The sequence below is a fragment of the Cryptomeria japonica genome, chromosome 2 (genome assembly GCF_030272615.1).
Source record: "Cryptomeria japonica chromosome 2, Sugi_1.0, whole genome shotgun sequence".
Classification (NCBI taxonomy): Eukaryota; Viridiplantae; Streptophyta; class Pinopsida; order Cupressales; family Cupressaceae; genus Cryptomeria; species Cryptomeria japonica.
Window position 1 is genome coordinate 555,878,674 of NC_081406.1, and position 72,089 is coordinate 555,950,762.

Genomic DNA, 72,089 nt, shown 5'->3' on the forward strand with positions numbered 1-72,089 from the left:
AAGTATTACTATGTTAACCTCAAATAATTCTAGTAGTTATAGAACCCCTCAAGATATTCAATACGTTTCAATTAGTGTAAAGTATTAAGGATAAAGGGATTCACCTCCCAAGTAAATGTGTTTAGATACGTAGTTACCTTTTTATGTATTTCAAGTAAAGAGATCTAATTCAAAAGTCAAATATTTGATCGTTTCTTTATGCAAAGTTAGATTTCAAGATATAGAGAATACTAGGCTACTGAGAATAGTCAAATCTATTAATAGCTAAAATTTGTATAATTGTATCTCCTAGCTTTTAAGGCTCAAGACTAGTAAAAGGAGAAGTTACATTAACATTTCAAGTAATTAGTATAGATGAATCTAATTAGCATTTAGAGTTGGTGATGAATTGCATAGTTAAAATTTCCATAATGATGTAATCTATTTTTGCAAGAACTAGTATTAGTTAGGATGCTAAGAAAGTTCATTTGAAAACCAAATTATTTCAAACCATGAAAAACAAAATAGTTTAGCAAATGGAAACCAAACAAAAATTGAGATCCTACTTCATGAGAATATTAAACTTGACTTATTTGGCCAAACTCAAATTTAGTGTTCATCTTTTGTTTGTAATGAAGCTTAGTTGGGAAGTTGAATAAAATTAGATTTGGTTGTTCTAGATTTTTGGATTCCATCTTAATCAAGCAACTAAGTTTTCAAGAAACCTATTCCATGATCACTTAGAAAATTAAATTAAGGAAAAATTAGAGAGCAAACTTTAGCTCTCTTCTAAGTATTTGAAATTGATAAAATTATTATTTGTAGAAAATATCCAAGCATTAAGTTAACGTTATTTCTAGTGGAAGGAGTAGTTAGTTACCTTTTTATAATCTTGAAAAGTAGATTGATTAAAATCATTTATTAGGAGCCTCATTGCTATTTACATTGGCCAATTAGCAAGTATTTGTACTCTTTTCTAATCTTATTTTCAAGCAATTAGTAATTGAAAAAATGTGGTTATTTTGAAGCTTATTGTTGAATAGTTTTTTTTTCCCTTCAAACAAGTGAGTATTAAATTTATTTCCAAAATATTATTATTTGATAATTTAAATTTTATTTCAAGCAATTTAGTACCTTTCAAGTATTAGGATTCACATTTAAAGTAGTGTTATCATTTTTTTATGTTACTTCATATGGAAGAATTAGTTGAGCTTATTATTAAATATTTTTCACTTCAAACAAGTAGGTGTTAAAATTCTTTTCCGGAGTCTTGCTATTCAATCATTTAAGTTTCTTGCAAGCAAATCAATACTAAGATTCATACTTAATGTGTAATGGTTTGTTCCAAAACAATTATATCTAGCAAGTAAATCAAATCATTTTCATAAGTTATCCTTAAAAGTATCACAGTTTCCTTCAAAGAAAATACCATTCTAAAGTAGTTGATTTGTTATGTTCCTTTCATTTTTAATTTCGAGCAATAATTCCTTCTATATAATAGTTTGTTTTTAAAGTTGTATTAGTATATTGCTTTGCTTAAGTTTTCATGAATTCAAGTTAGATTCTTAGATACAACTAAACAAGAGTTGAAACCAAAAACCTTAGCGGCGTTCGATATCTATGGTGCCTCTGGGTCACACTTATGGGTAATGTCGTCGTGTTGAACTACTGCACTTGACGTCTAATAAAGCTGCAATAACGGCATTTGTGGCATCGTCCCTATAAACCGTCGGGGAGAAATAAGGGTCATTTGGAAGTTGAAGTCCAAGGGGCAGGTAATCCCCCTTGGATCGATAATCTAAAAAAAAAAAATTAAATGAATTTACATCTACTCAATTAAACCTTAGAAAACCCCATTAGTGTTGGTTGTGTGTGACATTTTGGAATTTTTTTAATCTTGATGGATTTTGGCAGATGATAATGGGTTAAGGGTGAGGTATTCAATAGGAAATAGGACCTAGTTGTTTTAGGCCACAAGCATGAGGCCACCTTGAGCCTTTTTACAATCTAGCTACCATCGTGGGTAGCAACCGCAGAGAAACTGTCTAGGACATTGACCCTAGAAAGGGTTGTGTACCCACCAAACAGTTTACATTAAACCATAGTTAGAAACCAAAACTACATACTTTACGCCTTGATCTCATGCCGAAACAGGTGTGTAGGCAGACTAGGGACTTGTACTCAGGCGTTCGGGGATGGGGATTAGCATTTGGTTATGGGTCAGTAGTTGGTTCTCGAATCTCCTCAATCTTTTAATCAAATGGTGCAAATACTAATTGAAAAGTTAAAATTAATTCAATGCATACTCAGAAGGAATCCCGTATGGATTAGCTTGACTTCCCGAGGCTTTAGGTTGAATTCCGAGGCAAAACTCAAGCTTGTTTATGTAATTATTTTTATACTCAAAAGGACGGCGACCTCGATGCACTCCCAATAGGGGAGTGTAGTCTTTAGAGAGTGGCTCAGGACCGGGATGAGTCGGAGCATATCCTATTCTTATGAATAGATGCCTACCTCGTTTGGGTAGATGCCTATCCCAAATCGGATAGATGGAACCTCATGTCCCGTAAGGATAGATACCTAACCTGTATGGTTAGATGCCTAGTCTTGTATGGATAGATGCCTAACCCGTATGGTTAGATGCCCATCCTGATTGGATGGATGCCTATCCTGTTTGGATAGATGAACCTGAGTATGTGATTGAATCAAACACAAGTAAGAATAAGTAAGGATAAGAAATTATAATTTATATATCAAAAAAAAAATCAGTTGAGATTTTTGGATTAAGTGGGTTATTACAGCTTTCAATCCTATCGGTCCTTTCTTCCATCTATATTCATGCTCCTCTTGATCGTTCCATCTGTATTTGTTTGGTTACGTCATTCACTCCTTCGATCCAAACCTTATTTCCTTCGATCATGTTGTTAGGCGCGTTCATTCAATCCTTAATTCGATGGTTTGATCCTTGTCTTTGGTTGGCTGGTTCCGAACCAAGGGACTTGTCGAAAGTTCAGTTGTGGGGTTGGTCATTTCTTTCCTTGGATCCTTTATGTCCATCACTCGTTCCTTGGTTCGATCTATATTCCTTGTCCCTTGTTCGTTCGATTTGTATTTGTGTCCTTTCGTCTGTGGCTCCTTGCTTTCCTTCCTTTCCATTTCGATCCTTGCTTTCCATCTTTATATGGTTTGATCCGTTCTTTCTATCCTTCTCTGGTTCGTTTGTTCCTTGGTTCGATCTAGTGCTACTGATCAGCACTTATGTGTTGCTGATGTTGTTGTTGTTGTTGGTTCTGGTGGGTATTACATACCAATATGGGAAACTGTGGTATGTGTAAACTTGCCCAAAATAGCAAAATTATTGGGGAGGGGGGGGGGGAGGGGAGGCTAGGTACAATCCATTGTGTGGTGGCCCTAAGTGTGGATTATCGGTCCTAAAATATGGGCTTATTGGGCTGCCAGATGGCTGGTGAACCTGCCCAAAATGGTAAAATTAGGGGGTGGGGGATACAATCGATGTTGGTTGGAATTTCATTATAAATGGTTATGTAATGCTTTATTTGTTATTCAAAACCTTCAACATGGTTCATTTTGCATTTTACTATCTTTTTGGTATGCTAGATATGCATACTAACAAGTTTATAATTATTACATGTGAGTTTGTTCTATTATTGCATAGGTTGCACAATGTATATATGACTTGGATTTTAAAATCTTATATTATTTTATTGGAATACACACTATTTGAGATGATGCGCAATGCTTATTTATTGTGCCTTCGCTCTGCTAACTCTTGTATCATACAATATCATATGAACAACCCCTAAGATGAACTATCTTTTCTGCAACTCGTACAATGTCATTTGAGTGGTCATTAGTCTTTAGAACATGAAATGCTATCAATTGCATCTCCTCCACCCTTGATATTTATATAAATTTGTCATTTCTAGTTTGTATATGGTTGCACTTTGATTTGCTGAGAAACCTTTGTCACCTACCTTATGTAAGCTTCATCTTGTATGATGCTAGATATTTGTAAATATTGGAATGGGGTTGAAGAAGTCCCACTGAATATTAGCAATGTCTCTTCAATGGTTGAAAGTTTACAAGATGCTTTAAGTCGCACCTCATACAACTATTGTTCACTAAAATCCTGTAATACTATCGGATGACGTGGAATGCTCAAAGACTTGCATGGGAGTTCTATAGGGTGTATGCTTGTGATACTATGCATGCATACTGGATTTGAAAACATCTATGCCATATTTGATTGGTTGCCCATGATTTATTGATCCCGAATTCTATCACTTGCACTATGATTACATTATTTTTGAAATGGACTGTAGTAAAATGCGCATCACCATAAAACCACCTTTAAGCTTCAGATTTTAGACCTTCAAACCACCCTCTTTTAGTGTCCTTAAGCCATCATGCAGCTATTTTATCCTCGAGACATGTTTTGTTTTGTTCAAAAGCACACTTAAAAGGTCACTCCTTGACCTATTTTGGAGTGTCCAAACACCCCATAATTCAGCAATTTAAACCATCTCACAACAAAGATTTTAATATAACCAGAGAAACGAAAGCCATTTTTGGTCTTATAGATAGACTTCCTGTGAATGAATCTAGTCTCAAACCTTAATAAATTGAGTGAATACTTAGGTTCTATTATGATCCTCTTAGAGCAAATAAAGAAAGACTGACAATCAAGTATACATTATGTAGAATGAGATAAGCTCAACCGGTAAAAGCAAACAAACTGCAAAAGTGGAGCCCAAGGTCTAAATCTCCAGAAGGATTGGAGTTGAGTGAAATACTATATCAAAAACACAGATTAACTCAGCCAAATTTGCATGACCTCTTACATTAACTCAATAGATTATCTTTAACAAGAATATACCAACAAAAAAATCGAACAATAGGACACATTACAACTCCAGTTAACTGTCTGCCTGGATAACTTGCAAACTCAATATCTCATTTCACAACCACCCACAACTAATTGTAGCTAAACAAAATAAAGGATCTAGCCAAGTAAGTTCACATGATGATGTGCATTTCCTGATCGATACAAAGTCCATTTTGCATGGTGTATTTAAATTTTATAAATAAAATCATTCTACATTTAACTGCAAGAAATATGACAATTATATAATGAGGATCACTTTCACAAGACATCATCACGATATTCCCTTAGTTGATATAAAAAATTTATCATAAAATAATATTTGAAACATTTGAACTGCTCACACAAGCACCCTCTGGGGTTTAGTGTAGCATTGAAATTGGGACCTCTAGTACATAAGGGGCAAGGTTCCATTAGTTAACTAACGTAATATGTAGCGACTTGAATAGCTGATAATCAACAATGCAAGGATGTTGACCAAAGAGATATTTCACGTCCTCATGCACTGCTAGCAACTTGCAAGTCAACTGTCAGTAACGAAGACAAGAAGAAATATTCCAAGCACTGATAATCAGAGTATGTTGATAAATAGTGCTGAGAAGCTAACTTGAAATTACTTTCATAATTCCATGTCACTCTTCCTCAAGATCTGTTTACAAGCAGAGTTGCACCATTACCTATACAAAATAGAAGCATGCCTAAGACAGTGCCTATCTCCTTCACAGTTTCACCTTAAAACTTAGGATTTACACCAGAGAATGAATTTTTAGGTTTCAACATCATGATCACCAAGTTGATGTTCAGAAGATGTCCACCCATATGTACGTGTGAGTCGGATCTTAAAACAAAAGAAATAATTCAGCTACTATGGTCAATAATCTTGCCTAGCAAGATTAATCCAATGTATTGTAAATGCCGAAAATTGCTCATGACAAGAAGCTCATAATAAGAAGATTGATACCTGGGCAAAGGCATAAATTGCTCGAACAATTCTAGCATAGTCTGTATCAGATGCTCTAATTACAATATCTGCCAGAAAAGTACCCCATAACCTGCCCATAAACATTGGTGTCATACTAACTGAAAAAATTGCAGGTCTGAAAGTCTACTGCTCAAGTTTAGGAATCTCAAATTTCAAATTGTAATGTATAGTCTTTACTGATAGTTCTGTGTTTTTGTTTCATTGATGTTCAAAAATAAGTTGCCGGTTCGGTTTCGGGCACCAGTTCGGGTTCGAAGAACCGGTATGCCAGTATGGCAAAATTTTGAAAAGGGGCTTGGATTCATTTGGGTTTGTTAGTACAAAAACATGTAAATTATATATATATATATATATAAGCATGAATTAAGATTAGCATGTCACATGGCATCATATAAACAACAAAACCAACATAAACTTGTAATCATAGCATCATGATCATACCATAACAGCATCATTTACATCAAGTTTAATATCAAAATGACAAAATATTCAAGTATCATTGTTTCAACTTTCAACAATTTAAAGTTTAATCATCAAATGGATTCTCTAATTCATCATCCTCATTCTCCTCCTCATCATTGACATTGACATTAGATGAACCAATGCCAATGCCACTTACACTTGCACTTGCACTATAAGTTTGCTCGCTATCCGAGTCATCAAATGCAACAAGCTGAGAAGTGAAAGCATCCAAATCAGTATGGTCTGGCTCTATATCCTACATCTTCGTTTCCCCTTGCTTGTAGTCATATTGCTTGTGTGAAATGAACCAAGTTAATGTTTTAAAACTCACTTTTAAGGTTATATTTTAATTTTTTTATGTGGTGGATTTCCAAAAAAAACACCATTTTTGGGCCATCAGACCCTCAGGTTTGACCTGGGTCCTCTTGGGTTCGACCTGGTCCGAACCAGGCCTGCAAATCATGGACCCTGTCCGGACCACAGGTGGACCGGACCAGGACCCCGGACCAAGACCGGACCAGACCAGTACCAGGGGTTTAGGGGACCGATCCCGGTAACCTAGGTTCAAAATATAGAAGGGGGCTCACATCTCGCTTGTTGAGAACTTTATTTTAATCTGGAGCAGGTTCACCATGCACGGTAAGAATCATAAAATAGAGAAAGCCAATTGCTTTTCTTGTGAGGAATGGTAAAGCTTAAAACCAGATAGGCATTCATAGTGCTCCACAGGTTTATCAGTATTTTTATATGCATATTTTAAGCCTTAGAAGTTTGAAAAATGCATACAAAAAGTATGGTGGAGTAGAATCCAAAAACAACCTTTGCAATCCTGGATTGTGAATGAGATTTGCATAGAGAAATGAAATACAAGAAAAATTATGGAGCATAGTCAATACTCAAACAAAACATTAGCATTATAATATTAAATAGGAATTACAATAGCATCTCGTATTCAATTTGTTCCACTTTTCTTTCTAACATATGTTTCCTCAAACAAGGCATGAAATGGAATAGAAACATAGATAACTTGCAGTTTCAGAAAGGGAGGAGGTTTTTCTGTTGGAGAAAATAAGAGAGCTTGATGAGTCACAGTTCTGTGGAAATATGTTCAAAGAAAGGAAATACTTCTAAAAGGGAAAAAAGATGGCTCATTGTCACAACAAGTTTACAGGAAAAGTGCTCATACTGATTATATCTCACTGAGAAGCTCAGTGACCTAAAAATGCTCAGAGACTGTGCATTAAGATTGCAGCTAAAGACCCCACATGATGTAGGCTACAAAATTATCTTATCAATGTATTTAGAAAAAAAATAACAATGAAAGAAGCTAATATCAAGTATATTCAATGTTTTTGAGAAGAAATCAAAGAAGAATCATTAGCTGGTCAATTTCAAGCCCTTCCCACCACATATCTTCCATTTTAAGGGGGTGCAGCAAACATAAAAGCAGTTTGAAATTTTTTTTTAAAACATAACATTAAACGTTAAAGCCATATTTTTACCACAAACTAAAACAGAAGGAATGCTCAAAGCAACAAAAGACACTCAAAAATGCAATAAAGCAAAATTGAAAACAGAGAGAATAGACGCTGCTTCTACTCCCAATCCTAGGGTTTTGTTTGAAATTACATCAGATGGAATTTTTTCTGCTTCTGTGCTGCAAGTAACATCAGCGTTACCTGGGATGGTTCTGGTGGTTAAGGAAAATGGCAGGTTTGGTTCTGGCCAGCCAGTTTCATTGCAGACCAATTCTCTCATTGCTGCTCATGTTTCCACTGTCTTTCAGCTCTGTATAGTGATGGGTCGGGTGCAGCTGCCCCTATTACTTGGTGTAAGATGGATGTGGTTGTTTTGCCTGGGGTTGCTGGCTGCTCCCATGCATTGGTTTTTTCATATCCCTGGATGGCATCATGCTTTCCTAGCAATTTAGCTTCCAACAAGTCCTTGGTGGTTGGTAAGGGCCCCACTTTGGCAGCAGTGGCTGGTTTGGCTGTGTCTGAGAAAGTGTCCTGGTTTTGGGATCATCTCCCAAGCATCGTTCTTTTACAATTGTTGTTGGCTAAGCTGTGGAGAGCAAGGGTGCTGGTCTTGTTTTGTTGGATCCTAAGGCATCTGTGGATGTTGTAGGTAGATCTGCAAAACAGATCTGTACTCTTTCCTATTCCAAGGGAAATCCCTGTATTAGTTTAGCCATTAGACAATGATGTTTTGAATGAAGAAGCCCATTATGCATAGGAAGGGTTGATTTGCTAGATCTTCTTTCCTGGTTCATCTCCCAAGCACCATTCTTTTACAATTGTTGTTGACTCAGCTGTGGAGAGAAAGGGTGCTGATCATGTTTTGTTGACTCCTGAAGCCCCTTGTTGTAGGCGAACCTACAAAACAGATCTTTACCCTTTCCTATTCCAAGAAAATCCCTGTGTTGGCTTCAGCCTTTAGATAATGATGTTTTGAATAAAGAAGCTCGTTATGCACAGAAGGGGTTGAATTGTATGTTTAGTAATTTATGGTCTAGTTTGCTAGATCTTCATTTGTGGGTATCACAAAATTGGAGCCCTTTATTTTTAAGTCTTTTGGCATTTACCCGTGACCGGTTTTTCTTTTTGTGAATCTAGGATTGATAGAGCAAGTATTCTTGAGAAAGGGCCAAAGAGCCAAGATGGTTTAAGAATCATAACAATGATCTCATCTGAACAAAACTAATGTGTTGATAATGTTATCAGACATCCAGCAGAAACCCAGCAATTGTTAAAATAAATTTCAAAGAATCATCCCAAGGAATGATGTATCCCCACAGAAGTTCCAAGGGTCCCCAAAAGTATTCCAAGATTAATAAGGAATCACAAGAGTCATCAGGATTGCAAATGCTAACTTAACACATTATAATGAGTCAAAATCAGACTCCATGTTGGACAGTCTGTATCAAAATCACAAAACTTTACCATAAAATGGCTGATGAATATATCCCAACTCATTGAGAAATAATGATGTCATTGATGTAAATCAACTACTTTTAAAACAGCCATCTTGAAGGGTTGTGAACTTGTGGTCCATTCTACACATCCTCAATTTATTCACATGCTCTAGAACAATCTAGTCCTGAGGCCCTCTCATGAAGGGTTACTCTCTACTACCTCTAATCCCTTATCTAGGTTTGTGTAATATGTGAGCACATCCCTAGCATAACTCCCTTAAAAATCAATATTGCAGATTCCACAATGGGGGTCTCGTACACCAAATTGGCATCTGACATGACCAGTGACCTAAAAAGCTGTCAAACCTTTACGTTTTTCTTGTTGTATAGTTAAATATTAATACAATTAATATTTGAAAGCAAATAAAGAGTAAGAATTTACTCAATATACATCTTCCAATCTACTCAAATCTTGACATATTCCTCTTACTGTGTGTTTCTCTTATTTCCTTAAGATGTAGATTTCGAGTCCTTAATTTTCCTCAAAGGTGTAACGAAAAGAATTAGGAATATAGGTTTTGTAAATAAATAAAATTAGTTTTCTTTTCATTTTATTGTGTTCAATGTCATTAGTGACAACCAGCAAGATAATCCCTGAAACATCTTGGGGGCCACCCAAATGTCCCCAAGCCATCTTGAGGATGGTTCTGTATCCTTTCTCAACCTAAAATGAGTTTATATCTCATGTATAGAACAAAGGTACAGGAAAGGCTCAGCGATGGTAAGCTTTCAATCTTGCTGTCTCAGGAACAACATGAGGATGTATTATACCAAGTGCTGAGTCCCAAAACTAGAGGGAACACCAGTATGCCACTCACTGACTTGGGCCGCATTCCTGTCTTTGCCTAGTGAAGACAGATTCAGAAGAATATGTTTTTAAATTATTTCTCAGACTTTTTCTTATTTAGTTAAAATAGTTGTTTTCTCACCCAGAACTTGCTATCCATTATGAACTTGGATATGTAATCATGTAGTTTAGCATTGTGATTTTCAATTTATTTCAGTCATATCCTTATGATTATTATTGATTGAGTTGTTTCCCAAAGGTTGTAACCTCGCAGATTATAAATTTATATACTTATGGAAGATGTGAAATGTGAAGTCATCAATCACAACCCTGAAATGTAACATGGGATTGACAATGAAGCAAGTGGTGTTCACCAATCAGATACTATCCCAACGGGATATCTGATGTTGGTCTGATCACTCCTTACCTGTGTGGGGCCTCAGATTTATTCAGCCACAACAAAGATCTCTTGCCCCCATTCGTGATGTGCAGGAAAGATGATCCTTGACATGACATTCAATTTGATTTGTCTACAAGGCATATTGTCTATTACATAGGATCTTTCTATAATGTTTCCATGTTTTGAAATGGCCTGTTGACGTGTTTTTTATGACTACGTCGAACACAGAATAAAGTTGCCTAACGGTCACTTCACTCTCTCTTGATCAAAGTGTGATTGCATGCTAAGATTGCAAGAAGTTCAAACAATCGACTCCAAGGTTCCTTCAATGCGTGGATGTGACTCAGTTGGCTGATGTGATTGCCGGTAATCCAAGGGGCCTCACGTTTGCATCATTCTTTCACTTCTTTGTTGTGGCTGGAACTCCATTATCGGATATGACAATTCTGCAATGCTACTGCTTCGAACGGACTAAAATGAACTGAAAGTAAAAGGAAAAGAGTTCAGAAGGATCTAAATCTACTCCTAAGAGCAGTGATAACAATGAATAGTGCTCTGGTGGACAAATTCCAAATAAACCAAGCTCTACTTAGCCAAGATCAACTACAACTCTGCAAGAACTGGTGCAATCTTCTGGGGATGCTAGAGGATTTTCAAATCGAGAAAGTACATTTGAATACCCAAAAACGGTGCAATCCAAACGACCATCCACAATCGAACTTAGCACAAATTTAGGGGGTTTAGGCTAACTTTACACTGCAACTTACAATCAGCAAGATGCAAAAAGTATGAACCATGGAAATTCATCAAACTCCATTACATTCTCCATTGAAATCAAAGCACTATACTACTTCTACTCTAAGTGAGGAAGGTGAAACCATGCAAGCTATGAAAAAATAAATTAAGTGGACACCATCAGAGAACAATGTTTCACTGTTATTATCTCAAAACTTATCGGAACAATTTCAGACAAAGCTCCCTCCCCTTTTACAAATGAGGGGGGTCACCCCTTTATATAGGCCTCAGGCCATGCAAACCCTAATTAGGGTTCACCCCAGAAGATTCCGACTCAAGGTGCAACAAGGTGGGAATCAGTAATTAATAACCCATCATGCCCATATACAATTAATTACAATCCTGCCAGAAATGGCGCCCATAAAGCATTTATTAACCATTACATTCAAAAAGTGCCCACTATGCAATGAATGTGCCCTCATGCAAAAATCGTCTGTGATGCCATAAATGCACCATCATCTTCTGAATGTGACGGCTGCATGCAGAGAGATGCTTCATTAATTCAACGTCTGTTGACTCAACTGCCACTTGGTGGAAAAAACCCTGGAGAGAGAAAAACTTCAAGAGGGAGAATCTCTGACTCTGGAAGTATTTTCTTGAAGTTTTTGAACTTGCCTTGCTCTGGAAAAGATTTTCAATGATTTTTCAACATCAATTTTGCAGAAATTATGGTTTCAAGTCCAGGAGGAAGAGAATTCTCCTACGAATCCAAATCTGTAAAACTTTTGAAATTTGGATGTGATTTGATGCCCGCGAATGGATTTTTCAAATTTTTCCTTGGGGGGGAATTTCTTGTTTAGTTCATCCCTGATTCCTTCCTTGCCTTAGAAATTTTATCTTCAATTCATCCTTGGATGTTATTTCTTGTTGTGGAGGAATTCTCCTTTGGAAAGAAATTTGTTCCTTACCCTGAGGAAGGAAATTCTTCATACCTTAGCCAATTTTCATGATTTCCAAGAACTATGTCCTGAAGGAAGAATTTCAAACACTTAGTCAATTTTTCACCTTTCCTAGAATTTCTTCTTCTTGGGTGCAATTTTTGACTTGGTGGTGGATTCAATGAAATTTGTGAATCCTCCATGCCTCCTTCATTTTGGCGCCTGTCCTTCATCTTGGACAAAATTTTGACATGGTGAAGGATTCAGTGAATTTGTGAATCCTCCATGCCTCCTTGTATCTGGCGCTAAAATGCCTTGGTCAAGGACTCTTGCAATTTGCCTGTTTCTCCATGCATTCTTCATTCTAGCACCCTCCACAAGACTGGGGCGGAAATTCCTCCTGAGGAAGGAATTCATTGTTTTGTGAATTGTCCATGTCTTCTTTTCAACATCCCTATTTTTTAGAGATCCTCCTAAAATTTAGGAGCCAGGTTCATTGGATGGAGAATTCTGCCACGATTCCGAATCTATAAAATTTTCCACACTCCGTCGAGATTCGGTGTCTAAAAATAGCAAATTCAAAAATTTGCCCGAGGGGAATTTTGCTTTTTATTCCTCGACTCCTTGGATTCTATGCCTTAGGCAAAATTTCAACTTTTAGCTTGGGCAGAATTTTCTCTCTGTGGAGGATTCATGAAATTTATCCATCTATCCTTGCCTGACCCATTTTGGCGCCCAACTGCATCCTTGGGCAGAATTTTCACTATGCCATGGATTCATGAAATTTGTCCATCTATCCTTGCCTAACCCATTTTGGCACCCAACTGCATCCTTGAGCGGAATTTTCACTATGCCATGGATTCAAGGAATTTGTCCATCTATCCTTGCCTGACCCATTTTGGCGCTCAACTGCATCCTTGGGCGGAATTTTCACTATGCCATGGATTCATGGAATTTTCCATTTGTCCTTGCCTTCCTCATTTTGGCACCCAACTGCATACTTGGGCGCAATTTTCACTATGCCATGGATTCATGGAATTTGTCCATCTATCCTTGCCTGACCCATTTTGGCGCCCAACTGCATCCTTGGGCGGAATTTTCACTAAGCCATGGATTCATGGAATTTGTCTATCTATCCTTGCCTGACCCATTTTGGCGCCCAACTGCATCATTGGGCGGAATTTTCACTATGCCATGGATTCATGGAATTTTCCATTTGTCCTTGCCTTCCTCATTTTGGCGCCCAACTACATACTTGGGCGCAATTTTCACTATGCCATGGATTCATGGAATTTTCCGCTTATCCTTGCCTCCTCCATTTTGGCGCCCAAGTCCACATCTAGGCGGATTTTCTCATGGGCCAAGGATTCATGAAATTTGTCCGCTTATCCTTGCCTCCTTCATTTTGGCGCCCGAGTCTACATCTGGGCGGATTTTCACCTAGGCTGAGGATTCAAGAAATTTGTAGTTCGATTTTCCAGACCCAGGACAATTTGACCCCTTTGCAATTTTGGAATGACTTCCTGAACCTTGGTGAATTTCTGAGCTATCCATTTTAGGCATAGGCTTCTAGCACTTGATCAATTTCTGGCTTTCTCTGTCTGCTGTTTGACTTTCCGGAATTAGAAATGTCTGCGAACATCTGATCCTTGTCGCCTTATCTGACTGACCCTGCCAGTACTGACTTTCCAAAAATAGAAACCTTCAAAATGTCGGCGTTAGACCCCTAGACAGGGTGCAGGAATGACTTACTATAAATAGAAACTTACTAAAAATAGAAAGTTTGATTTTTGGCAAAATGACGACATTCTAGGACCCGGAAAAATCCCTAAAAAATAGGGACTTTCTAAAAATAGAAAGTTGCTCCGTTTGGGCTCAAATTTTACTGGGAGGTTCCTTGAAGGGTCCTGATTCCAGTTGTATGTTCAATTTTCCCAAAACCCTAACAAAAACCCCTGAAATCTAGGACAAATGGCAAAAACCCTAAAATTCACAAAACGAGTCCTAGACTTAGCCGAATTTGCTCAAACGAAAGGCAGACTTGACCAATATGGCCCTCAAACACTTGCAAAGCAAAGAGACTGACAAGACTATTGCGAAAAGACCCAAAAAACAAAGCCAAAAGACCAAAAGGGCCTAAAAAGTAGGGGGGTCTCCATTTGCAATGGGGCGATGTGTGAAAACGTCACAACATGGCCCAGCATTGTTTTTGTAGGATGCCAACAGCTCCAATCAGATTCTAAAGCTCGCCTAATTGGCAGGTAACTTTGACAATCCAAGATATGTTGATAGAGATGCTGTAATTGCACAGTTGTCTTCTCTCTCACTTGGGTCTGTAAAATATATGATATATTCTCAAGAAAATACCAGCATTCTGTGATCAACACATGGGTTGTTGATGGCAAAGGTTCTTAATCATTTCCTCAAATACATTCAGCTGAGTGGTACTTCACACTTAGGGGTGTCTTCAAGATTTCATGTAGACAAGAATGACTTCAACCAAGATTGCTAATCTTTTAGAATGAATATGCACATTTATAACCTGAGGTATCCATCCCACTCCAATCATGGATACCTCAAGGTATTTAGAATGCTAGTGTAGATTGCCTGCAAGGCCAGATATTTTCCCATTGGGTTATAGGGCCCTTTCATTAGAGATTGAATCATCCTTTGGTTTGAATATGTCTATTGAAGGGGTATCGTATATTTGAGAAGTAGGAATTAATCAATTATCCCCCTGCATACATAACATTTCTAACTACAACAGTTTTTTCTCATATAAGAGATGCATACTGATTCAAAAATATAAGCTTTATATTTCAGCTATAATTTGAGATTAGAATTTCTAGAATTAAGAGCATTGGAAAGAACATTGGAACTTGTTTTAACATTTTTGTGCAATTTTTTTCAACTGGAATGTTAGGAAAAATATTAAATAAACCATATGAAAGATTAATATGATAGGAAGAATACATACAATGGACCAAGAAACATTGTCATACTTCGGAAAGCAACATAACGTGATGCAGCACCAGCAAACCCCTGGATATCAAGAGAGAATCCTACTCAAAATTTGCATTAGAGAACCATTTGCAAGGTCCACAAAAAATTAAAAGCTAGTTGAGATGTCCTAATGCCCTGCAATCATTGTATGTCTATTCGACGAGGCATGCATAGATTTTACAAGTATTTTTATTCTAGATTGTTCAGATGCCAAGCAAGTACACATATCCATGTAAAGGATGTTGTAACAAAGTATTAGATGAAACAAAGTACCTGTCTTGCAGCAAGGCAAGCTACATGTGTCTCTAATTTTGTAGCTACAGCCTGTCCACCCTAAACATCAGAGGAATGAATCTCAATATTGATAAAACTGATATTTTCTTAAAACCAAATGCATGCCTGGATTCAAAATGATATTGAACTCTTTTACAATGAATGATTATAAAGGCTCACTGAAAAGCAACAATCCAAAGTACACATGCACTACACTATATAGTTATCTGCAGTCCTTCCAGTCAAATAATAACAATATGCAGTAATCAACTCTCTTTAGCACACAAAGAAAATTTCAACCCCTTAAAATTAAGAGAATTTATTCCAAAAGATTTTGCTTACCGTTTTCATCATCTGCTTTGCAAGCTGACATTTTGCAGCTTCCAATACCATTTTTCCAGACAGTCTCTTCGCTAGCTATCATAAAACAAACTTATTATGGTAGAAATTAGATACTATAAATTAACAGAGAACTGTAGATTGATTATCTTCTCACCAAATGCTGAAGTTTTGAGATAGTCATTGCACTGCCCCCCTGGCAAGGAAGATTAAAGGTTTAAAGTTAGCTTGAGTTAATCAAGCAAATGTTAGGAACTAAAGGCATCAATATAGAAAAAGCAACTAGCATGCACTTCAAAAAAAAAACATTTGAACAAACTTAACCTTCAAAATTACTGATAAGAGTTCCTCAGCACCAAGCTTAGCTATGGCAAGAATATGCCCTTGACTTTGATCAGGTCTAAGAGAACTGCAGTAATCTACGGGGGAATTGGCTGAATATCTTGGCCTGTATCATGCATCTTAACCCTGTCAATTGAAGTTAACGAAAAATTTTAAAATGAAAATAGCAAACTAGAGTTCCCTATTATGTGAGAAGCCTGATGTTTAGAAAAAAGAATGACAAAAAATAATTATATCAATGCCCATGAATGAACAAAAAAGGTCAATGGAACTTCAAAGTACAGCAAGTTACTATAGCAAGTAGAGGTATTCAAAGAACTCCAGAAAACTGAAAAAGTAGCTAACACTAAAAACAATGATAAGGGATAACTAGAGGTGAACTCAAGATGGATAAACCCATGAAATTTGGAAAAGCTACGCAGGAAAGGTTAAAGCCATCCTAGTATAAATGATCATGTCAAATCAAGGTTCTGGAAATGACCTTGTGAGAAGGATGTTTGATGACGAGAGAAAAGAAGTAGCTTAATGCTTCTACGATTGACACAAGTAGCCAAAGGTTGCTGGAAAATGGTGTTTAAAAACATTATAGCCTTTAAATTTATGAATTGAATAATTAACTCATTAGTTATGTTGATAGAAATGTTAAAAGTACGTGCTGTTTAGTTTCTAACAGCAAACTTATTCTCCATTTTATGAATGCATTCATCACTAAAACAGTAAAAAGACAAGCCTTTTAATATATAAATGAAGCAGTATTATATGGCCAGTTGCTGCAAGTTGACAGGCTCTACATATTATTCTACTTTGTGTGGTTTGGTCAATAAAAACTCCATTGAACTTGCAAATTGTCTTAATCCTTCCCTGATGGAAACACTATTATATGGGATTTCCTATAACTTCATTTGTGTGTCTGTGTGTGAGGTGGGTTTACCATTTAATTACAAAAGATCAGAACCTAGCTTACCGGGTTCGCCTCCCCCCCTCCCTGGTTCGGGTCTGGTACGGTCCGGGTCCCTGGTTCGGGTCCGGTCCGGCCTTGGTTTGACCAGGGTTCGAATTTCCCAGAGGGGGTTCGACCTAGTTCAAACTCGAGTGGACCAAGATCGAACTAGGTCGAACCTGGATGGACCAAGATCGAACCAGGTCGAACCCGGGCGGACCTAGGTCAAACCCGGACGGCTGGGCGGCCCAAAACGGGTTTTTTAATGCAAAGTTTTAATTTTTTTTTTAAATCTGCCATGTAAAAAGTCAATTTTATACCCTAAAAGTGACTTCTAAAACATAATCTTGGCTCATTTCTCCTCATTTGTGTTGCAAACAAAAAAAACTGACAGCCAGAGAAACGAGACTCGCCCGAAATCGCCCAAACTCGGCGAGTCCGAGTCCGAGTCAGGCCAAACGAGTCCCAGGGGCTCGGACTCGGACTCGGCCGAGTCTGGAGAGTAAACTCGCCAGACTCGCCGAGTTGGCGATTTTGGCTCAAAATCGCCAAACTCGGCGAGTCCTGAGCCCCAGACTCGGCTACTGGCTGAGTTAATAAAATGACCAAAAAAAAAACATTTTAAAAAGTAATAAGTTTTTTTGGAAGGGCGAAATTTGACATTTTGGTCTCTCCGTCAGGATTATTTTATGGAATATAACATTTAAGTATAAGTGATTCTTATACTTTAAGTTATATTCCATATATACTGTCAGGATGTTTGAGAGTGGTTTTGGGCCTCCAGGAGTTATATTGCAAAATCTAGTTTTTGGAGGATTCTTCAGTTTTCCAGACTTAGTCAAATTTCAGGATCAGGACATTCCAGACTTAGCCAAATTTCAGGGCATTTGAAGATCAGGATGACATTCCAGACTTTATCACTCACCAACTTGACCTAGCTTGGACCTTCAAGAATGATACTCACTCACCAAGCAAGACCCAATTAGCAACAAGAGCAAAACCAGGCCCTAAGGAAGACTCTCAAAGAAACCCTAATTCAGACTTGTAATAAGTTTTTTTGGCCTTGCGGGGTGCTGCCCCTCGACCTCGCCCTGTATCGCGACAGGGAGCACGCAAGGGGCACTACCCCTTGACCCCACCTTGGGGGTGCTGCCCCCAAACCCCTGTCGAAAAATATGGGGGAAACTGCGTCGATAGAAGTAGAGAAAATTTAACCTCTGAGTCTGACATTGATTGGATCGACCAGATAGATATAGAGGTTGAGATTGTAGCCATGGCAGAGGAGGAGCGGAGAGCACGAGCACAGACAGGAGATTCAGAGGCAGATAGTGACACGGATGTTCCTGATGTTGGTGAGCATGGCATGGTGTCACGGGGAGCGGCTATGGCAGTCGAATCATCTAGGACCTACCTTAGACGCCTTCGCAGGGGGCTGGGGCCGGAGGGTGCAAGCCCCTCTGAGCCATAGACTTGTAGTTGTATTTACCTTTGGTATTTGTATGAAACATTTGATGATGATCATATGATGACATGGATTTTTTATTCCATGAGTTTTGTAATATTGTATACATTTGACAATATTTATATATCTATGTTTGTTATTTTCTTCAGCTACAATTTGCGTTTATGCTTATGTGATTGATGTATACTTGTGTATGTAATCAAATGAGCCGAGTTTGATGATGTTATTGTGTCTTTAAGGTGTATTCAATAAAGGGTGTCTGAAACAAGTTTTAAATATTTAAAAATCTCTAAATTTCTTGAGTTTTTCACTATCCCGAGTCCAGCCGAGTCTGGAGCCGAATCTGACGTCGAGTCCCGAGTCCGAGTCCGAGTTGGCCTTGCCGAGTCCGAGCCGAGTCCGAGTCCCGTTTCTTTGCTGACAGCAGATTGAAGAAAGGGTGAACAAAGTTTGGCTTCCAAGATCAAATAGGAGGAGTTGAAGACTGATTTTTGAAGCTTCAACAAGTGTTGCAGCATCATTTCCATACATTTGCAAGCTCCCATTGGCTACAAGAGGTAGGTTTTTTAACATTTTTTTCCAACTATTTTTGTTTCACAAATTGTCAAACATGAAACATTAATTGTTTTTCATTATTTTGTTTTTGTTTTTTAATATGTTTATGTTATTTCTTGCCATAGGAACTAGAATGGCATCTACCTCTTCCTCCGTTGGCAATGAACAAACAATTACAAAACAAAGAAATGATCTGAATTCTCCCTTATGGAAGTATGTTGACATTTTAAACCAACTTCCAGGAGGTGGGGGATTTCGTTGGAGATGCCAAGGATGTGGTATTGAACGTAATAGTTCATATTATCGGGTGGTAGGCCATTTGTGTGGAATAAAAGGAAGAGGCATCAAAAAATGCCCTGGAAAAGATGGTGAACCTATACCAGATGAGACAGTGATGAAATATTTTCAGGAGCATGAAGAGGCAAAAGAGAGAGAAGCTCGTAGATTGAATCAAACCGCACCAAAGAAAACAAGGGGAATGCAAGCCCCATCTAATCCCGATGTTGTAGTACAAGACCACCCCTTCTTTTCCACAACTGAACCTGAAAATGAACCACCTTTGACACACAAAAGAACAAAGGGGCCTTTAAAAACCGCATTTCAAAATGAGAGTAGAGACATTGCTGACCAAGATATAGAAAGGTAAATTTGTGCAAATGGGTTGGCTTTCAATGTTGTTCGCTCCCCATATTGGAAGCAAATGATAAAAAGTGTTAATGAAGCTCCAAGAGGGTACAAGGGCCCAAGTTATGAGAAGGTACGTGGAACATTATCGGACAAAGAGGTGAAGAGGGTTGAAGATGCATTGAAACCCATTAGGGATTCATGGGCTGAGATAGGTGTAACAATTGTTTCGGATGGGTGGGAAGATGCTAAAAATCGTCCATTGATCAATGTCATAGCGGTGTCCCCTAAAGGGGCAATGTTTTTGAAAGCTGTAGATTGTGAGGGCCAAGTAAAAGATGGCCAATTTATTGCAGAAATTCTCATCTCCGCCATTGAGTCAGCGGGACCCCGCAATGTTGTCCAAGTCATAACGGACAATGCAAGAAATTGTAGAGCTGATGGTTTGTTGGTTGAGAAACGCTATGATCACATCTTTTGGACACCTTGTGCGGTCCATTCACTCAATCTTATGCTACAAAGGATTGGGACTAAAATAAAATGGACCAAAGATGTGTATGCAGACGCTGAGGACATTTAGATGTTCATCACAAACAACCACATGTCTCAAGGGATTTTTAGATCCTTTTCGAATTTGGAGCTATTGAAGGTAAATGAAAAAGTAATTTAATTTTACATTTTCTAATTTTTTTAATTTCAATGTTCATAATATCATTGTGTAAGCTATATCGTGTATTCTTCTTTAAAGTTTGGCTTTATTTTTTAATCATTTTGGCATTAATTTGTGTTATAGGTTTGTGAGACCCGTTTTGCATCAAACACAATCGTCTTAAGACGACTTGTGAAAGTTAGAGTGCCACTGTGCAATATGGTGATCAACAACAATTCGACTGTATGGAAGTAAAGTAGCAGTGAGAGGGCAGAAAAAATTAGGGAGAGAATATTGAATGAGAAATGGTGGGATCTTGTTACATATCTCCTAAGTATCACTGAGCCCATTATGAGTATGATTCGCTATACCGACATGGATAGGCCTTGCATTGGTGAGATTTATGATAGCATTGACTCAATGCTTGAAAAAATAAAGTTCACTATAAATGCAAAAGAGAATGACCCCCTTCAAAGAAGTCAAAACAATTATTGTAGAAAGGTGGAATAAGATGACCACTCCTTTGCATCTTCTTGCCTATGCCTTGACACCAAAGTACTATAGCAATTAGTTTCTTGATAAACCAGGAAGGATTCCACCATGGAGAGATTTAGAAGTATCTGATGGGTACAAGGCAGCATTTCTTAGACTATATCCTGATGATGATTTGCAAGATAATGTTACAAATGAGTTCATAGAATTCGCAAATGGGAATGGTCTAAGTGTTGAGGCACTTCGTCATAGATCCAAGAAGGATGCTCATAGCTAGTGGTACTTCCATGGTGCATGCTTCCAACACCTACAACCCCTCGCTGTAAAAGTTTTATCACAAGTTTGTTTAATTAATTAAAATTTATCACAAGTTTATTTATAGTTTACTTTGTCTTCATAGGTTGCTAGTAATTTTTAATTTTAATTTTATTAATGTATAACTTTAATTGTTTACTTTGTCTTCATAGGTTGCTAGTTCATCTACTTCAGAAAGAAATTGGAGCACATACTCTTTCATCCACTCAGTAAAACGCAATAGGTTGCTATCAAAAAGAGCAGAGAATTTAGCATATGTGCATTCCAACCTACATTTTCTTTCACACAAACAACATGACTACACACAAGGGGAAACGAAGATGTGGGATATAGATCCAGAGCATACTGATTTGGATGCTCCCGCTTCTCAGCTTCTTGCATTGACACTTGATGACTTGGAGGGCGAGCAAACTTATAGTGCAAGTGCAAGTGGCGTTGGCTCATCCAATGTCAATGTCAATGATGAGGAGGGTGAGGAGGAGGAGAAGGAGGATGAATTAGCTGATCCATTTGATGATTAAACTTTATATTGTTGAAAGTTGAAACAATGATACTTGAATAAATTGTCATTTTGATATTAAACTTGATGTATATGATGCTATTATGGTATGATCGTGATGCTATGATTACAAGTTTATGTTTGTTTTGTTGTTTGTATGATGCTATGTGACATGCTAATCTTAATTCATGCTTATAGGCTGCACAAATATTAAAATATATATATATATAAAATTTACATGTTTTTGTACTAACAAACCCAAACCCCTTTTCAAAATTTTGCCGTACCAGCATACCAGTTCTTCGAACCCGAACCGGCAAGCTAGATCAGAACCTATGAGGGTGAATGGCAACAATTATCTATAGAGCTTGATATTGATGGCAAAAAAATCAATGGAGACCTTTCTTTTGGATTAAATAAAAGAGAATACTACTGATTCAATTCCAAAAACCATAGAACTGTATATATGCTAGACAACAGAGGCATGGCCTATCTTCATAGCAACTTTGTTACAGCTCAACATTGGCACATGACAACAAACGAAAGGACTACTTGCATGTACAAATTCAAAAAAATAGTTGCAATTCATTATTAAGTAAAGATATTGAGCTAATGAGGAAAAAGGAAAACAAGAACTTCAACAAGTCCACATAATCAATCACACCTTAGGATTAACCAAATCCAGAGAGTCAACCAGACCAACACTGTAAAATGTAAACACAGATAACTAGTTTAGCCCATGAACTAGGTAGCCAGTTTTGCACATGAACTAGGCCACTACAATTAACAAAGATCAATCATGGCGAAAGTACCTGCACGATTGTTTTTCTGAGCATTCCAAATTTTAAACTTCTCCCCTGTTCTGAAATATCATATTGGTTAATTCAAAAACCCACATGCAACCAATTCTGAACTTGTCCTTGAGGATGTAAGGCCTCTTGATGCAGTCTGTGTGGATGCAAACCTTTCGCATTGGTTAAAGCCTACCAAAGCTATTGAGAATAGAGAAAGAGGCAGCAAAGAAGACTTGCCTAAAGTTGGACACATGCCTACAAGGCAACATTTCCTGAAATCAGAGGTAAATATTTAATAAACGTTAGGATGATTTACATCTCAAAAGCAGCAAGATGCTACAGGGCTTGAATGTGTCTCTAACATCTAGAGGTCACTCTATGGAAAAAATTGTAGAAGAAATGCCAGTTGCATCATCAGAAGTAGTTGCATTTTAGTGCTTCAGTGTGTTTGAAATGTTTTGAAGTAACCCACCACTTGATATTAGATGTAAACAAAATTTAACATCTAATGATAAGCATTCAGAGATCGGGCTGGGCAAAGATCAGCATTCACAGTCAGAGCTTGACATAAATGCAGAGCAACTCTCAATTGCATAATTAAAAGCAGTGGCATCTAAACGATTAAGTGTTTCTGACAATCTTGAAAGTAATCCACCCACTTGATACTACTAGCATTAATGCCACAATGCCTATTGATCAGCATTCACAGTTTGAGCTTAGTATAACTGTAGAGTCATTGCAGTTTACATCATCAAAAGTAGTGGTGTCTGAACTCTTAATCTTATTTGAAACCCTTTGATCCATCAGAGCCAGAGTAAACAAAATGAAGAATCCATTGTAAAAGCATTAAAATTGCATGCATATGCAAGTGTGCCTAAAACTTCAAGCAATAAGGAATAGCTTAAAACGATTGGCAATGGTAATGATGACTAGAGTTTCAACACTGTCACCACAGCAAGAGTGTCAACTCTTGACAATCTCCATCCATTCACCTGAAAGTGCATATAATCTACCTTCAGAAACACCTCCTGCATACCACCTAATGTCCCTATTGAGCCAAAATATAGATTCATTGTTGATGATAGTATTATCTCCTACTTCAGCAAGAGTCTACAACACCCAGTCTCCTGAAAGGACTTGAAATATACCTTTCACAACATCATGTTTATTGCATGTTGTTTTTAGACTCCTAACCAGAACCAATCACCTGAATCCACTTGCAGTATGTCTTTGATACCTCTTGCATATCGTTCAGTGTATAGAAGATTCACCAAGTTTATCACCCAAAAGTACTTGCAGTCTGCATTTAAATTCTCTCTAGTTTTAGTCACAATTTAGCATAAATGCATAAACCACCTTATTCATTGTAACTTTCAACAAGAACTTTATCTACTTTTACTTGTAGAACAAATCAAGGCATCAACATCTGCAAGTGTGATCCTTTTGAAGAGGTTTTCAATGGATATCTAGGTCACGGAGGAGGATCGGCAAGGGATGGAATAGGAGGCATGATATTCTTCAAGGAGCTAGTTTTGGGAGTCTACCTCGAGACTGCAATCAATAATGCTAGCTTTCTAGGATTACAGGGGGTGTGCTTGGCAAATAGGTCGGACATGAGATGTGACTGTCTATAGATTCATAAGCCATGGAACAGATATTATTCTTCAAGGCAAGAGATATGCGGGGCCTCTTTACTTTACAAGATGGCATGGACGAGAATAGGATAGAAATATCTAGCATTTTTAGTGAATTGACTGTAGAAGGCAAGGTCAAGCAGGAGAAAAGATTTGCTGTAGCTATCCAACGATACAGAGACTCCAGCCTCTGAAGACAAAGTAAATCCATTTGAAGAGCAAGACATTTGGGAACAACACCAGATTGGAAAAGCAACACAAAAATTTGGAGCATTGGATAAGACAAAACCTCAAGAGGACTATGAGTATTTATTTGAGGACCAAATTTGGTTTATCAAAGAATCGGTACTAGATGGAGACCAGGCTGAGCGTGACAATCTTGAAAAGGATTCTATGGCAAAAACAGTTTCACAGAAATGTGATGTCCCCTACTAGGAGGCTGCCAATTCCTTTAACTTAATAATAGTTCTGATCTGATCTGATCGATGATCATGTCACTGGATGCTTTTGACTCCTTTCCTAAGTTATATCTCTCAATGTGAGGGAGAGGTCACACCTCTTCATTATGGATGCCCTTTGGCAAGAGACACACCCTTTTACCATTAGCACCCTTTGAAAGAGTGCAACTCTTCATTACTTCTGCCCTTTGAAAGGGACACAACCTTTCACAATCAGATCTGCACTTCTTATTTAAATCAGATTTGCACTTCTGATTCCCAAATTATCCCCTTCTCAAAATGAGGTTCTCTTCTCCCTTTTATATCCCATGATTGAGGGAGTCACAGCTTTTCCTTTCATGTCTTTTGACCATTCATTAACTTAATTAAATTTTAATTATAATTAATTATATTATTTTATATTTTAATTTAACTTTTATTTTTATTCTTTTCTATTTTAATATTATTATTATTATTTTTATTAAATTCTGTTCCAAAGTGGGGACATTACAAGAAACACCAGGATGAAAGGAAGCTTTTGTCAATCTATGCCTTAAGAGAGGAGTTGATTCAGGCTGTAAATGATCACCAGGTTCTTGTCATTGTTGGGGAGACTGGATTGGGGAAGACATCACAGATGCCCTGAAGCAGACTATTTGGAAGTTGCAATTGTATCTGTTATAAATACACATAACACAACAGGAAGGGTATGTTCTCATATTTTTTACAGGGCAAGAAGAGATTGAATCAGCAGAAGAAATCTTAAAACACAGGACAATGGATCTAGGCACAAAAATATCTGAAATGATCATATGTCCCATATATGCCAATCTCCCATCAGATATTGCAAGTGAAATTTTTGAATCAACACAGAAGGAGGGTGCAAAGTTATACTGGCAACAAATATAGCAGAAACTTCTTTGATTATAGATAGAATAAAGTATGTTATTGATCCCGGATTTTACAAACAGAAATCATATAATCCTCATTCAGGAATGGAGTCATTGATTTTGACTCCAATTTCAAAGGCATCTGCCCTGCAGAGATCACGAAGAGCAGGAGGAACAGGGCCAGGTAAATGCTTTCGTTTGTACACTGCTTGGTCATATTAAAATGAAATGGAGGAAATAATAATTCCAGAAATACAGCGGGTAAATCTATCCAATGTTGTGCTTCTGCTCAAAAGTTTAGCTATTCATGACCTTATAAATTTTGGTTGCATGGATCCCCCTCTAGCATAAGCATTAACAAGAGCACTAGAGCATAATTATGTTCTTGGTGCCCTGAATGGCAAGGATGAGTTAACAAAATTAGGACGGCAGATGGTAGAATTTCTCCTAGAACCATTGATATTCAAAATCATAGTTTCGTCAGATAAATACAAATGTTCAGAAGAGAGAATCACAATTGCTGCAATGCCATCAGTGGGAAACTCAATATTTTATCGTCCAAAGGATACGTAAGTGCTTGCAGATAATGCTAGAATGAACTTCAATCTTGGAAATGTAGGAGATCATATTGGGTTGCAAAAGGTGTATGATTCATGGAAGGAAACAAAACTTTTCAACACAGTGGTGCTATGAAAATTATATTCAGATGAGCATGAAAAGATCATGTGACTTACAAGATCAGTTAGAAGGACACTTAGAAAGAGTTGAATACGAAGAGGCAACCTTGTGAATCTTCAACTTTTGCAATTTTATCATTATAGTTTGGAGGGAAAATTCTTTATATTCCCATCCAAAGTGCTTATAAATGTGAGTACAATTGTTCATGAGGAGGATTTTTTTGGTCTCTGAAAATGAAAGAGTTTTGTACAAGGGGACACTAGAGTCTTTGTGCTCCTTTTGATTTTAATTAAGATTTGTTGTTCTAATGTCAACATTTCTCTGAAAACTGATTATGTTTGATTAGTTTTCATTATATTCATTTCCTCTCTCCTCGGTCTTGGCTTGCAGATGATTTGGAAGTCTTTGCACTTCTGTATTTGGTGTAATCTGTCCTTTTTGTACTGTTCAACAAATCTCTGTTGTGTTCCTATGTTCATAGTTGGATTTATTTTCTTTTCTTTTCTTTTTTTTTTCCTTTTCTGCCTTTTGGTACTTTCTAGTTAAAATTAAAGGACAAAACTTAGTGAGGAGAACCATAATGCTGCTCTTCTCATCCAATAGCTGACCTTCCCTTTGCATGCACACCCAGACATCATCTTGTCAAATAAACTCTCCAAGGCTGCTCTAGGTACTTATTTCTCGTGTCTGCCACTGACACTTGGTGTAACTTACAAACCTAGGCACTCAATTCATGCATTTCCAACACTGAAGATGACAAACAGTTGCCTCCTTGTGCTTTTTCGTCTCCTATGTGTCTTCCCACTGCTGTTCCCTTCTTTGAGTTCTTTCCTCACAGCCATGCTTTTTCTTTCTTTTATTCTCTAAACTTTGTAAAATGTCAAAAATGAGTTCCTTCTTTTATTTTAGATGTTATTGTCTCTATTTTAGGTTTAAGTTTCATTTATTTTTTATTAATTTTTTATTTTTATTTTTAATGAAAACATTTTGGTGTTGGGCCATTGAGGATCAATAGACATTCCCTAGTATTTCCTGCCATCCCCTGCTAATTTTTCCAAGTCCCCAAAATGTTTCCTGAAATTTTGAGACTATGATGAGGCCATGGGAGACATTTTCTACCCATCCCTGAAACATCCCCTATAGGGATAGGTCCATTTTGTAGGGGACGCATCCCCAAGGTACATCAGAGTCTAATTCAATCATGGCTATAATCAAGATATAGATGGTATAATGGTTTGATGTCCCTTAAGTTTTCATGATGATGTCAAGGTTACAATTAGACTCCATAGGTTGGTCATTGTGTCCACATGATAATAAACATCTCAACAATAGGCTTGTATGTTTAGTTAGAAAGTTTTTGAAATATGCATTGCAATGGCATCTAATTCTATCTGATAGATCCAGGATTCTTAAGTGGTTATAGAACATGACATAGAAGCATAGTTTTCCTTCTAGCTAAAGATTAACAAAAGCAACCTATTGGCAGTGTTTTGAACATTCATGTATAACTAGAACAGATACTTGTAACAAATTGTCAGGAGTCTCTCAGGATATACTAGAATGGAGTGAACTTCATGTTATTATTTTGCCAACAATATCATTGTATCTCATTTGTTGTGTTATAAAGATAGTGATGCAGCTTCACAGCGAGATTTTTTAGAACCAAATAGTTAATCAAATTGAACATGAGACTTAAGTGCTTGTAATGCATTGCAATGGAACACAATCCATCTTATCATAATGTTTATTCTTTCTTGTAGAACATTTGTACAGTAATGGTCTTAAAATTTGCAAGCCACAAGATTATGCCAATCCTATCTCTGCATGATGAATATCAGTATCACTGCCATGTATTTGCTATTACATCTATCAAGGACAGTTTGAGAAATGAACTGACAAGGAATACAAGTTGCTGAAATTCATTTTAGGAATTGTAAAAACAAACTTTACAAAGAAGCACAGTTGTTAGATAGAATAATAATCCATACCTTGAATATTCTTTTAGTAGATGAAGAAATATCTCTGCCTCTATATCCTCTGTTGATAATTTTGTTGAGCATGGAACTTTCAATTTCTTCCTCACTTGAAGTAACACATTTCGATAAGATGGCCTACGACCACTGTCAGGAATTCCCACAAGAAAGTCTTGGACTAAAAGCCACCAAAAGAACCAAATAAAGTATATCTTGGACTGCTAGCTACACACTCAATTCAAATTAATATTTTATTCCAAAATCACAAATTGTGCTCCTTGCTATTGCCAATATTTGAAGTCTAAATATATAGCAAGGTAAAGCATGATTCACAACATAACCTTCAAACCTAGAGTTTCAAGTATGAATTTATATGAATTGGCACAAGATAACTCAGATCATGACAAAAACCAAGCAAGTCAAATTTTAACCCTCATTTGCTACAGTCTAGCCTGAAGTGTTCCTTCAAAATTCTTTTTTCAAAACTCTTGAGGGACAACGCCCACCCTTACGTTAGTGTGTCTTTGGCATCTGCAGCCAGGAACAAAAACCGAGACTCGAGGCGTTCCATTAATGCTTGTCTCGCTTCTGGATCACCTGCTTGTACTAATGCATCTTGAGGATAATCATTGTATGTGATGGACTTCAACCATGGGCTTAAAAAGCTGCAAACCACGAACTTAATGTGAGACATCATTTTCCAAAATAATTCAAAGATTACAATTACATAAACACAATGAAACTAGAAATACAATTTATAGCTAACCAGTACGTACATTTATACCTGCTTACCAGTAGCAATAGGGAAAATCTGGAGAATTTTATCCACATTGTGAACGATGACAAATACAAGATGGCTCTGAAATTTATTATATGAAAATAAGAACTTACTAACCCAAGATGGTTAAATTGTATAACAATAAAGGAATGTGTGTGTTCATAAGATGAGAGGCTAGAATTTGAGCATGCGTGCATTGAATGAATGAAAGGGGTGCCTTCCCATTTTCTATTTTCACTAATTAGAAAGCTAAGTTTGGATAGATTTTTAGTTTTGCAGGATCCAAATGGAATTCTCTCACACAGGATTTAAATTTGAAACATTTCTTTCAAGACCATCTTCAAAATATTTTCACTTCATGAACTCATATTCTAGGTTGAATATTATGAGTCAGTCTTCCTAGGGAGAGGGAATGAGGAACTTGAGTGAGACATTGAGAACCTCGACAGTGAATAATCTCAGAGTCCTGACACACTTTAGATGTAACTTTACAAAAAGTTGTGTATGTGATTATCCCAGTTTATTTAAGAATGCTCTAGGAGCCTACCAAAAGTGGAAATATGGGAGAATTGATCAATGCTTTTCTTATCAATCTCACCACTAAAAGATCCAAATGGGAGTTAATTGATATCTCCTAAAAAATTCTCACAAAAGCTCTGTCAAGGAGGGTCAAGTTGCTTGTTGACATATTAGTCACAAAGGAAAAAACCAGTATAATAGAAGAGGATTAAGGAGTATAGGAGAGGATGACTTGATATCTCAAAGGAGTATGATAGAACTTTTCATCAAAGAGAATCGAAAGTGTGGTTCTTGTACAATATAAGAGAAATTAGTATTCCTAACACCATATGTCTTAAAAAAGACAAATACCATATTCAGGCAGACGGTTGCAAGATGGTGGTTATCGTAACTACTTGTAATAAATTTGTTAAAAACTATTATGACAAATGAATTAGGGCTTTCATTCACTCAAATATTTGGTTCAGAAGATTGTTTTTATTTTGCTCTCATTTTTATAATTTGTTTTATTCTTTGCAAAAGGTGTGCGATACATGTAAGACATATTTTTGGCAAAGGGGACAATGCAAAATTCTTTGAGGTCAGCTTTGCCATTTAAAGGAAGTCCCTATGTTTTTATTTTTGTTTTAAGAAATGGCGTCTCTAGTTCAAGCATCAAGCAAACATTGTGCAAGAAGTTTTCTTTAATGTTAAATTGTTTTTTGGAGATAAGAGTAACTTTTGAGTAGACGTTCTGCCTTGTTTCAAAACCTTGAAAACTGTGTGCTTCAGTCAAACCCAAGAATGTAAATTGCTCTAACTCCAGATAACTCTTTTATGAAGACTCTAATTTTGTGAGACTTGAGTGCTTATGTGCCATTTATATCCAGGAAAAATTAGGAATTTCAAGCTTTGTCTAGGATTCTCATACGTGGCTAAAGATCTTGGTTGTGAAATACTAAATACATAGTTCTGTGGTTTTTTCCCTTGTCAACTTGCTATTGCTTCCTCATAGGAAATAAGTCAACCGTTTTCCTTAGTGTTTCTCAGCCAACCTCTCTCATTCTTAGGCTATCCAGAGATGTGATTGCAGCAGATGCTCTTGGTTATCTTTTGAAAGCTCCTATTATGCAAGAGCAAATTAGAGGGATCTCTTAACCAGGAGGTAACCAATTACCTGATGTTCGTTTTGATGATAATTTACTCTCTTGTCTAAATTATCTCAGCAGTCATGCAGGGCACTATTCGTTGCCTAGACACTTATGAAAAAACTGCTGCAGCAATACTGAGGAAAATTGAAGGTGTTTCTAACTAGACAAGATGAGCTGCAATAGTAGCTTAATCAAAAATATGAAGTTTTAATGTCAACTGAAATAGTTTGTCACTTGGGTTAACCCTTTAGGCATTCATCTGTCTCTCTCTGATCAATGGAAGTAGAAGATTGCAAACTTCGAAAAAAACAAATTAAGACTTGAATAGCCTCAATCTCCCAATTGTCAGAAAGGTCACAGTGAATGATAGAATCCTAACAGCATGGCATGCATACCACCCCTCTTACCTCTTTCTCTCTTAGACAGTTTATAAAATGCAGCTCAAAGAGTCTGAACCAACTTGGAGAAATGGAAATTAAGCTAGGTTACCAAATCCGTAGGTTTTCAGGCCGATTCTGGGTACGATTCATTCCAGAATCAGATTCTAATTTGAACTGTCCGCAGATTTGAACACAATTTGGACTTTTACCCTTCAAAGTGTTTGTAAAGGTCACCCATCAAACCTTGAGATTTCAGGTCACAAAATGTGATCCCTACAGGATTCAAGACTTCAGAGATGATTTCAAAAATGTTTTTTTGTAACCTTTTGCTTCTATGATCCCTGGAAACCCTAAACAACAGCATTGTTTACAATTTTGCGGGTTTTATGCACCACACAGCAGCAAACAAAACACGATGAATTTTTCATGGGATGGCTGCTGGATTTCTTCAATACATAGCCTGATAGGTATTTAAACATGCTTCCAAGTTCAGGGATAAAAAATTAAAATATATGCTGCTTGATAGACCTGCTGCTAAGCTACAACAATATATTAATAACTGCTGCTAAACCATCATAATTATAATGCCCTATATAGAATTTTATTTTAATATTTTAGCTTTATATATTATAACATATGATTTACTTTTTATTTATGCACATTAATATTTATAATTTTATTCAATATAAATTATTTTTATGTATAGATACTGTAAATATATAAATATATGGTATTTCAAATTGTTGTATGTATGGTAGTATTGTTTAGCATGATCATTTGAATTTAAATTCCTGATTTTAAACTTTAAATATGTATTTATATATAATTTTTATATTTTTTTCAACCAAAACATACCCAGTCCCCAAACAAAAGATTTGTCACATGGGCATACCCCCACATACCTGTACCTGTCCGTGGTTACCATCTGGTAACTTAGAAAATAACAGAAAAGCTATCTTCAATTATGTGACAAAAGATCTTTATGATTCAACAAGACACACAGTACACAAATTACTTGCGCTCTGATATAAAAAAGGTGAATGTGAGGGTTCCTAAAGAGCATGGGCACAAGCCCCAATATATTTGGAAATGCTGAATTTGTTTCAAGCACACAGTGTTGGGGTGGAGAGTGCTTCACTGAAGTATAACAGACAAAAAAGGCTCCAATACTTGATAGTGCAAATTTTTTATCTACAAGAAGAAACTATTAACCATGTCTTTTGAAGATGTTAGAAGCAAAGTTCTTTTGAGCCTGACTTGGTTTTAAGCACAATTTTATCAATACAAAGTGTTCTACCTTCTTGAAGAAGCCCTCTTGGCTTCACGTGGATGATCAAGGATGACAGTGAATTCTTTTGGCACACAATTTTGTTGACAATTATTGGATCCTATGGAAGTCAAGACCTAAGGCTATATTACATGAGGACACCCCTCCCCTCAACTTTAGGGGAGTTGGATGAATCTCAGGCGGGATTGGCATTGCTTGCTGTTAAATGTTAATACCTCTTGGAGCAGTCAACTGTTAGTTTTTCTGTCTTTTTTAGGGATAGACTTTCCAGGTAACCCTGTTGCTAAATTGATGTTACTCTTTTGATCCCTGAATTAATACAAGATGCATTCTTTAAGAAAAAGATGTGACTAAGTGTATGCATACTTCATTGGCAAGATCAGATGGAAGGTGGAATTCACTAAGGTACAATTGGCTCCAACCACAGCTACCATTGGGTGGAATGGGAGATGAAAGTTCCAACAGAAAAGTAGTTCTGGAGCCAGCACTCTTCCCACCCAACTGCTTGACAATAGCTATAGAAAGACCCTATAGATAGTGGGTCATCCGGATTACAATGATTTTATTCTCCCCATGAGCCCTCACTCAGCTCACTTGCTCCTCTCTCAGTTCCAGGATTATGTGCTCAACCCAGATAGGGTGACTAGGGATGACTTTTTTAGGACCATTTGGCGTTTTCAGTGGTTTGGCCCTATCAAAATTGAAATTGAAATCATCAACAGGTAGCTCAAGTAAAATTTACAACATTTTATTAGAAAGAATAGCGTCCAATCACCAATTTAAATTTCTGTTAGACTTTGAATCGTTGTTAGTCGATTTGAACTTCTGTTGCAACATATACAAATTCACAAACAAAATCATGGGTTACTGTTTACAAACTTGATGAATTCAAGAACAATGTGTTATTTGCAGTTGTTCAAGATATTCTTCAAAGTTCAAAGTCAAAAAATTTCACCCAAAAAAAAAATTTAAATGATGAATTATGCTTCCTTTCAGCTGTTATACCAAGAAGTAAGCATAAATATCCAATGGAAAGAAACTGAAATCAAGCTCTAATTGGACAAGAGAAATATGAAACAGAATGCACATGAAAAGAAACAAAGTACAATATCACATACAAAACTTGACACCTTGTTTGCTCTGGAGAAACTCATCTTGGGAAAAAAAAGACTTAGTTGAAATTTACAGATAAGACAAAACAAATCTCCAAAATGGAGGAACTTAGCGATAAATCATCACAACCTCAGTCCATGAAGCCTTCATAGTACACATACACTCGCAACTCCAGTTTCAGCCCTTTCACAACCTTTCTAAAGTTGAATTCTGCTTAAGACTGCCAAAAGGAACCGGCACCCCTCTCATTAGAAAGGTTATATTCAATCCCTAAATTATGATGAATAAATATCAGGTTTATCCTAAAATACAAGACTAACCTTGGAATTGGAACACCCATAATTCCTACTACCACCCAGCCAAGTGTAAGAGTTGTATGATAACTCCTAGATGGATTTGTAGGCCAGCAACTCCACCCTGCTAATATTTTTCCCAAAACCTGTCAGAACACCTTCCGTGCTACTCTCCCTAGCGTACTGTTGGTGTCTGTTTTATCATCTACCAAACATTAGGATAGGATACCCGAAGGTATTCTATCCTCTCCTGAAAAATCACTACTGATTCCAAGGTCTATATGTGCGAACAAGCGACTTTAGTGGAATAGCTTCTTGGGTAGTGTATGCTGAAATTTCAAGGGGGACTTACGTTTGACAAGTATCTTGAACTGCTGGACTTAGATGGATTTAGCAATTTTAGGCTCTTCTTTTTGGGGGGGGGAATTTTCTGGGATTTAGACTTTCAAAAGAAAGGGAAAAAGGGATAGAGTTTAGGAAGGCTAATCTAATCCTTCGAATTCTGGAGACGGTGTCAATTGGGTGCTCTCGAGAGCCAAACCTTGCTTCCCCACACTAGGAACAACTACAAAAGGCCGGTGCAATCTTCAATGGGTTGTGCTTATGATCGAGATGTTGGGATGCACAGAGGATGGGCTCAGACTAACTTTGCACGGTGAGATGGAAATCATCCATACACCAAAAGTATGAGCAGAGATACACCATCAATTGACACTTATCAAATCCTTCATTCGAATCAACAACAATGAAAGCAAATCTAAGTTAATTTTAACTAAGTGTTGAGGCAATTGAAACCATGCAAATCATTCAAATAATAGAGATTACAAAGCAATGCACATGCAATATATTATCTAGAAATGACCTTAAGCAACAATACATCAAAAACCTCACCCTCTCCAAATGAGAGGAGGCAACCTTATATAGCTTCAAGAATAAATGAACGGCCAAGATCAAACAGTGATCAAGGGCCCAGATTGAAAGCTATAAACCCTAATTAGGGTTTCCCAAAACTAACTACCCTCGACCAATTACATTTGGGACACTTGTCCTTCTTGCTAAATATGAACCATCAGTGAAAATAGAAGGTTGTTGCATTGTGAAGTGTGCCCTTCTAGAAGCTTCTTGATAAGTCATGTTCATCGAACCTGGACATGCTGACTTGGAGCGATCTGATTGGTTGGAAAATGACGAGGCGCCACCTCAACATGTTGGATGTCTTCCTTGAATTCTCCAATTTGTGTCAAGAAATCGTCTAAGTATGGAAATTTGATTCCTTCTTGTCGCCATTTGATTCTGCTTGGGAGCTTGTCTTTTTAATTCCTTCAAGAGATGAAATCCTTCAAGAAGTTGGAAGTTTATTTAACTTTCCCATATTTTCACCAAGTCTGAGAACTTTTCTTTCTTGATGCCTTGAGATTCTTTCAAGTGCCTCGAATTTGGAGAAGAAATCTCTTTGCAAAGTATTTCTCAGACTTAGCCAAATTTTGTCCCTCTCTATGCTCGAGCGAACCTTGCTCATGGTCCCGTTTTCAATTCTGAAATTGGCTCAAAACTCCATTTGTGTTTTCTGTGATGATCCAGCCTTCAGTTGCCAATTTATGTTGCGTGGGAGGAGGGTTAAAAAGCTCTGGGTAACCCCTTGCAAATATGAAATGATGGGATCAAGTTGTTCAGGCATTCACTGTGATCATGTCCTTCTCGATACCCTGACATGCCTTCAACATTTCCCATACTTAGCCAAATTTTGGCTATCTTCACGCCCGAATGAACCTTGCCTATGAGCTCCAACTGCGATCTCTATGATGATCCCGCTTCTATTTCCTCCTGCGACCTATAAAACCAAAAGAAAATAAGTTAGAAATCTATCTTGGATTAAAGAAAATCAAGGCTGGGAACGGCAAAGTGTTTGGAAAATTTCACTTCATTTTCATACTTAGCCATGAGAATGGGATTTTCACATGTAAATTCTCCAACCTTCAAGATAACTGTGATCACAATCCAACACCAAGTGTTATAACTCCGAAAATTTCTTATACTTAGCCAAAAAAAATGATTTTCCTCCCTTAGAAATTCGAACAAATTTACTAAAAATCATTTCTCAAACTCTGGAAAAACTCAGAAAATACATAAATCTGCATCATGAATTTAATTTCACCTTCAAAAATACTCAAAAATTCAGGAGAGATTCAATAATTCGTCCTCATATTGGTTGTCTTTCTCCAAAAATCTGTGAAACTTTTGTCAAAAAAGTTTATCCATCTTCCAGCAATATCCAAAACTTTCTCCAGATGAACTCCAAACTGAAAGTATTTTACTATGCTCTCCTTAATATTTTCGAACTTCTTGGTGTAGAAATGAAGTTTACAACGAAGTATTTGTAAATAAAGTTAAATCCTCAATCAAAAACCCTTAAAATCTTCCAAATCATGTTTCCAATTTTAACTTCATTCTTTTGGAAAGTGTTGTCATGTTTCCAAATTCAAAGAAAATATCTTCCAAAAGTTTCCAATTTGGCTACAAGTTTGAAATATTTATTAATCTTCCAATATTCTCTTTTTAAAAAAACTTTCCATTTTGGATTTAAGTTCGAAATCCTTATCAATCTTCCAATATTCTCCTTTTGAAAACTTTCTATTTTGGATTTAAGTTCGAAATCTTGAAGGATTTTCATGACATCACTTTGTATTTTCATTGATTCTGTTTGACTGTTATGTGTAGGCGGACTTTTGGAGGCTTACCTTCATCTTCCTCAAACTTGGGCAGACTTTCCTTACCTCTCCAAGGCATGGCGGGGTTTGAGAAGGCTCTTCAACATCATACTTAGCATCTACTTCCTTGGGCGGAGTTTTGAAGGGTCCCTTCAACATGGAGGGTGGACTTTGAGCAAAGATCAATCAAGGCGAATTTTTAGCTAAGGCATAGGGTGGACTTTGGAACACACCCCCTAGGCGAACTTCTAAGACATCTCCAACATGGGCGGACTTCTAGACCTTTGCATCATTTTGCTAGGGTAGGGCGGAGTTTTGATGGGTCTCCAACATAGGGGGGACTTTGGACTTCACCCCTTGGGCACCCCACACACATGGCAGACTTTAGAGTGTTGGCCATCATGGCCTCTTCCAAAACATGGCGGACTTTGAAGGGTTGGCCACCAACATGGTAGGATAGGGCGGAGTTTCAAGGCCATTCACTCAGCAACACCTTGGGCGGAGTTTTGGTGAGTCCCCTTAGGCATGGCGGACTTTGGTGGCACCTCCTACATGGCTCTCGAACCTTTGGTGGACTTTAGACTTGGCTCCATCAAGGCGAAATTTTGGCTAAGGCATGGGGCGGACTTTGAAGGCCTCTAGACTTGGCTCCATCAAGGCGAAATTTTGACTAAGGCATGGGGCGGACTTTGAAGGCCTCTCCTCATGGCTCTCTTTACCCTTGGCGGACTTTGGAGGTCTCTCCTACATGGCCTTGAAGACCTTGGGCGGACTTTAGCCTTTGCTCCTTCATGGCGAAATTTTGGCTAAGGCATGGGGCGGACTTTAGACATTGCTCCTTCATGGCCTCCATCAAGGTGTAAATTTGACTAAGGCATGGGGCGGACTTTGAAGTTAGCTCCCACATGACCTCTCTTCTTGGGCGGACTTTGGTGAGTGTTCCTTCATGGCCTCCATCAAGGTACAAATTTAACTAAGGCATGGGGCGGACTTTGAAGGTCCCTCCTCATGACTCTCCTAAGGCATGGCGGACTTTGAAGTTAGCTCCCACATGACCTCTCTTCTTGGGCGGACTTTGGACAAGGCTTCTCCATCACTTGGCATGCTTGGGCAGACTTTAAAGAGTGTTCCCACCTTGGGCGGACTTTGAGGCACTTTCCACCTTGAGCGGACTTTGAGGCACTCTCCACATGCTTGGGCGGACTTTGAAGAGTGCTCCCACATGACCTCCCAACCCATGGCGGACTTTGAAGGTCTCTCAAGAGGGCGGACTATATATGAAATATAACATTTAAGTATAAGTGGTATTATACTTTAAGTTATATTTCATATATATTGTCAGGATGTTTGAGAGTGGTTTCGAGCCTCTAGGACTAATAATGCAAAATCTAGTTTTTGGAGGATTCTCCAATTTTCCAGACTTAGTCAAATTTCACGATCAGGATGACATTCCAGACTTAGCCAAATTTCAGGACATTTGAGGATCGGGATGATTTTTCAAGCTGATTATCCTTTGAAGGTGCCATGACCCCCTAAAATATAGGAACTTAGCTTTTTGGGTCAAAACTTGAAAATTTTGGATCGCGGTCGGAGCAGGTCAGTGGTACAAGTGTAAACCCTAGGTTTGCATCCCGAAAAAGCAAAAAGCCTAAACCTAGGGATTTAGCTTTTTTAGGTCAAAACTTGGAATTTTCGAGTTTCGGTCGAAGCTGGTCAATGGTGCAAGTATAAACCCTAGGTTTGCATCCCGAAAAAGCAAAAAAAGCCTAAAATCTAGGGATTTAGCTTTTTTAGATCAAAACTTGGAATTTTCGAGTTCCGATCAAAGCAGGTCAGTGGTGCAAGTGTAAACCCTAGGTTTGCATCCCGAAAAAGCAAAAAGCAGACATCCCTAAAAAATAGGGAAAACTTTCTAAAAATAGCCATACCGGAGATTGGGCTAAAAACGCCAAAAATGAAACTTCCTAAAAAATAGGAAAAAGCAAAAAAGCAAACTTTCTAAAAATAGAAAGTTGTCCAAATTCGTCCAAATCAATTGCAATCTTCGTCCTTTGGCCTCTCTAAGCACTCTAGTGGTGTTCGCATTTCGGAATCACATAACTTGCAAAAACTAACTTTCAATCCTCAGGCCTGAAATGCTCTGAATTGGACAAGGCTTGGTGAAACTGCAGCAAAAGGTCATAGGACACTAACAAAAACCCTAGAAAGCAGGAAAAGAGAGGGTCCCCATTTGCAATGGGGCGATGTGTGAAAAAGGTCACAACACGTACTTGGTTGGACATCAATAGAGTTATGTAAGAATTAGCATGTTCAGTTAGGTTGTTTTTGATCTAGGTGGATTCTCCAAATACAATTCTAAGGGTAATGGTAAGTCGATTCTCATGATTTACAGTACTTCTGGATGCTCTCCTGATGTTTACAGTATCATGAATCCATCTACACCAGATGCTGCACAACCTTTTTCAGTGATATGAGACAATCTATGCAGATATGATACGGCACCATGGAGGTGAACACCAATCCTTCTGTGACCTTTGTCATCAATTTAGTCTGGGTTTTAACAATTACAGAGCAGACCACTAAGGTCCACTAATAACATCTGGCACCACCAATTGCCAACAACAGTGTGGCCATTGTCCAGGAAAGGGTAAAGCCCTCTGTATGACTCGACAGATTCCCCTTGTGGGTTCAAGGGTTGTTGCCTTGTAGACAAGATTCGACCAGTGTATTTTGACACCATTCAGTGCTACCTGACAAAAGGCAAAGAGTCGTAAAGAAGCTCAAATATTTCAATTCCATGTTGGTTCTTTAGTATCTGTGGCTCTGTAACAATATGTATGCATTTGTATGATCAGGTAGACATAGACAATCTCCTTCAGAGAAAAACTTCCTTTGACATACCTTTGAAATCAATGACAACTTCTGTTCAACAGTGGCATGCATGAAAACTGCATGCAAAGTTTTCATAATCATGTGACAGATTGTTAAGAAGATTAATTACATACTTTGAATCCTTCTTTTCTTGGCCTCTAGTTGCCTCATGTTTGTGTGGATCCTGTTGAATTGATAGAGAAAATTTTCAACATAGTCAAATTTAGTGAGCTTGAGGGTGTACAGTCCTGTCTCTAGTTGAATGATTTGAGAATTGTTGCCGATTTGAACAAATCCTTGAATTTGTTCCATAGCTTGGCTAGGTCAATCTCTTTAATACAATGGTACCTGATTTTGCTATCCAGAAGAAGTCTAATGATTTCATGAGTCTTCTTTCTGCATCGCCTCAACTTGGTTGTGTCCTCTGGAATTAGATTATATTTGGAAATGAACATCCATAGCCCTTGAAGTTTGGATTAGGCTTCCAACAAAGCTTCTTTTGATTGAAGTAAGACTTCATTGTCTCTACTGCCTTGATGCAGAATTAACTGATGAACCCACACCAATGTGTAGAGGACGAAAAAAATTGCCCAATGAAAAAGAGGCCTGAAACACTTCCATATAACAAAGTTATGGCCTTTGGAAGTTTCAGCCTAAAGCTAGAAAATTTGCACCATATTAGCTTGTAAAAGGAATGTTGGTGTCACTTGGCAAATTGAAATTCTAATTTTCTCTTGATGCAAAAATTGCTACGAATGTGGCAACTGCTGCTGACACAGTGGTTGTTTATAGGCATACGATTGATATGGTGATTGGTGAGAGGTTTGATAAATAGATGAATCTAATAAGTTGTTGAGAAGTGGCCATTATTTATTGGCCAATAAAAATATTTAAAAACTTAACTTATCCTAGGCAACTTGGTTTGCCAGGAGACTTGAAACTGGATCAATTGGGTTGCAGTCTCAACATAATGCTGGTAGCCAAGAATCTGCCCTTTGTTGAAAAAAGGGACGGTGAGTCTTTCATTGAGGAACCCTCTATGGGGCTTGAGGGGCTGACAAGGAAGACTTGGTGGCAAAGTCAGTTGGGTATCAGCAAGGAGGTTGGGTTAGGGAGATGACAAGGAGGTGGACAATACAAAGGTTGGTGAGGAAGGCCTTGTGAGGGTGCGGGCAAGGAATACAGTGGGAAATCCAAATGCCTGGGTTTGAATCATGTCTGCAGGATGTGAGTAACCTATGCTAACTACCAACCTACCTTGTCACTAGGTTAGAAGCTTGAAGTTGAAAGGAGAAAAGGATGATAGTGATAGAAAATTGAAAGCCCCAAATCAAAGGCATTTGATAAAGTTAATTTTTTTGCCATTTAAACAAAACTTTCAACACAGACTTGGAGGGCTTGGAGTTAAAATCATAAAATGTGCAAAAAGGAGATCCCCACTTTCCCACACAACCCCTCCCCTTGCACTTTCATAACAAATCTGGAATTCCAACAGATTTGAAAAAACTAAGCCAATTGTCTAGTAGAGTAAATTTAAAATTTGTCGAATTTTTAGATTTAACAGTAAGCTAGCAAATATATAGACTAGGGCAGTGAAACTTCATGCATAAATTGCTCGTAGTGATCCAAACAAACCCTTTCATTGAAAGCAGAACATGATATTGAGGAGATTGACACACTTGCTACGGTACCATGTAAAAAAATGCCCTAGAAAGAAAGTGACATAAGATTCAAATCAATGAAAACCTGACAGAACTTGATAAAGCCATTAGGCAAAAGCTGCAAAACGCTTTGCATATCTAATATGAATGAACAAGATGAAAGGCAAATAGGTTGGTATGGGTATTTATACACATCCAAAATCGTTAATATGTGACAGAGCTGATTTGATACAAAAAAATATAGCACATTATTATAAGCAGCCTTAGGGTTGACTAAACATAATAAAAAGTTAAAGTTAAGATGATCAGAGGGAAGATTGAGAAGATCAAGAGAATTAGCTGAGCACATGACTATAAAGTGGATATTGCTAATATAATTTAGCACTTTCTATGTGACATGAACTCTTATGTATGATAAGAATTTATGTCTTCAAATAACAAATGTGTGCATGACAACCTCAACTTATGCAGCAACAAAGCAGGCATTGCAACAAGAAACAATTGTGACAATCATATATTTTTTTGTGCAGGCTTCTCAGCTATAAACTTTGTAAGTAATATAATTCAGTTTATCAGTAAGTCATTGGAAAGTACGAAATATAGCATCACACTTCATCCCCCTTGGATTCATTTCTCTTACACATTAAAGACAGGACCAGATGCTAGAAGTTTTGCTGAGTCTCAATCACCATTGATGGCTCCAGCTTGCTCGATAGTCCCTCCAGCTAAGCTAAGATGTGCCTCGAACAAGGACACTGGGTGGGAATACTGGCTAGAAAATAATGAAGGACATTACATCCGCAAGGAATGCAAATTTATGGATCGTAAATATCCACATAATGGGAAATATTTAAAAATGCAACTTGCAGCAATCATCCCAGAGAAGAAAATATAAGAGATTCTCTGCATTAAACTTGCCATTAAAAAGCAACATATAAGAAAACAGTCTTATTGAAATGGATGAGCCAACAAAACCATGTCCCACTAGAGCTTGTTACGGTAAATTGAATTCCTTTCTCAAAAGTTAACTAATCAGTACTAGGCTGAAAGGCTCTCAGATTTCGAGCATCTTCATTATTTTTCAACAAATGTCAGCTGCTCAAGGTAAGAACTTACAAGTTAAAACTTTAAATGCTTTACAAATCCACTTCGTTGAATTTTTGGGCTTTAAGTACCTCGTGTATAAGGTTCAAATTTAAGAGGTATAAATATTAAAATTTGATCACTGTATGGTAGGCAAAATAAAAAAGGCCCCTAATTCACACAAGAGAAGTCTCATGTGTATGGTAGCTTGGCTATGACCTTAAAAACCACCTTTACCTTTTATAGTCATTTACAGTGGAGCATTCAATTGGGTACTTGCAATTTAATTGAGCTAAGCACAACGCATTAAACAATCTTAATGCAATCCATCCACACTTTCAAATACCAGAAGAAACGCATATATGGCCTTTTAACAGAAAACGTACTACAGCCATACTGGGTTTATGGTAATTACAAAAAGAGAAAAGGGCAGTAAAATTGACCTTTGACCATATAAACTGTCCCAAACCTCAGAAAGCTCGTCATCACTAGCCAATTCAAGCACTGCTCGAAGCTCTCGGTCAAAAGTAGGTGTCACTGCAGATACCCACAGAGCATAAAACAGCTTACAGACCTAAAACAAAATATACTACTATTGCCCCATATGTTAAAAAAATAAGCTACTACAACATACCTGTACTTAGTTTTGCAGCTTCTATCTGCGTTAGTTTACGAACCCTTGAAGTATGCCGATGGACCTGAACCGTGCAGGGGTTCCCATAAGTTGAAGATGATAGCCCACACAAATTCGGAGCCTGATACATGAAATTTAACAGTTATGTTAGAGGCTGCTTACTGTACTTAAGATTAGAGAATTAATGGATGTAGAAAAATACCCAAATGGCAACCTTATCTTTGCATGGATGATCTATTTGGTGAAATTTAGGAAGAAAAGCACGGGGGAGGGAGATGGCCAAATCGATCATTGCAGTGCTGCCTTAGTGTATCGCCTGCAATGCCAATCGCAGTGCTGGCCAACAAATTTCCGAGACCAAAACATTTAACACATATCGACTTGAAGCAATTTTAAGACACAACAAATCTCCATCTGCATAGAGATGACAGATGCTTGGTTGGCACTTTTCTTCCTAGTTTGACAGTCATGTTTTTGTTTATTTCGAAGTAAACCACAAAAATTATTTGGTATTGCGCACAATAGTAATTTGTTATAATTGCTTGGCGAACAAATTATCCTTATTTTTTAGATTAGAAACTAATTTTGTCATTTGGAAGCTTTTCTTCAAACTTTAATTTGTACTGCTATCCTTTATTCACATCTGATCATTATAAAACGTCATAATTTATTTATAAAATAAAAATTAATTAGATGATTACATAATGACAATATATAATAGTAATATTTAAAATACATATAAAGATATATGAAAAAATATGTTAAATAATCATCATTATTAGCATAATATATATTTTTAGTTGATCAACTAACATCATACCATTTTCAATATTACATATAGGGGTTTCGAGTCCCCTCAAAACCTGTTTTTCCTTAATCAAAAACATTTTATCATTTTCAATATTACATATTTTTCAAAGTTTTATTTTCTATATCTTGTTTCTAGAATTTGATTCTCATCAAGGAAGTTTGTGTCTTTCAATTTCTATTAGACAAAGCCCCAAAGGCATGTACAACACCATCCAATCCAAATACTAAATTCTCTTTGTAATGATAGGTTATAGAGTTGTAGAGGATGCCATTGCAATTTTACAGGACATCTCTTGAGAGAGAGGTCACAAGTTCAAATCCCACAAGGGGGTAAGGTATGTATGCCTCGTTTGTAGTGCAGTTAGATACCTCCTGCAAAGAGTACAAGGTAGTCTCATACTATTATAACCCATCTGTAGACCCATACACAGATGGTTGGCATCATGGACTATAAAAGCATCTTTCCTTTCCTTTCTCTGCACGAATATGATGTCACCACAATCATATTGTGCACTACATCAAATCAAACAAAATTAGGCATGGATTCATCCTCCTAAAACAAAACTAATGAGCAAAATAGGTAGAAGCATAATGTAGGTTATGCTAGTGTAAATAGTGACTTCATGTATCTAATGTGATTTTACTTTGCTTAGGCATAGTCTTATTCACATTGTTTAAGTCTCCACTTAGGAACTTTTAGATATTTGTCTCACCTCATGTGGTTGAGACATGTGTACTCACTCAGTGAGACACTTCTTTCACACACACATGTCACTTGCCTCTACACTTGTCAAGTGTGCTCACAAGTGTCCCACATATGGAGGGGTAGTTAGTCATATTCTCCTACCCTCTCATCTCACTAGCTTGCTTATGTATGCAAGTCTACATTGTACTTTTTGCTTACATTTCTATTCAATCATTCAATTCTTGTATTGCATTAGTGTTTCCAACTTCATAGATTGATTGTGCATTTGCTTGACTTGTGTGATTCATTGATGCTAGAATTCAAGTGGAGATCTTGGTAAACATCAACAGGTTATAGGTTCCTCCTAATCCAATATTACAAAATCACAACAACAAAATTACATCAAATGTCAAACAAACTACACCTTTCTAATCACATTCTCTTGTCTATTTCCCATGCCAACATCTTCTAACTTCTTTAATTTAAAATATGAATACACTTAATCTTTTGATTATATACTAAATTATGTTTTGGATTAAAGAAACCAATTAAAAAAAAGGGATTAAAATATATTAAAGATGAAAAGTGTGCACTTAGCACTTTTCCCTTATTTTGTACTTGTTTTAATGCACTCTTTCAATAAGCATAATTTTAAGTGTTTTTAATCCCTTAGAGAATAATTTGTCCTTGAACCTACATATTGTTTTGTGAAAATGACTCTTATCACACTTGAACTTCTTCCCCTCGTCCATTTTTAGTCTTTTTTACATCTAAGACACTAGTGTGTCACATGTTTATCTTTTTTATAAGACTACATATGCTAGTGCATCACACTCCTATCCTCTAGATAGAAACATGCATACTAGCATCCATCAAGTTCAAAATATTGTTTTCTCATCTAAACACTAGCATTTTCATACCCCCAAGATTCTACTAAGCCTCTAACAATAAAAAGAGTTAAGGTTGGCTTACAAAAGAAGAGTCTAAGGGAATGAAAAAGAGCTTTATACTAACTCAATGGGGATGTGGGTCATAGTTTTGAACATCTAGGGACAAAGAGCTCCCATCACTTAGATTATAGTCTGCCATTATTGCAACAATATACAACTTGTACTTAGGATTTGTTTACACACAATCAAGCTCATTTTATCATCTAACTATTGAATCGACCTAGGGATTTGACTATATAAAACCCTAATGTGTCATCTATACTCCTTTCTCCACTCTTAGACATTTTAAGTTTAAGAGAAATATAGAAGAACCTATCAACACTTGAAGGTTTTATGAGAAAAGTGCAAAGGATGCCAACATTCTATGCACAATGTTATTGCACTCCTACATGACTCTAAAATCTTAAGAGGGTAATAGCGCACCTAATAGGTAGGACCATGCCTATACAAACAAAAGTACATGAAATCGAACATGATTGCGAGCTTTTTTTCTCAAATAGAACAATGTAAAAATAAACAAATTATAATATGATCATAAAAGTGCCATCTTCTTGTTATCTTCTTTAATTGTCAAAATAACTACATTAAGCACAAAGAATGAATGTACCTTAGTTCCCCTCTTTTTCCCTTTTAAACATTTTTATTTTTACTCATATTTTAAATCAGCTTAATAATTTTTTATTTAAATAAGTGATGGATTGTTAAATATAATTATAATTGTTATTGTCCTACATTTTTTAAAGAGAAAATTTTCATCAAAAGTAGGAAAAAATTATACCCTAATACTTATTATTTTATCTTAAAACTATAACATCTAAAAGTTTATTTATTTAAATAATACTTGTTGAGGTTGTATTTTATTAGATCATTTATTTTTGCAAGTCATCATATTATACCTACGCATTATGAACTACAAAATTTACCTTGGAGTTAATACATTAAATGAAGAAAACTAATAATTTCTTACGTAATAAAAAAATTAGTAATTATTTGTATCATCAATACTCTAATAAATTGATATAAAATAGTATAATGGAAAATAATTGTAGAATATATAAGTAAATTTAGGTTAAAAATGTAGTTATTAAGTAAAAATAAACTTAAATTAGTTGGTTCTATAATTACACTCTGGGAGATTGTTGGTCTCAAGAATGGTCTTCTTTGGAGCAACTAGTTATAGAACTAGTGGCAACATGCTAGCTAATGGAGTGTCCAATTTAAAAATGAACTATCCCAAGGATAGGAGGGATGGATAAAATTATTTGGAGCAAGGGGAAAGATGGGGAGGTCATAGTTAAGGAAGCTTGTGAAGGTATTACAAGAGGACATAAGGACATTGTGATTTCCCAGCATTTAGGATTTGGATGAGTAAGGGGGTGTCAAAATCCAATTTCTTCTTATTGATTGCAACCATGGGGAGAGCCTTATCATGAGATAGATTGTGAAATCTCAATAAGATAGTGGAGTTCAAATGTTTTTGTGTGAGGAGGAGGCTCAATGAAAGATCATATATTTATATATTTGCTCTTTTACTTATCAAAACTAGAATTGCTTCTTTCAATGGTGGGGAGCAATGGAGCATCTACTAAGAATTACGAAGAACTTAACGGGCAGATAGATTTGTAGATTCAAATCCCCTAGTTTGAGATTGTTATGATATTTCTCTATCCATGGCACTATAGAATATTTGGATAGAAAGGAATAGGAAGAACCTTTTGAGATAAATAATTTAGGGCAGAACAAGCATGGAATAAAATTGAATCATTGCTTCAAGAATTTGGTGATATCCATATGGGTAATGACTAAATCTATGTGGACAAATATTTTCCAATATTCAAAGTGTGGTCAAGATTGAATTTGTTACATGAGGCCAAAAAGGAGGTGAAGTAAAGTTAGATGTAGATTATTAATGGTTTCCTCTCAAGCCTACTTGGATTAATTTGAACTTTGACAGGGTGTCAAAGAGAAACTTGAGTCCTAGTAGGGGTGTGTTTAAATATGATAAATGGTAGGTACTAATGATAGGGCATTATACTATGGTGAATAGACTAACAACTTGGCAAAGGCTAGAGTAGCAACATTGGGAATAAAGATGGATAAGAGAATAATTGGAAATGGTTACTAGAGGAAGGGGACTCTAAATTTTTCATTGGGTGTTTAAAAATTGGCAAGGGTAAAGGCTAGCTATTTGAATCACTCATAAAATAAGATAAGAGAATAATGAGATCTCTAGAAAATATAACATTTAAGCACACCAAAAGAAGATGCAATGCTTTGGTTGATTGAGCATCCAATCAAGGAGTTAAGCAACTGGAGGCTTATGGCCAAATAAAGAGAATATGGAGTAAGGAGTGCCCAATCAAAGAAATAAAGATCCTAGTGATGGATATCTAGGGCCCATGAGACTAATAATAGGCCTAAATGAGTCAATGAGTCTCTATGTGGACAAAATGCATGTGTGATAGTGAGAGGAAAGTATAAGGCTAGTATAATTATGTCTTTGAATGGTGTTAGGAAATCTAGAATTAAGACAAGATCATTCCTCTAATAGTTTGAATAATTTCATCATTCAAAATATAGGTTAAGATATGTTATGTGATGGAGTGTAAAACAGGGCTTTATTTGGCTCCTACTTGTTGGAGTTAGGGTGTTGAGATTTTTTGTTGCACGAGGATGAAAAGAAGAAAAATGATTTTCTTATCAAATATTAACTAGGGGAATGAAGAGGTGGAGAGAAGGGATAGTCCTAATGCAAAATGTTAAAGAAGGAAAAATGCATGGGCTGGTAAATTTCATAAATTATTTAGAATGATAGATTTCCAATGTAAAACTATGGAAATGGGTGTGCATATTTTGGAACTATCAAAGGAGGTGGATGATTCTTCATCTATTAGCACCGGGGAGGCAATGTAAGGCTTCTCTTAGATCCAAATAAATTGGTGAATAGGAATAATTTCCTTGAAATTGTTTAATCCCTTAATAGTGCAACAATACTCTCAATAGTTGTGAGCACATATATGTTGCACAAGGACATTATTAAAGTGAAGTAGCAAATAGAGGAATTTTATAATTACATATGAACCAAGTATTCATGAATCAACTGAAAACATTTGTTGACTACCTCATACCATGGCGAAGCTTTCTTGCAAATAGAAGGTCAAACTTTTTAATAGGCTCAATTTCAATATTCATAGTTGTTGTATGAGGGGTTGGAAGATGAAATCAAAGAAATTCCTTCACTTGCAAAGGATACAATATTTTTAAAAATTGGTAATGGTTTTATGGTTTTATGGTTAATGAGGGACCTATGTGATTTCCCCCCTCCCCATGAAATGCACACTATACATTGATACTTCAAAGGGAAATCCAAGGTAATTTGCTCTCCCTCTTTTATGAATATACTTCTTAGTTTGGTAAGGTGGCATGGTTTCTTGGTTCTCTAGTTTTTGTATGTACTATATAGTTAAAGACATGGTAAATGAATATAAAAATTATATCAAGTACAATATTTATTATGATCTTATAGGGTGTGTGAGGACTTCTTAGGTGTTGTGCTTTCTCTCAAGATGGATTCAATTCATGGGTGTAGACACATAAATTTGTCCACTTAATTAAATAGATAATTTTATATTTATTTAATTATTTTACTAACATTCCTCTATTAATTAAATTCACATTTAATTAGTTCACTTATCTTATATTCTTCTATTTAATTAAATAAATTTTATAATTTATTTAATTCAATAACTATTAGTTAAATAAATAAGCTTGTTTATTTAATTAATCATATCCCTCTTCTTCTCATTTAAATAGATCAAAGATTTATTTTAAAAAATCCAAAATTCACATGCACATTTATTTAAATCATATTTATCCTCAGCCACTTGCATTCTCCTACAATGCCCACTTGCTCACTAAGTTTCTTCTAAACCCTTCTAAATTAGCCTAATCCCCTTCTAAGCACTTGCACATTCCTATACCAAGGATTAGGAAGGAGTCACTTCTCAAAAACAATTAAGGCTCTTACAAAACATTAAAAGCCTTTTCCTTCCACAAGTTAACCCTCAAAGTCTCTTAAAAGAATTTAAGGCTCTTACATAGCATTAAAAGCTTTTTTCTCTTCCAACAAGCTAACTCACCTTTTGACCCTGGGTTAGAGACTTATCCCTTAACCCAACCATCCAAGGTAACCATCAAGTCTCTTCAAGCATTTAATGCTTTGACTAAGGCAACCATTAATCCTTGCACATTCATTTACCCCTTGGATAAAATATTTATCCATTAACCTAACCTTAACTCAACCACATAAGGTTACCCTCATGTTCCCTTAAGCATTTAATGCTTCTTCCCTCTCCTCTCAAGCCCTCTCGTGATTCCACTTGTCACCATTGCATTGGTGGAAGTTGCAAACATGGATTGAGGATCATGCCTCTCTCATGCAATCCTAGCCCTCCATAAGCCAAGTCAATCTCAACCATCCAATTACCCATTTCCTCTATAAATAGGACTCATCCTTTTCATTATCAAGGTGCTCTCTTTATCTAGGTTTTTGTCTATAAGAGTTAGCTCCATCTATATTTTTTCTCTAATTGTCTCTCTCACAAGCATATCAATCATCTTAGATATCAAGCATTTAGAAGCATTTTAGATCATAATCTCATTATCATAGCATATTAATCTCGTTATCATAAATCAATTATAGCAACATTGCCATCATCTCATTATATCTTAATTGCATAGCATATAGATTATTTTATCATAGAACTCATTCTTTAGGTTGTCATTCTGAAAGTCAAGTACTCAATGATCTGTAAGCAAAACCATGACTTGAAGAATCCTTGGAGATAGAGAACAATGGAACTCCTTAGAAGGATGGTTTTCTTAATTGCTTTTTTATTACATATCTTTATATAATGTTTCATTGGTGTGTCACTTATATTTTTATCATTTGACAATCACACTTTTGTGCACACAATGGGTATGGAGACTATAAAAATATTATTATTGTAATAAACATATCCAATGAACTAGTTGGTTAATAGAATCTACGTTCTTCAAAGCTCATTTTGTGGTTAAGGTTAATTTAGCAAAAAGAATTAGTCATTTTAATAAATGAATAGTAATAAATGTGATTTAAATACGAGGATGAGGTGTTTAGTTACTAAATTGATGATGAAGAAAAATGTTGATAATATGTAGAAATTATTTGTTATGTCCAAAAATTAATGGGCTCAAAATTATGGTTACGATTAGAACTAGCATAAAAAAATTATGTGGTTTGATCTCAAGCCCCTTAGGTTTAGTCTTGATCTGTGCATATTCAATCTATATTGTATGTAATTGAACACCTTCACATGGATGTGATTTGGTAGAAATACTTTTTAGTGAATTTGTTTGCCTTCACCTCATTGTTATCTAAATATGGTCAAGGTAGCATTTATGAACAACTTTATGAGGTTGCTAGCTTACTGCAAAACATGTTGTCTTAGTTCAAACCCCTTATCCAACAAATTTGATGATGAGGAATGATATTGAAGATAATATCCTCAAGCATTTAGATAGTGCATATGTAGATGATTTAGATTCTAACTCTTTGTCCTATTACAAATCAAAATGTGCTATAATTATTTTCTTCTTTCATGGCATTCATATAAATTAATGGCACATTAAATGTCTTTAAATACCATGTCACAAAAAAAAAATTGTCAACTCATGATGACTAATAGTAGGGGTGAGAAAGTTGAAATTTTAATGAGGTTCATTCTCGCACTCCACAAGATAAATCTTGAGTGGGATAGAAATGAACCTAGGTAATAAAATGACAATCTCAAGGAATGAAGCAAACATATTGAGGTAAGTTGTGCAAGAGGTGTTTTAAATGAGGGATGATTGATGAATGTATGGGAATAAATGTAAATGTTAGTAAATAAAGATATGTAGGTATCAAGGCATGGGCAAAATCTAGAACAAGAGCGTCACTTCTTGATTTGCAATTGCATTTAAGACATTCCACCAAGGTGAGCACAAAACTAAATATGATATGGAATGGCTATGAAAATTTCACCATTATATTTTCCCCCACTTTGATGTGCATGCATATTTTCCACAAGCATGAACTTCAAAGTATAATCAACATAAGAAAGACAATATTCATAAGAAAGACATCAAATTTTCACACTCCATAATATTGGCTATGTGTTTTTATGGATTTTAATTATGTAATAATTATTATCATCAGTATTTTAAATCATTATCCTCTCTTTATTTATTCACCTAGATGATGGATCATGAAGTGTGATTCCAAAAGTTGACATAAAAAATCATAGTTAAAATCTAGAAACATTCATATCCAAATATGTGCAATCACTCATAAAAAATGGTATAGGTTGTTTGTAAAGTAAAATTTCATTTTGGGATTCTTCTTGTGTACCCTATGGCATGAGTGCTCTATCAAAAAGTGCAAGGTAATAAAAAAATAGCAAGAAGTAGCTTTAATCACACAACTAAATAGATAGAAGCTAGAAGTTAGTTCAATTGTCTATAAAAAGTGAGTAGAGAGATGAGAGTTAGAGTATGTTGGTATTGAAAGTCATATGGTATTAATTAACTCGATGTGGCAATAAAATATGGCACGCTTGATATGCTCATGTAATAAGGTTCCACTCAATGTAAATGTAAAAAATGAAAGATGGAACATTCAATATGGTCATGCAATGTGATTGGACACCTAGTATGGCAAAATGTAATATAACCTGTTTGACATAGTCATGAAATGTAATTCCACTCAATTTGGAGAATACAATAGAATTATACTCAATGTAGGCATGCAATGAGATCAAGATCTATCTATGTATATTGATAAGTCTTTATGTACCACAAGTCACTACCTAGAATTTTAACCATACAAGTGTTAGTGGCAATAAATACCCCCTTTAATTGGTTGCATCCAACCAATGCAAGGAATTGGAGGAGATGAAAAATATAATATATGTGTATAGATAATTTGATAACAATGGAAAAGCATCAATATATAAACATGTAAGTATATGCACATGCACACCATGGCATAACATTTAGGGTAACAATATAAAGTTGTATTACCTTTGGGGCAAATTTTCAATGCACCCAAATTTAAACATTTTCAACTAAAAATTTAATTTTTGACGAAAAAATGTGTTATAGCTAGATTCATTTAGGTAAATCCAACTAAATATTTTCCAATTGAAACTATATATTGGTATAGATGTGACATCATTGCGATACAAATTACAAACTTTTGAGTTTTTATAGAGAAATTTAATCTTCCATCACTTCTATTGTAATGCCCACAATGTTGGAAAATGCTTTGATCCTTTGTACCAAATTTTTTGGTGAAGCTTTATATTTCAATCAAGGTTTTTTTATTATGTACCTTGTGGTAATTTTGTTTTGATTTGATATTTTTTATCACTTAGTTTGATATTTTGGTATACCATTTATGTGCATTATCAATGACATTTTATATTGGCAACTATGGTTTGACAATGTATTATTAGATGTATACCATGATGTCATATGCTTGGATTCATTTTTTATTATGATACTACATTGCACTTCCCAATGAGATTCTTGGTGGATTTCCACCAAGGGATATGGATCATGTATTTCAGATTCAAGTGTGTGGATTTGTATATGTTGTGCTATTCCATTATTTGTGTTACTAATTTTACTATACCTACCATATGTGATTTGATCATGATTATCTAGTTCAATATTATATTATTAATTGATTATTGATTTAAATAATTATGTTTGTAAATCATATAACTTTAAGATGATTTTCAACTGATGTTATTTGTCAATATTATTTAATGTATGTTATGCTATATCATGTTGGGAGTTTATGTTGTGATTTGGCTATCTTGTATGGAGCAAGTATGTCAAATATTTTATTGAGTGTATAGGCACAAGTTTTAGCCCCAATAATGATTATTTGGAGATGGTTTAATTTGGGCAAACATCATTGTGTATCTTTCCCATCTCACTTGATTCAAAGTATGAGATGTACTTTGTTGATACTAGTAAAACTACGATCTGAATAGATGTTGATTATGTATCCATGTGTTGTGAATAAACCAATAAAGCGTGTGATTATTTTATCATTTGTTATTTTAATCAATTTTTGCATTACTTGTTATGAAAAAATTTCAAATGATTTTTAAAATTTAACCATAAAATTAATTTAATTTTACTATTGTGAAATGGTCCTATGCATTTTAATATGGTCATATGTAAAAAACACATTACAAATGAAAAGGTTGTTTGAGATTTAGCCATTAACAAATTAATTTAATTTAGACAAGAAATACATCTATGTATTAAATTAGAAATTTTTGTAATTTCTTAACATTGAATTCTAATTTGGAAAAATCACTAATATAAAAATATTTAGTTGGAATATGGGAAAAAAGATAAGGGAAAAAAAAAGACATTTTGTAGTTTTGGGAAAAATAGAAAAGAAGAAAAGAGCTCATTTTCTCCTCATGCTTCCCTCTTTCTTGAAAATGTTCTCCCTCCTTAATTTGGATTTTACTTTATTTATAGTAGTAATTGGATTGCTTGGAGAATTATTATGCTTGTGAATAAGAAAAATTTGAAGTATATTGTCTATTGTGTATGCGGAGACAAAAGGAATTATTTAACCCTTATGTGTGGAAATTTGCATTGGACCTCAAGGTATTCATTTAAAAAAATTCATTATTATGGTTAATTGTTTATGTTTCAAAACCATGCCCACAATAAGTGGATAGTATATGGTATTTTATCCAAGGATTGAAATATGAAAATGAATCTAGAATAGGTCTAATTTTGTTTAGGATATGGCTTCAACTTCTCTAACATGCCTCACCAGTGACTCCCGCTCTTAGGGGATTTGGAATCGGTTCATTTATGGCCATTAGAGACTATTCCAAGCATTGGTTTTGGTTTTAGACTCCAATTCCCTATACCTCCTTTAGAAACCTACCCCCTTGGCTAGTAGCCCTATTTGGCGTTAAAATTGATCTTATCTCCAAAATATTCCACACACACACAAAAAAATTTTACCATTCCAGATACCCTTTTGGGAGTTACACTTATCCCCAATATGGTTTTCTTAGATCTGCACTTTTAAGGTCTGAACCCTTTAGATGCCAAGAGACCTAATTAGAGCAACTAGGCCTAATTTACAAAGCAACCCCCATTACCGATATCCCAGCTACAAAAAAAAAATTACGAGAATGTGGGGGATGGTGAGTAACCTCTAATTCCATGGTTGCATGCTTGGAATCCACTACTATAATGTTTTGTGATGACTGTCCTAAATTTGCCTAAGGTAGTCACATAGGGATGCCTACCTAGTTTTGCTTCTTTCTCCTCACAACCAAATATTCCCTGCAAAAACCCATGAAAACCTTAATGTATATTGACCAATATTTCACTCCACCAAAGTAATTAACTTCTAGAGGAAGGAGATGCAAGATATGGCCATTTTCAAGTAAAACTCTAGCCAAACCCTTACTTTTCGAGTAGCAGTCAGAAAAATGGAGGGTTCTCACTACACAGATACAATCAAAGTCTCAAACCACCACCAAATCAAAGATATTTCATTCCTCCATCTACTCCATGAATGGTGTGACCCAATTCAATCCGTATAAACACGTACAATCACTGCAAACTCATAATTTCTAGGGAAACTTCAGATTTCAGTGTTTTTTTGCTTCATCACTTCAAACCCCAACAACATAAACCTTGGGAATCATGTCCACAAGTTTTATAAAACTCTCTAATGGTTTCCAACCGAATTTGGAGGAGGTTGGAGTCGTTGAAAGGCTTTCCCCAACCACATTTTGAAAAGTTGCAATTTTGCACAAAATGTTGTCAAACTTTCTATGGTGGGGATCCACATACTTGGATCAACCAAACACCCCTAAAACATTTAAAAAACCTAACAAGCACAAAAATAAACCTTATACTACCCCTATTGACTACATTGTCCCAATTGGCTTATCAAATTGCCTAATTGGTGACACAGGTACACATATATGAAACAAACTTGCATAAACACAAGACACACTAAGACAACTATTAGAGTCCTAATCTTCATCCTCAGAGCCATGATTTTCTTGTTGATGAGGTGCACCTGCACCATAAGTGCTCAATGATCTATGAGCAAAACCATGACTTGAAGAATCCTTGGAGATAGAGAACAATGAAACTCCTTAGAAGGATGGTTTGCTTAATTGCTTTTTCATTACATCTCTTTATATAATGTTTTATTGGTGTGTCACTTATATTTTGATCATTTGACAGTCACACTTTTGTGCACACAATGGGTATGAAGAATTTATAAAAATATTATTATTGTAATAAACATATCCAATGAACTAGTTGGTTAATAGAATCTAAGTTCTTCAAAGCTCATTTTGTGGTTAAGGTAAATCTAGTAAAAAGAATTAGTCAATTTAATAAATGAATAGTAATAAATGTAATTTAAATATGAGGATGAGGTGTTTAGTTATTAAATTGACGATGAAGAAAAATATTGATAATATGTAGAAATTATTTGTTATATCCAAAAATTAATGGCCTCAAAATTATGGTTACGATTAGAACTAGCATAAAAAAATTATGTGGTTTGATCTCAAGCCCCTTAGGTTTAGCCTTGATCCGTGCATATTCAATCTGTAATGTATGTAATTGAACTCTTTCACATGGATGTGATTTGGTAGAAATATTTTTTAGTGAATTTGTTTGCCTTCACCTCATTGTTATCTGAATATGGTCAAGGTAGCATTTATGAACAACTTTATGAGGTTGCTAGCTTACTACAAAACATGTTGTCTCAGGTCAACCCCCTTACCCAACAAATTTTATGATGAGGAATGATATTGAAGATAATATGCTCAAGCTTTTAGATAGTGCATATGTAGATGATTTAGATTCTAACTCTTTGTCCTTTTACAAATCAAAATGTGTTATAATTATTTTCTTCTTTCAAAAAATTCAAATTAATTAATGACACATTAAATGTCTTTAAATACCATGTCACAAAAATACTTTTTTAGTCAACTCATGATGACTAATAGTAGGGGTGAGAAAGTTGAAATTTTAATGAGGTTCATTCTCGCACTCCACAAGAGAAATCTTGAGTGGGATAGAAATGAACCTAGGTAATTAAATGACAATCACAAGGAATGAAGTAAACATATTGAGGTAAGCTGGGCATGAGGTGTTTTAAATGAGGGATGATTGATGAATGTATGGGATTAAATGTAAATGTTAGTAAATAGAGATAGGTAGGTATCAAGGCATGGACCAAACCTAGAACAAGAGCAACACTTCTTGATTTGCAATTGCATTTAAGACATTCCACCAAGGTGAGAACAAAACTAAATATGATATGGAATGGATATGAAAATTTTACCATTATATTTTGTTGGCATTCTACACTCTTATGAGAATAGTTGATGTTGTCATTGATGGCAACCAACTGGCAACTCACCAGCAATTGGTTTCTACATGCCCAACATCACAAACTTCATACACTGGCAGACACCGGTACCGGCAGGCACTTACACCGGCATTCAGATTACATCGGCAACAAAGCATACCGACACTCCAGCCGACATGGGATAAAAGTTTTGTTTATATGAATTGTTTTGTAATATAATTATCTTTTGTAAGCCAACATGGTATATTGTAAAAGACTCATATATGTATGAGATCTTATAAGTCATTTTGGTGTGTAGTAGAAGACATGTATGGTAGATAATAATTGTTTAGTGACAACTAAGGTTTTGGTTGTAGACTAAGCTTAAACTGGTACTGAACCTGGCATTAGAGATGTTGTTTTGAGTAGTACATTGTATTGGATTTGATAATCCACTTTTGTAGTCAGTGTGACTCTTTATTGAGCAGTGTGCTCTAGGCCGTTGGCCTCCCTGCATGTGCAGGCCCCTTATTGTAAGTAGTATTTATTCATTGGCCAATGAGTAAATATTGTGGGTCACAAATCCCACCGAGGTTTTTTCCCACACCGGGTTTCCTCATTAAATATATTGTTTTATGGTGTGTTTCTATGTTGTCTCTATTATTTTTGTTTACTGCATTAATTCTTATTTATTGGTACATTGTTTTGGGTTGCAAAGTTATAAATAAGTTTAAATATTTTGCTAACCGGTTAGACATTGATTCACCCTCCCCTCTTAGTGTCTTTGGGACTGACATTGAATCTAACATATTTTCCCCCACTTTGATGTGCATGCAAATTTTCCACAAGCATGAACTTCAAAGTATAATCAACATAAGAAAGACATCAAATTTTCACAATCCATAATATTAGCTATGTGTTTTTATGGATTTTAATTATGTAAGAATTATTATCATCAGTATTTTAAATCATTATCCTCTCTTTATTTATTCACCTAGATGATCGATAATGAAGTGCTCTTCCAAATATTGACATAAAAAAACATAGTTAAAATCTAGAAATAGTCATATCCAAATATGTGCAATCACTCATAAAAAATAGTATAGGTTGTTTGTAAATTAAAATATCATTTTGGGATTCTTCTTGTATACCCTATGGCATGAGTGCTCTATCAAAAACTACAAGGTAATTAAAAAATAGCAAGAAGCAGCTTTAATCACACAACTAAATAGATAGAAGCTAGAAGTCAAAATGAAATACGAAACATTCAATATGGTCATGCAATGTGATTGGACACCTAGTAGGGCAAAATGTAATATAACTTGTTTGACATAGTCATGTAATGTAATTCCACTCAATTTGGAGAATACAATAGAATTATACTCAATGTAGGCACGCAACGAGATCGAGATCTATCTATGTATAGTGATAAGTCTTTATGTACCACAAGTCACTACCTAGAATTTTAACCATACAAGTGTTAGTTGCAATAAATACCCCCTTTAATTGGTTGCATCCAACAAATGCAAGGAATTGGAGGAGATGAAAAATATAATATATGTGTATAGATAATTTGATAACAATGGGAAAACATCAATATATAAACATGTAAGTACACACACATGTACACCATGACATATATAACAATTAGGGTAACAATATAAAGTTGTGTTACCTTTGGGGCAAATTTTCAAAAACCCAAATTTAAGCATTTTCAACTAAAATTTTAATTTTTAACGAAAAAAATGTGTTATAGCTAGATTCATTTAGGCAAATCCAACTAAACATTTTCCAATTGAAAGTGTATATTGGTATAGATGTGGCATCATTGAGATACAAATTAAAAACTTTTGAGTTTTTATAGAGAAATTCAATGTTCCATCACTTCTATTGTAATGCCCACAATGCTGGCAAATGCTTTGACCCTTTATACCAAAATTTTTGGTGAAGCTTTATATTTCAATCAAGGTTTTGTTATTATGCAACTTGTGGTAATTGTGTTTTGATTAATTTGATAGTTTGGTATACCATTTATGTGCATTATCAATGATATTTTATATTGGCAACTATGGTTTGACTATGTATTATTAGATGTATGCCATGATGTCATATGTGTTGGGTGAATATTATGTCACCAGCATACTAATGACAAAATATATAATTCACACAACACTATGCTGAGAAATTAATCTCTCCTCTCATCAAGGGGAGGTTCCCTATGAATTTTCTCCTCTAATTAATAAGAAATTAAATTTGTGGGTTGGTGTTGGGCATATAACTCTCTTTTTTTAGAGTTTATGTATTCTCCCTTCACCTAGTTACAATTTCTCTACCTCTTCAGATACTTAAAGAAAAGAACTATTAATCTAATAAACTACACCAAGAGTTACTATTAAGTAGCACAAAGTCTCCTTTAAGGTAACACTAATTCACATTGATCGTTACAAATTAAACAATTAGAAACTTAGCTTAAAGCTCAAAGTCTTCAAGTATAGATTTATAATCCATTAAACTACAAATAACCGTAGTAATACAAAGCTTACCACAAGTTACTTAATTTATCAGCAGATTTCTCAAGTATGCTAAGAGCACAAAGTCTACTTGCAAGATTTGAGAACTCTCTAACCACGTAGCAATATCTTAAAGATCAAAGAAGTAAAGATAATATATATTCAATGGACATAGGAACATTAAATTATATAAACAATTTTCTTGATACAACACAAAGTTTGTGATCAACAAAACTATTTTCTTTATTCGTTTGATAGGATTTTCACCACAAAAAGCTCAAAGTCTTAGTTGGGATAAAAAATCTGCAGAGTTTTGCTAAGCATGAAAAAGATAAAATATTTACAAAAAAGGTCCTCCTTATATAGGAAAAGAAGTTGAGAAAAAGGTGGGCACAGTTGACTTATTCAACTGCACAGTCTCATTTTACTACAACTACTACATAAAGAAAATGTGCAACTGCAAAAAAATTGACAACATCTATCGATGCAACCGCATGAATAAAAGGTGCCAAAAGGGGGTACTTCATTCTTGATTCTCTTCTTCATTGGATTTCTGGAAATCTTTGAATTTAGCAAGGATGGCTTTCATCTCTACTTCATTCGACATCGAGGTAGAACTTGTGATGACTTGGACGCGGGAAATTGCATCTTGAATCTTCACCTGTTTCCTTTTAACATCCTTCAGCATGGATGCGAGGAATTCAAAACTGACCTGGATTTCTAACAGTTTATCAAATGTATCAAGTGAGAAATCTTGGCCCGCGCATTGATCCATCAAGGAAAGGAATTCCTACGTGACAACTTCAGCAATGACAAGATTTTGATCGCCATCAAATAAATAGCAAGGGAGATCACCAACTTTGGCGAAAATGAGGTCAACCTCGTCATCGCCTTCTTTCTTCTCCCGGTCCAGCTCCACAATCATTAACTTCATTGTCTCTTGCTTATGAGACAATAAAGACAAGATCTATATGTACTTCTCCCTTGTGGGATTTACCTTATTCTCAACCAGGACATCTATCCTGAAATCCTCCATTTTGCTCCACAAGGCAGTACTTTTCACAACTTCCTCAATCTCTCGTGATAAAGAGATTTTGAGTCCTTGCATCTGACTCTGGACTACTTCATAATCTAACAAGAGTCCCACTGTTGAACTCAGAAGATGAGAGCCTTCTGATCTCAGTCGTGAAATCCACTCGTCCATCACTTGGCCTTTAGCTCCCACCTGTTCAATCTTCTTGAGGGCTTCAGTATCTATTGAGAATCCTATGGATTCAACCTCTTGAGAAGACTGTGTTACCTTTAAAAGAACGTTGGTCAGTTGTTCACACTTCTGCTTCAAGATATTTTTCTCATCCCTCTCCTAATCCAATCTTCTCAACAAGGAATTAAAGGTTGTCTATGAATCTAATTTCACACTCTCATGTGTTTCCACTTCCGATCTTATGTTGCCTTTGTCCTTGTCTGACGATGGCACCATAAATTCAATATATTTTCTCTTAGAAGTCGGGTCTACTACCACTTGAGATACTGTCTTTGGCTTTTTTGTTCCCTTAGGCTTTGGAGGAACCAAAAGTTCAAAGTCAAACTCGTCTAGAGAGATCACCTATTTTTTCCTTTTAGGGGCCACTACTTCCATCCAAGGGGGTAGTTCTAGATTGGTTGATGGAGTAGTATCTCCTTGTTGACTTTGAGTTGAAGCTTCGGGAGCAGGTTGACTGGAGCTTGGAGCAGTTGTGAGTGTTACTGATGGTGTTGATATTGAGGTATCTAGTGGAACATTTGTTGTTGCTACCTCTTCAGTTATAGATGGGAGAGTTGAGGGTGCGGTGAATGTAACTTCAACACTTACCAATGGAGGAATTGTTGTTGTGGTGGTGGTAGTGATGGGTAAGCTTACTGAAACCTATTTTGCAAGTGCATCTTCCAAGGTTTCATTAAAATCCATCATCGTGGATTCAAAAGTAGATGAAGGGATATCATCTAAATTAGAGAATTATTGTGAAAAACTGACCAACAGTATCTGATTGAGTCATGCCCATACTTAAATCTCCATCTTCTTGAAAATCCTCATCCTCTTGGTCAAAGTTAGAGTTAGAGTCAATAGAGTGGATGATTACTTGTGAGGTAATCAGGGCATCAACTTCAGCTGGGAGTGATACTTCTTCTGCCTGTACTTCCTCTTGTTGAGGAATTTCACCTTCTTCAATTTCTTTTCCTTTTCCAACTTCACTGACAAGCGATTGTTCTATCTCTTTCGCTACTGCTTCCTAGGATGCAGATGATGATTCACCCTTCTTCAACCCTTTAATTATAAATTTGATTTTGGGTCATTTACCCTTTGATTGTACCACAGGAACTAAGGATAGTGCTTGTGGGTCTGCCCTGCTCTTTGTTCTTGTTTCAATTGTAGTTGTCTTGCCCAATGGGCCATCATTGTTGTCATCATCTCCTGAACTAGTAGGAAGCTATTTCATCCTGAGGTTTTTCTTTACCAGGCATGCATTGGTGTTTGCTAAGATAGGAGAGATCCTCTGAGTAATAGATTTTCTTTCTTTCTTTGACCATTGCACAAGTGGAAGTGGGGAGTCAACAATCTTCTTCTCATAATAAACAGGGTCCACTGTGTCATTTGTGTCTTCCATGGTCATTGGGATCTTAGCTAAATCCAAATTTTGAATTTGTTCCAAAGTAAGGTGGCTGAAATCCATCCTTCTTATATCCTCCTCATTCTGACAATCTGCCCAAACATCCTCAAACCTATAAACATGAGTATAAGTCCTTTTGAGTTTGTTCTTTATACCATAAAAGTCAAAATTGGTTCGGGCCTTGAATCTTCTCATGATATTCCACTGCATTTCTTCCTCCATATTTTTAGCCTTGGGATTGGTTAGCACTGAGTACCTGCCGATTGATTCTAGGAATTTCAGCCCAGTCTTATGTGCTTGTGATTGTTTCTCATGCACACTAATCAATTGTTTGCACAACTCCATAAGGACAATTTTGTCTAAAGGGAACCTTGGAAGAATGAAGGGCTCACCTGAGAAACATCCAATTTGGATGTAGGTGAATGTGGGCAACTGCAGAAATACACACCCAAAATGAGATACCTTGTTGTAAGCGGCCTCTGATATTCTCTTCTTCTACAGGCCTTTATAAAAAATGCACTTCCATAGAATGAAGAAGGCGTCATTAACCCTTCTATAGTGGTTACCTTGATTCATGATGGTAAGTTGATCATAATACTCCCAAACGGGCACCAATCTTCTGTCACCCTTGGTAGACAAGCCTGGATATTGCCTCATTGAAGCAGCTACGTAGACCAGGTACAAGGTCATGTAAAACTTCAGTGTCACCTTGACCTCCTTCAATTGAGCACAAAGCACATCACTGATCTGCTCTCCTCAATCGATTCTCGTGGCCCCCTTTCCAATTATATTTATGTAATAAGACATCCAGTTTTGAAAATAACAAGAGTCTTTTAACCCCCTCACTTTGGATAACATGGTGACCATGTTGTTATATTCCTCATTAAAATAGCCCATGTGGAAGGACTTAGGCCATCGTGAGGTGAGGGAACTCCTTGCAGTAGAGAGACAAACAGTATTGATCACCTTTTTGCATTTATCCTCATGTTTCTCATAGTACTCTTGAGCACTCTCTTGATAAATATCAGCTACTTCTTCAACTGATGAACCTTTGAAGACACTATTGAAGAATACACTGACTAGGGTCATGATGAGATTTTGATCTTCATCTTTTACTTGCCTTGTGTTTGGATCAAAGTGATCAGCTATTGCCAGTACAAATTCAAGATCATGAGCTGCAACAGGGAAAGATGCATACTTATGAAACTCAGATTTGATTAAACTGGTTAGACGAGCAGGTGCCTTCTGAACCCAATCAACAAATTCTTGCATATCTACATGACCAATTTTAGTGTCTCTGATTTCCTTGATATTTGAGTCTACTAAACTCTCTGGATACGTACTTGTCGTACTTGTATTTCATCTTTCTTGATGATGCTTTACTTGGAGAAGATTCCAACTGACCTGAAGAAGACTCGGGTTTGTTGTGAGGAAGTTTTGACATTTGTGATGACTGCATTCAACACTGATGATTAGCTATTCATCCTTATCAAAATTAATTTTCTCAAACGGATCAAAAAACGGGACTCAAAATAGGCTTGGGAGTAAAACTGCCAAAAACAACAGGTCAGGGAAAAAAGTCCGACATGCTTTTTTGAAAACAAAAATTGCACATCGGACTTTAAAGTCCAAAGTGCAATTAAAAATACCTTGATCAGCACATCAGACTTTAAAGTCCGATGTGCAAATCTGAGATGGGTCATCAACACATCGGACTTTAAAGTCCGATGTGTAGGGGAAAACTTAAAACAAGCACATCGGACTTTAAAGTCCAATGTGCTACCTGAGAAAGATTAAAGGCACATCGAACTTTAAAGTCTGATGTGCTTACAAAGGGAAAAACAATTGGTTGACATGTCTGGTTTTAAAACCCGACATGTCAACCTATCCTTCTCCGCATATCGGATTTTAAAGTCCAATATGTGAAGGTTATGATCCCGCATATCGGACTTTAAAATCCGATATGTGGAGATCCTTCAATCTAGCTGCACATCGGACTTTAAAGTCTGATATGCAGCTGGAGAAGGGGGACTTCAAAGAGAAATCGGGTTTTGAAGTCCGATTCTCCTCTGAAACAAGGGAGACAATTGGACTACAAAATCCGATTGCCTCTTAAAACAAGACCCGAAAAGAAAAACAAGAACAAAAGGAAGGACAACAAAAATGCAAACCTAAAAGACAAACCCGAAAAGACAAAAGAAACACAAACCCCACCTCTTCCGCTTCACTGATGATGGAAAGAAATCCAACAATAGAGCAAGGAAAATCCGAATCACGACGAGAAAAAGCAGAGGAGGGCGTGCAAAGAAGAAGACAAACCACAATGAAGAACAAAAAAATGCAAAAATAGCTTAAAAAGCAATTAAACAAAACCCTAATTAACCAATTAATGCGGCATTAGTTACAACTCACAGTTGCATGTCAGACTTTAAAGTCCGACATGCAGGCTAGGAACATTTGCATGTCGGACTTTAAAGTCTGACATGTATTGCCCAAACAAGCAGTCTGCAGGTTGGACTTTAAAGTCCGAACTGCAGGTTTAGACCAAGATAAACGCACATCGGACTTTAAAATCCGATGTGTAGACAAAAAAACAAAGAAAAGACCTTGCAGTTCAGACTTTAAAGTTTGAACTGCACTTAGTAAAACTGCAAACTTGAGGAAACTAGGAAAATGTTAAAAACAGAAAACAAGAAACAAAATGAACTAATCGATGAAGTCGATTAAGCTCTCACGGAGACCATAAGGTACGAAACGGACCAGTTTCGTAGGGTTGCCTCATGATTTTGGCTATGCTAAAATTGAGGACAATAGCTGGCTCTAACTGGGGAACAAGTTGCACCACTTGAAGCTTGTAGAATCCATAACTCCGAGTGCCTGTATCCATTGGGTTATAGAGTCAGGCGATGAAAAGACTGAAAAGAAAAGACTATACATATTTTTACAAAAAGTACAACTTCCTTTACATCACTCTCTATTGAGTAAAGAGCTTCAAATGTTCTCCACTATGAGGTAGTGAGAACGAGGTATCATCTGCATATGCAAGCAAGTAGCTATGCTCGCCACATACTTCATGAACAGTGAAGGGACCTCTCCATAAGGAGTCAAACTTTCCATGCAAACCCTTTGGTTCCCTCCTCTTGTCCCATAACAAGACTTGATCACCGACTGAAAATTCACGGGAAGTTGTTTTCCTATCAAACAATGCCTTCACTTGGCTTTGATGGGCAACAATCCTATCTACCACTTCAGCTCTTGTTTCTTCCAGCTAAGAAAGAAACATAATCCATTTATCCAGTGAATCTTGATATGTTTCATCCTCAATGGCCTTGGTGAGCTTTAATGTTGGAAGTTCCACAGTGATTGGAATCTCGGCATTCAACCCATACAAAAGTTGAAAAGGTGACATACCGATTACTCTTTTTGGAGTTATACGATCCGCCCATAGTGCATCATAAAGAGCTTTATGCCAAGTCCGTTGTTTATCATCAACAAGTTTCCTCATAATAGTAACCAAATTCTTGTTGCTTGACTCAACTTGACCATTTCCTTGCGGATAATAGTCAGATGAGTGTGAAAGAGTAATACCATGATCAAAGCAAAAGTCAATTATCTCATAAGATGAAAGACATGAAGCATTATCAGCTACTATCTTATGAGGGACGCCAAATCTTGAGACGATGTTTTCCTTTAGGAATTGACAAACCACCACTGAGGTAGATTACTTAGTTGGGATTGCCTCCACCCACTTGGTGAAGTAATCTGTCATTGTGAGGATATATATGTGACCTGCACTTGATGTTAGATTGACAAGTCCAATGATGTCCAATCCCCACTGTTGGAAAGGCTCTTCAATTATTACTGGCTTTAGTGGGAGTGCAACTAATTTAGGCTTACCAACAAATTGTTGATATTGCTCACACTTGCGAACCCAATTGTATGTATCTTTAAACAATGTTGGCCAATAATATCTAGCACGCAAGATTTTGTGTGCAGTAACAGGGGCAGAAAAATGTCCTCCACAAGCAAGATCATGAAAAGCTTGAAGTAATCTTACTTGTTGTTGTTTGTCCATGCAACGCAGGAAATTTCCATCCAGACTCTTCTTGTACAAACCATTGTCCCATAGGACAAAATTCACTACTTTAAGCTTTAAGGTTCGCTTACTTAGTTGGATTGCCTCCACCGAGGTAGATTACTTAGTTGGGATTGCCTCCACCCATTTGGTGAATTAATCCATCGTTGTGAGGATATATATGTGACCTACACTTGATGTTGGATTGACAGGTCCAATGATATCCAATCCCTACTGTTGGAAAGGCTCTTCAATTATTACTGGCTTTAGTGGGAGCACAGCTAATTTAGGCTTACCAACAAATTGTTGATATTGCTCACACTTGCGAACCCAACTGTATGTATCTTTAAACAATGTTGGCCAGTAATATCTAGCACGCAAGGACATATTAAGAGTGCTCATATGAAGGCTTAATAGTATGATAAGTCAAACTATGACTAAAGTTTGTAGTGTTTATGCCATAAAACTTAACTAAAGTTTGTGATACAGCATATAAAAAGTAAACAAAACAAGGGCCTATCATGCCACTTGATCCTTTGAACTTGCATCAGTTCCATTCATTGAAGTGCCTCTTGTCCGAATTCATCCAAAGCATTTAAATTTCAATTCTTTCCTTTTGAGCTTGTGTCAAGTCAATTCCAAGTTGTATTGTTGTCTGCAAAGTCTTATGCTCAAATTTCATAAGCATAACAACTTTAACTTCATACAACAACTCAAATGGTGTAAATCTTGTAGTAGTCTTTCATGTGGTCCTATAGTCCCAAGCTTCTTCTTGCAACCTAGAGGTCCAATCCTTCTTATGAATTGATATAGTTTTGATAAGGATGGCTTCTAGTTCCCTATTAGTGATTTCTACCTGCCCATTTTTTTAGGGTGATATGAGGTAGCTTTTCTTTACTGAAGTTGATATTCATTCATAAGTGCTTCAATCAGTGTGCATGTAAATTGAGGACCTTAGTCCATTACAATTTCTCTAGGAACTACATATCTTGTGAAAATTTCCTCATATAGGAATTTCACAACTTTGTTGTCCTTCACATGCTTCATTGCTCTTACCTCCACCTATTTAGTCAAGTAGTCTATACAAACCAATATGTATTCCTTGTTATTAGAGGGTGGATTGATGGTCCTATAAAGTACAAATCCCATTTGTCAAATGGTGCCAAGACCATTTGCGGTTGCAAAGGAATTTCATCTAGCTTAGTTGGTTTGCCCATCCTTTGATACCTATCACACTACCCTGTGTATTTGACTGAATCCTATGAGGAGAAGGCCAATATTAACTAGTATTGAGTACTTTCATATTTGTTCATTTGGCTGCAAAATGACAACCACAAGGCTCATCATGACTCGCATGAAGAATTTCATGTATCTTATCTTCTCTTAGGAACCATCTCATGACATTATTTGGTCCAATGTAAAAGGGGTACCTAAGATCCATGAATAAGATAAGCTCTTCTCTAACACTTGTCCCTAGGAGGAAAATAAGAAGGAATATTTCTAGAGACTAAGTAGTTGGAAATGTCTGGATACCATAGATCATAAATTTGGAGTGAAAAAAGATGTTCATTGAGGAAGGAGTCATCTATTATAAGATCTGAATTTGCATTTGTTAGTCTAGACAAGAAGAACAAACAATCATGATGCAATTTTATTCAAGTCTTTAATGAATCTTCTATAGTACCCAACATGGCCTAGAATGCTCCTAACATCCTTTTGCTTAGAAGGAATAAATAGATTTTTTAATACCTCAATTTTCATAGGATCAACTTGTATACCCTTTTGAGAAACATGATGGCCAAGCACTACTCCCTCTTGCATCATCATGTAGCATTTCTCATTACTTAATGTAATGAGAGGTTGTGATTCTTTGAAGAACTTTTGTTAGATTAAATAAGGCCTCTTTATAACTGTCACCATAGGTGGTGAAGTCATCCATATACACTTCCACATAATCATGCGTAAGATCTAAGAAAATCCTAAGAACTAATCTCTCGAAGGTGGTTGGGGCATTACAAAGGCCAAAAGGTAGGACAAGATATGCATAAGTGCCCCAAGGAAAAATAAATGTAGTCTTGTCTTGAGCTTTTGGTGCTATCATTATTTGGCTATAACCATTGAAACCATACATAAGTGATAAATACTTCTTACCCACTAAAGAATCTAGAACTTGGTCGATGAATGGAAGAGGAAAGTGATCCTTTCTTGTTGTTGAGTTGAGTTCTTTGTAGTAAACTTCTCTGTAGTAAACACATACTCTTCATTTTCCACCTTTCTTTGGAACAATAACAAGAGGTGAGGCCCACTGGATATCATAGATAGGAAATATAAATCTTGCATTTAGCAACTTCTGTAATTCTATGTTGACCATTTCCTTAATTATTAGATTCATCCTTCTCTAGGGTTACCTGATTGGCTCACAATATTCCTTTATATATATCCTGTGAGTACAAAGATTTGGATTGTTCTTTTATATCACTATAATCCCAAGCAAAAGCATCTTTATGTTCCTGCAACAAAGAGACTAATTATGCATGTTGCTACCTATTCAAATTTCTATTAATATTAAGATGCTTTCTAGGAGTAATCTCCACCTGAATGGTGAGAATATTCATTGAGGCAAAATTTAAACATATTATCCCTATATCATTAGCATGTGGTAGAAACTGATGAAGTAGTTGTGCAATGAAAAGGTATCTCTCAAATGAGGTTGCCGGAAGCAATGAATACAACAATCAGGAAGTGCATGACAAACATGACAACGTCTCCTCACATCTATTGTAGTCATTTTGAATTATATGATCTAGAACTATATCTTCATCTTGTCTTTGCAACACTGGATCTCTATTATCATGAGTTTTTGTAAAGTATCTCCCTCATTTTCTCCAAAATTAGGCCACAATGACCTGATCATTCTCTCGGCGAGGTTGGGATAGAGGATATGGAACTAGTTTCTTAGTGATATTCTTGTTTGAAATAATCATTTCCCTTGATCTGCACCCTATGAAATTATCAAATTGGTAGACCTCAACCCAAGTAGCTTGGGTGATGTCTCCTCCCGTCATGAGGTTCAACACATATAGACAATCTTCACCAAAGCTTAAGAGAGTCTTCTTGTAACTAATTGTGCTTGGATTTTTGCGAACAAAATAGAAAATGTTCTACATAATCCTCCAGTGTCTCATCTTCCTTTTGAGTCATCCTGAAAATGTCATCTCCATGTAGATCCCTTCCTTTGCAATAATCTCTATACTTCTTCAAAATTTCTACATCAAATCCCAGTTAGCCACTACATCTCTTCCTAAGCTCATGAACCACCTCAAGGCAAAATCTTTGAGAATTGCAGGGAATAATTTCAATCGATAGGCCTTGACAGTGTCACGATAGTACAGTCATAATATGACATAGGACATCAAACTTGATGAGAAAGGTGTCAAGATCTTCAGTAATGATCCCATGGAAATTTGGAAGAACTTGAAGTGGTACATTCTTGAGAGCAACATTCCTCTCTTGGTAGATAATGGCAAAATGAAATGTCGGTGTTTCATTATCTTGTTTATCTCAATAGTTTGCATATCCCATTCTGGCCCAAGGTAGTGAGTTATGAGGGGAAGAATAGTGGGATGAATTAGAAGAAGCTTGAGAGGTTGGTGAAGATGGAGGTGAATGGTATTGTTGTTGGATTTCTACCACAACTACTTGAATGGTTTGAATATCAATACTAGGAAGGAATATTCCACGAGAGTCCCTCCTTTGTTTACAAGAAATGTAACCCTTGTTCCAACGTCTATGCACATGGTTAGCAATAATTGTGATTTTTTTTTAAAATCTAAAATTCCTACAAACTAAAAACAATAATTTTTATTTCTAAGAAAGCATGAGAAACTACAAAAAACTTAGATGATTTCATAATTTGACGCTATCCCCAACAATAGCATAAAAAATGCCGAGCCTTATAATTCTAATTGAGGTTTGGTACTAGTCACAAGTCTTCACAACTTAGGGATATCTATCCATATTGATCAATCCTTCATGGATCAAAGGATGCATTTACTTGTCAAACTAGTGGTCAAACTATGATTGATAAAGAAATGTCAAAGAAAGAGCAAATACAATGAAAGAAAAAATTATACTAAAACATTTCAATCTAGAGAGAATAAAACAAAACAACCATTAACTACTAATTAAGCAAAACAACCATTAACTACTACTTACGCTATCGAATCCAGTTCGGCTAATAGCTGCTACAGGAAAACAAAATGAATGATAGAAACGTTAATCGACTTGGATTCAAAAGATCTATCTAAATTAAATGCATAAAATGAAAATGATTAAACTAAACTAAACTGAGAGTAGCTTTACCTCAAGTGGGCCCTCCTTGGGTAAGTACTCACTATGAAATTATAGATTCACACAACTAATTTAGATATGCATTGTATTTCATTCATTATAGGCTCACAAGCCTTGTTTGTAAAATATAGATACTACAGTAATCATAGTATCGTTAACCTTTTCAGGAGATGCCAAGACTCATTTAACAATTTAGACCCACAACTTATTCCTCTATCTATTGCTCGATTCTCAAATCTAGAGAGATATTTATTGAATAGATAAAGGAAACATAAACTGGGGAAGAGTACTATTAGGACTAAAATTCATAACTACTTCAAGACATAAATGTCCACTCAAATCACCACAATAGAGTAATAAATAGAAAATCCTAAAGTGGTTATGAATATTATGGAAGAAGTCCACATGTGAGTGTCACTCTTGGATGGCATGACACATCTGGAACTACTTTTTACTGGTTTAAAGATGACTCTGCCCTTGGCTATAGGAACTCACACAGTGTGTGGCTACAAAAGAATTTGATCCTAACTCGAGTGAAGTGTTGCAAATCAAGTTAGTACATACAATATAGAAAAACCATAACAATAAACCATTCTCATCCATAACATACACAATTATAAGCATATATATATTATGTTTAGATCCATTAAACAAACATTAAGAGTTCTCATATGAAGGCTTAATAGTATAAAAAGTCAATCTATGACTAAATTTTGTAGTGTTTATGTCATAAAACATAACTAAAGTTTGTGATGCAACTTATAAAAAGTGAACAAAACAAGGACCTATCAACCACATCTCGAGTGACTATTTCAAACCATACAAATATCTTCAACTTGCAAACTAATTGTTCCTTTCCGTTCACAAAAAAACAATTAGGTTGTCACATATAAATTTAATCCTCAATATCCGATGTAAGAAAGTAGTTTTAACATCCGTTTTCTCTATCTCAAAATCATTGGTGACATCAATAGATAATAGGAATCTAATAGAAGTCAATTTAGAAGTAAGAGAAAAAATTTCAACAAAATGAACTCCCTCTCTTTGGGAGTAGCCCTTGGCCTCTAGTCTAGCCTTGTACTACTCTAAATTTCTTTCTAAATACCTACTTGCATCAAATGGGATTCCTTCCTTTGGAAAATCTAACAAGATCCTAGGTGTCACAACTATGCAAGGCTATCATCTCCTCTTGCATGGCCTACATCAAAGACTCACTTTTCTCCAAAGAGAGAGCCTCCTTGAAAGATCTAGGTTTGCCATTAAAATTCAACAAAGCAAATACACAACAAAAATTTGGTGCGATATACTTGTCAATTGGATCTCATTGCCTTTTGGACCTCCTCAAGGTAGGAGTAATGGGCTCTACCTATTCCCTCTCTGTTTTCATCTGGCACATCATCTAAACTCTGCAAACCTTCTTCTTTTTCTCCATTCTCAGATCCATATAGTTGTTCTTCCACATGTGCATCTTCTTGCTTCTCAATATTTATCTCAAAGTGCACAATCTTTGTCTTCTGCTTTGAGTGCTCTACACCAGAGTAAGCTCTAAAGCCCCTAAAAATCACATCTCTAGAAAGGATAATTTAACGAGTTAGAGGATTTTGAAGCTTATCACTTTTTACATTATCATCATATCCCATGAAGATGAATTTTTGAGCTTTTGGATCTAGTTTAGATCGCTTCTTTTAAGGCACATGAACAAAATCCTCACAACCAAAGACCCTTAAATGTGGAACCAATGGATTTATACCCATCTACACTTCATAAGGAGTTTTTTCAACAAGAGTTGAACAATAAAATATATTAATCAAATGGAAAGCAATATATATATCCTCTACCCAAAAGCACCTATCAAGCTTAGCATCACTCAACATGATCCTAGCTCTTTCTATCAAGGTTTGGTTCATTCTTTCTACCACCCCATTTTGTTGGGGAGTATAAGGAGTATTCTTCTATTAAATAATACCTGCACACTCACAAGACTCGTCAAATTCCCTAAAACAATATTCACCCCCATTGTTAGATCTCAACTCTTTTATCTTATAATCTAATTGCTTCTCAACTAAGGCCTTAAATTCCTTTAACTTAGTGAAAA

General features: G+C 36.1%; 1 protein-coding gene across 6 annotated transcripts; it reads right to left on the bottom strand.

Annotated features, from left to right (window-relative positions):
• Positions 1-5,173: 5,173 nt before the first annotated feature.
• Positions 5,174-43,020, bottom strand: LOC131038032 (uncharacterized). Of its 6 annotated transcripts, none has more exons than XR_009104349.2 (12): positions 42,720-43,020; positions 42,518-42,638; positions 42,327-42,420; positions 28,572-28,724; positions 28,075-28,206; positions 16,100-16,223; positions 15,933-15,971; positions 15,779-15,853; positions 15,437-15,496; positions 15,138-15,222; positions 5,844-5,934; positions 5,174-5,531 (listed from the first exon to the last, which is right to left on the bottom strand). XR_009104349.2 is itself a non-coding variant. In XM_057970300.2 (12 exons), the coding sequence occupies exons 1-12, from the start codon at positions 42,807-42,809 to the stop codon at positions 5,649-5,651; spliced, it is 1,104 nt and encodes a 367-aa protein (XP_057826283.2). In that variant the 5' UTR covers positions 42,810-43,020; the 3' UTR covers positions 5,174-5,648. The 6 variants fall into 6 exon arrangements, 4 of the variants coding, with proteins under 4 accessions (XP_057826283.2, XP_057826284.2, XP_057826285.2 ...); XR_009371585.1 differs by having other exon boundaries at positions 5,174-5,559; XM_057970300.2 differs by having other exon boundaries at positions 5,174-5,720; positions 15,138-15,202; positions 42,732-43,020.
• Between the last annotated feature and the right edge of the window lie 29,069 nt (positions 43,021-72,089).

Coding starts and splice junctions, on each gene's coding strand:
- LOC131038032 (XM_057970299.2), bottom strand. CDS start 42,809: ATGATCGATTTGGCCATCTCCCTCCCCCGTGCTTTTCTTCCTAAATTT. Junction 15,972..16,099: donor TCTTATCAGTAATTTTGAAG/GTTAAGTTTGTT, acceptor CTTCCTTGCCAG/GGGGGCAGTGCAATGACTAT. Junction 5,721..5,843: donor CAATTTATGCCTTTGCCCAG/GTATCAATCTTC, acceptor TTTTGTTTTAAG/ATCCGACTCACACGTACATA.